A 53,717-nucleotide genomic window follows, 5' to 3' on the forward strand; every position below is an offset into this window, starting at 1 on the left:
ATCATAAAAAAAAAAGTTATGAAAATCGGACCCGTCACGCCCCCTTAAATGCAAAAGGAAGTAATATATTAAGCTATGCCAAAATGTTAATAATTAGAGGAAATTAACTAACGTCCCTGATTAAGTGGAGCGGTTACTGGACTCGACAAAAATTATGAACAGAAGTTTACGTCTAAAAGTCAATTTTATAAAAATCCCATGAATCTCTCAATAGGCGATAGTATCTGTTCTAACACCGAAAAAGAGAATATTATAGTATGGAATGATTCCACCCCACTTTTAAAGGGGTCTATACGCCATCATCCACAACACAGCCCCCCGCGCCACCTAGGAGAGGGAAATGGATGCCGCAATAACCGCAGTCAACAGAGATCCTGTAGATCTTTCATCTCAACAAATGATCTTCACAACCACCTGAAGAACATTATCATTGATATGGCCACAAAGATACTTGGCCCCAGCCGCAAAAAAAGTCGGAATGGCTGGTTTGACGATGAATGTAAGCTAGCTACGGAACGGAAGAATGTCGCATACCGAGTAATGTTGCATTCTCAAAGAATGCGGGCACGCAGTGACCTATCAAGAACTCCGTCGAGCGGAGAAGTGACTTCACAGACGGAAAAAGGAAGCCTGAGAGAACCAACAAGTCTGTGAACCAGAAAAGTAAAGGGAACAACCGCACCAGGCGTGGAAGTTTTACCAACAAGGGAAATCTGATTCCCGACAGAATGGGCATATTGGAGCGATGGGTTGAGTACTTTGATGAGCTACTGAACAACTAGAACATCGGGGAGTTGGAGGTCCCGTCAACTGAAGACGACGGACAAATCCTGCCACCACCAAGTATAGGAGAATTCATCGGCTTAAAAATCATAAGTCGCCAGGAGTCGATGGAATTACAGCCGAATTAGTTAAATAAGGAGGCGACCAGTTACACCAAGTGGTTCATCAACTTGTGCTCAAGGTATGGGACAGCGAATGAATGCCTGACGATTGGCAACGAGGCATTATCTGTCTCATACATAAAAATGGAGATATCACACAGTGCAGCAATTATAGAGGTATCACGTTGCTGAGTACTATCTATAAGATATTCTCCGCTGTCTTGCTAGGCCGGATAGCCCCATATGCCCAGAACATCATTGGCCCATACCAAAGAGGCTTCACTTCAGGCAAATCAGTAACAGATCAGATTTTGGAATATGGACAACAGTTGCACCGTCTATTCATCGACTTTAAAGCCGTCTATGATAGCATAGCCAGGGTAAAACTGTACACGGCCATGAGAGAATTCGGTATCCCGACGAAATTGATAAAACTGACTAGGCTGACCCTGACCAATATGCGAGGCCAGATAAAAGCAGTAGGATCACTCTCAAGACCATTCGACATCAACAATGGTTTAAGACATGAGGATGCCCTATCATGGGTCCTCTTTAACCTGGCGCTGGAGAAGGTGATTCGTGATGCTGAGGTAAATGCAAGAGGTACGATCCTCTTTAAGTCCACCCAACTACTGGCCTATGCTGACGATATCGACATCATGGGAAGAACGACCCGAGACGTACAAACTACCTTCATCCAGATCGAGCAGGCGGCATCTGGCGCGAGATCTTAGGCTAAACATCAATGAAAGCAAGACAAAATATATGGTGGTAACGTCAGCACCGAAAAAAGCCAACCAACAAAATCAAACCGCACTGGTCAAACGGGAAGAATAAAGATAGGAGAATACAACTTTGAGACCGTTGACAATTTCTCCTATCTAGGCTCGAAAATCACAACCGATGACAACTACGATGATGAAATCCGCGCACGGTTGTTGTCAGCCAACAGAGCCTATTTCAGCTTACAAAGACTGTTCCGCTCGAAACGTCTCACCATAGGGTCAAAGCTCTTACTGTACAGGACAATGATCTTGCCAGTCCTCATGCATTCCTCGGAGACTTGGGTTCTTAGCAAGAAGAATTGTGAACTCTTGGCTGCGTTCGAGAGAAGAATCCTCCGAAGAATTTTTGGCCCCCTACATGAGGATGGACGATTTCGCAGCCTTTATAACGATGAAATCTACGAGCGACACCATGACCGTCTAGCTGTGGATAAAATCCGGCTCAACAGATTACGGGGGTTGGGTCACCTAATCCGTATGGGTGAGGATTATCCTGCCCGGAAAGTCTATAAAAGCAATTTCTTTGATAGAAAAAGTTGTACCTGACCCTGCGTGAAATGGAGCGATGGCATAGGTCAGGACGCCAGAGAGTTCTTAAGGATATCGATTTGGTGGACTACGGCGCAAAACCGGGATGTCCTTACTAAGGCAGGTCTACACCGGATATCGACTGTTGCGCCGTTGATCATGATCGATCATCCGGCCCCCATTTTTAAAGGAGTCTACAGGCCATATTCCTCATAAAGTTGTTATACATATTGAGCAAAACCGTTGGGGATGGATAAGTCTGGTCTAGTTTTGAGGGAAGTTCTCGGTGCACCAATACATCCAATTCATATAATTTGATATAGCCTCGAATTCAGATTTATAACTGATTTAAATGCTTTTCATATTTAGGCGAGATACTAGGAACTGCACCTTCAAGAATATTCTTGATACAATATACCTGTGAGTGTGAATTCTAATTAGCTAATTATCTGAAGAAATCCACGAGAAAAATCTCGGAAGTTGATACGACCACAAGTCTCCTAAACAGATTTTTAATATCAGCTCGTTCCTACTTACCAAGTATTACGTCTTGTTAGATTGCGATTTCTTACAGTGTGCGACGGTGAGGAATGTAGACTGCTTTCTAGATTATCTATGTAGTAAAAACCCCAAAACTAAATGTAACGTGATAATAAAAAAGCGTTCACTGACTTCCATCATTAGAGAACTGCATCAAAGTGCATAGCCGCTAGGAAGCTGAAAAACACTACTTCTCCACAGGAAATTTTGTGAAAGTGGGGATTCCCCTATGACCGCTCGGATATCACGGAGAACGGTTAATCGGCAGTTAGATAACCGGAGTCTGCTAGTTACGAATTAACCCCATGTAGTAAAAAGATACAATTTTCTCTATTCGCCAGTAGATGCCGCCCAGGCAGGACAGCGACATCTGATTTATAGCAAAGTGGTTTTATGGCAAGTTTTTCAGATACGCGTCGACAAGATGTCAAGTGGAATTGGAAGATATCCTGCTACTAAGTGTTTTCGCGGTGGGCAGGTGTTATTTTGCGTGAAATTTCTGTAATTGTGCGTTGTCGCCTGCAAAGAACGGGAAAACAGTCGCCGAGAGACCAAGTGTATGTGTTCCATCTCCAGTTAGTCGTAGAGGACCTTGAAAAGGCCGCAAATGCGCTGATTAATTTGCTCCAGCTCGCATAATGCAAATTCGCACTTCTTCCTACTTTCTTGCCGTGCGCTACTGCGTGTGTGTGCCCCGTTTGGGAAGCGATCTGTCAACGGGAGAACAATCCTCCCACGGGTTTCCGGGCAATTTTTCTTGCTGCCGCCGTTATCCTGCGTCGGCAACGACGAAAATTTGATGGTTTCCCTCCGCTTGACGGTCGCTGTCCGAACTGGGCGCAGAGCTGGCGCTGGTTGTCAATGACTTCCGTAGTTTTGTCTTCTAGTGTCACTAAGTCTTGATTTTGTAGCTTCCTTTGAGTTTCATTCTATTCCCTCCTCTCACCCCACACTCCCCGCAAAGTGATAAATTAAAAAGTAGAAAAGTGTTCCCGAGTTTTCGTTCGCTTGCTTTCGGTTTAACACTTTTCCCTACTTCACTCCTTCCTTTGAATGATTTCTGAGTTCTGGTGAATTTACTTGGCTTCGTTTCGCTGCAACTGCTCATTTCTAGATGTTTTGTAAAAGTTCACTATGGAAAAATTTCCATTAAAAGGTGGGAACTCGAGTGCGGTGACCGGGAACAGCTACAACACGTCCTATCAGGCGGTTATCAAGAAGGTAAGAGTTTGCTAGTATTTTGGTGGTGGGAAGTGCGCCTACGCCTTTCATTCATACGTAGTACGAGGCAGGGGTGGCTAGCGGTTAAGGACGCGGAACTGTGCCGTCTGGCAAGTGCGACGTGATGCCGTCGCTTGTGACGTGTCACGGAGGCTGCAATTACCCCCCGCTCCGCAAGCTCTTTGGAGCGGGAAGCTGCATGCGAGATGGCCAATGTGGGATTTGCGTGTAATTCGATTATATTCGCCGCATCATGCTTCCGATAGAAGTACGCCCTTTATTTGTGCAGATAACGAGGATCGCCTGTTAGTCTTTTCAGCGGCAAATTAATTTCCGATCCAATACATTTAGTTCCAATCACACTCATTCAGAGCAGGAGACCTTACTTCAACTTAATCTTTGATTCTCTGTAGATACTTCTGCTATTTTACCACTACAGTGATAGATGAAGTATTGGTCCTTGGGGGAGTTTTTACGTCAGAGTGCTTCATAGCCTGCATAAACGACTTTATGCTCGGCTTTGGTTGGCAGGAAATTGAGATCTAACTGGCGTCAATAACAAATGCTTGTACTCTGGGGAAGACATCTACGACATTGTAATTTTTAGAAGCTATTTCGGCAGCAAAACTAAATCTAGTGCGCGTTGGGCGGTTACTTCCGCAAGGCTCTTTCTTTTGTGGTGAGGGTTTGTTTCTTTCCTCTATAAAATGCTCGATGCAGGATGACCTTTCTAAAAGTAATTCCGGGAAGCGAAGGGTAATTTGAATACTGAGGCTGCAATTTACCTCACGTTGTTCAAGCATGTGATGGGACGCAATCCGGTTTCGGTAGTTGTCACAGTAAGAGACGGAGGGGCATAAACTAAACCCAAGTCTCTTTCACGATTGAATGCACAAGCATATGATTCTTGCGACACAACTTTGCAGTCGATTCTGCTTTTTGGGCATCTTTGTCCTGATTTTTGCCAGCGACTGAAATAGACTTCACAGCGCTGGTGAGGAGCACCTCTGCCGTTCTCCTCTGTTCCGCCAAATCCCAGTTCCACCATGGTGTTTTACCCTTCTTTGGTGTCTTGAGTGGACAGCTCTCCTCGAAGGTTTCTTTCATGTTAGTTGTGATCATTTGTCAAGGGATGCTTCGGTGATGTCGATGACCTCTAACTTGACTACGTTCAAGAAAGTGACTTCATTATTTATATTGAGAATTCACAATTTGGTTCCTATCAGATACTCTCTTCGTGTTGGGGTTAGAATTTCTCCTGCATATATGGTGGGCGCTGGTATCACATTCTGGTACTATTCCCATAGCCATATTTGATAGCGTCCACGTCAATGAAGATAAGCAGAGTACCAAAAATCGCCCTATCTCCCGATTGACTTTTTATGGTTAGTTTAACCGTTGTGGTGTCGTTAACCACGATAGCTTGGAGGGGGGTTGCACGCTTAGATGGTTTTAGGCGCCGAAACTTGTAATGCGACGGTCTCCGTAGGAGAGCCAGTGGCTCGTTTGTTTCCGAACTTTCTTAACATCTGGTTCAGGAATGCCGATAATGAGGAAAGTTCCCAGCCTATCCGCTTTCTTCTGCTTTGTTGCCTAACATCGTCCGGCTGGGGGTGTTGAGGTTATTCTGGTCACCATGTTGTTCCGGGATGTCTTCTTCTGGAAACCAGAAAAAAAAACCTTTTAAGCGATGGTATCTTGTAAGTTCTCTTTATGGTCAGTCGTGCACCCTCTCTCACTTTGTTGAAGGAGGAACAGTACTGTCTAAGCCATTTGCCTTCGTCGGCAAAGTTTTCCCGTAACATTTTATACACCTGAACACCTACCGACTCAAAGCGTAGCTCAATCCCTTGCGAGGATGCAGGCCTTTGAGCCAGGAGGAGTTGCCTCCTAAGTTGTTCTCATTGCTTAGTTTCGTAACCGAATGGATTGGTGTCGTCATATAAGAGGCATCCATCGACTTCGATAGCCTTGGTTGCAATTGAAGACGTGGTCGTTGCTGACAGAGCCCTCCTTGCAGCCATTTGAGGCAACGCAGATGCTCTCGGAAATCTTTTGCCATCAGCATTGGTATGACCCGGGCTTTGTGTTTTGTCCGGAGGCGGTTTGCTCGGAGGTGAGTTGCCTTTAGAAACTTTGACCGACAGTGTCTCTCCTGGAGGTATTGTTTTGCCCGAAGGCAGTTTACCCGGAGACTGCTTGTTGCACGAAGACAGGTGCTTACCCATAGGTAAGACTTTAGTTTTGATAGCTGGGCCTCATTGAAGCCGGGATCAGGAGCCCTGACAGAAAGGGATTGATTCAGCCATTAAGAGCTGGGCCCTAGTTCAATAGGTTCTCACTTAAAGAATCTGAGTCTAGATTCAAGTTCTCCCTCGATGGTCTCAGGGCTGTCCGTTCGCTCAGAGGTGGATCGTCATGGTCGAAGTTTATTTAATGCTTTTGCTTTTTTTTTTTTTTTTTTTTTTTTGAGTTTTTAATTTTCTCATTGTTGACTGCCATGACCTTTGTTTTATCGGGGCAAATAGGCCGATCTCGGTGGAGCTCCTTTTTGCCGAGATCCGAGATAAGGTTAGTGGAAACTGAGAGTCGCCTGGTACCCAGGCTTCACCATTTACGGCCACATTTTAACCCCTGTGACCATGTAGCCTTCGACTCTCCCTCGCTACGACAAGGCAGGTAATCGTTGAGGCAGGAGTTGGCTGGGATCCAATAGAATCCGGGTACACCCCACAAAGTGTCACGGGTGTTTAAATTTATCTGATAGAATGGTAGCATATCGTAGGGTCACAAGTGCATACCAGGAACGAAATGAGGAATTGCGCTCTACGCACATAGTGAGACCGTTGAAGATTGAAAAGGGCTAGGACCCGGCTAACATGGTCTGCACCTTATAAATCAATACGTATGGATCGTAACAGCTCATAAGTCGCTAGCGCAGTTCACTACGTAGGTAAAAGCTGATCTAATTCCGCAATATTGATTTAGTTTCATGACATCTCGACTTATTATGTACCGCTGCCTTTTGGGTTCGGGATGGTATCTGACGCTGTGGGCTGGGGTTATAGCTTCGTCTAGATAGGGTGTTTATATATAACGTTTTTCAGTGTTTATTTAATACCGAATAAGACTATGAGGAACTTTCGATGCAGCGTTGGTTCTTTGGGAGATGCTGCCTTTGGCTCGTAAAAGAGGATCCTAATGTGGCCTCAACTGGACTTCAGAGGGAAATGTTTCTGAACAGTGTGTTATATCTGTGCGGTGTTGTTTCCAAGTGTAGGAAAGCAAATGGATATAGATTATCTCCTTAATTTCCGGCAGAAGCTTTATCTCCCCTTTCGAGATAGACCGGATATACTTCTGCCTCTGGCCAGTCCTTTGTGTAGTTTGAATACATCTGAAATTAACTCAATGTTTTCAGTTGAGTCGGGAGTACACAGTACGTATAGGGCAGGTCAACAGGAGATTTCAATGGTCAGTAAAATCAAATTTCCATCTTCAGTGGTTCAAAATAAGAAAAATCTGATATTTTGAACCTTTTCGGGAGTCAGGGCCAAATGGAGGTTGTAGCCTTACTCTCCCTGTCTGTATCTATTGTATCGGCTGCTACGCAGTTATGCGGACGAAGTTTGGTGGTGTCATTCTGTGTGTCGTGTCTTTCTTCTAACTTACTGAACAACCCAAAAGTCATCGGAGTCAGTCATAGCTTCTCACGCTGAACAGCGACTCTATCCAGGCCAAGGTTACAACCAGTAAAATGATGATCCTGCTTCGGACAAGTCGACGCTACTGAATGGGATATAGGTTGAAAAAAAGGAAAAGGATTCATCGTCTCGGGGTCTGGATGGTTCATTTGGATTAAAATACAATACGGTTGGACTAGAAACAGAAGAATGGTATTGTTTTGTGGAGAACACCAGCCATGAATTATAAGCTCATCAACATCTGTGAAATTTATCTTTACAGTGAGTTACGTTATCAGTCGCGTTAAAAAAAGTTAACTATAAATTCATTGAGCGAGTTAAGATCCGTGGTAAATGGCAAAAAGTGAAGGACTTAGTACAGGTACCCGCATCTTGCATCCCACAGGCACACCTTTCCCAACGCTCCTTCCATGATGTATGAGTGACATGGAGGGAAACATCCCTGACACAAATATCAACAAATCGTCGGCATACACCATCACTTTCCGACTTTTTAAGAAAGGATGGGCTCCTATGTTCCTTGGACTGAATCTGGCTGAGTCTCGCAGATTTGCTGGTGCTTCAATGTTCTGATAGTAAGCCAACCAGGACCGCTTCTCGGCAGTCTTGATGACCGGTTTATACTTCTTCAGGCAGTCCTTATATGACTGTCAATATTTGTGCCTGTAGCAGATGTTGAAGATCTTCCTGGTTAGCTTCCTAAGGCTGGATAGATCTTCATTCCACCAAGGTGGCAGTGTGTTCTTGCTATATTTAGCATGGCATGAGCCATTAAAGGCGATTTCGAATGCTTTTTCAGAGCTCCGAACTTTGACTCCAGTTCGTCTATCATGCAAATCAAACCAATTTGCATATCGGAGAGTTCGTTCTTGATAACTTGATTAAACTTCCTCTAGCCGATCCTCGAGGGGTCTCTGAAAGATTTGGAGATCGTTGTGGCGAGATCTAGACTACTAACTATCCAAATATTGGGTTGGGGGAAAAGGAATGTCGTATTTGTGATTGAAATTTGATGCTTTATTTAACATACTTAGAATTATCCGATTTGATCCCCCAACCCAATATGATCTGATAAAGATCTCTGGTCAGACATTCGCCAGTTCTCCACCCTAAGAATCCCATTCCAACCGTCATAGTCCTCTGAGCTGGGAAAACACCTCTTTCGTTGATTTCCGAGTTTCAGAAGTTTCCTCACGAGGATATATGCTCTAGGTCTGTCCCGATCAACGTCTCTTGTGCTGGTGAATTATAATATCTGCTTTGGAGCCCTTTGTTGGTTCGGTTGCCTCCGGATTCAGGGCTCCTATACTAGTGCCGTGTCAATATGTTCCTATGTAAGGAAAAGAAGCAGATTAGCCGAGACGCATTTCCTGTGCTGCAGATTTATCTGTGCTATCTTCAGAATGATCTGCTTGCGTAGGGGGTTCGTCGGTCCCTGTCGGACCGTTGATCTTCATCTCCTCCAACAGCTCGTTGGTGGCATTGGCTGGATCCAGGTACTCGCCTAGTTTTGCGTTCCGAACTTCTAATAGCACTTTGTAGTCTGTCACTCTCTGTTTATACATAGGTTATACAGGAATGGTTGGCTGTTCGCCTGGGGTTACTCTCCCTTGATAACTACCCTGTTATCTGTGGGAACTTTGGGGGTTTGAAGGCGCAGGGATTGAACGAACTTGTCCGTATCCATGGGGATCTTCGTCAATCAGATGCGAGTGAACGGTCCCCTGGGGATTTCGCCGTAGGGGATGATTTTGAGCTCGACACTCTGCCAGGCGCCCTCCATCTTAGCGATACACGAACCGAGAAAGTCCTTGAAGAATTGTGGTCCAGCGATACTAGTTGTACACTATGTACGCAAGGAAAATGATGAGAATAAAGAGGGTGGTTCTTTATCGTCATCGTAATCATTGCAACAGTCGGCACCCGATCTAGGCCTATGTAAGTAACGATCTCCAAACAACCCGGCTTTGCGCAGAGGTCAACATATTCGATAGTTGTAGTAGATGTCTGAGCCTACGTCAACATTCCATTTAAGGCAGGATCTGCGTCCTATTATTTTTCTACCAAAGGTATTGTTCTTATATACTTGCCGGCTAGATCATTTTGATTCATATGGATGATAAGACTAGCTTATTAAACTCGATCTTATCATGGTCATGACATCGCTCATAAATTTCTTCATGGTTCAAGCAAAGAGGTCGTCTGTCCTCTTGTAGGGGGCCAACAACTCTTCGTGAGATTCTTCTCTCGAATGCAGCTAAGAGTTCATAAGTTTTCTGCTAAAAACCCAAGTCTCCGAGGAAAATGTGAGCACTGTCAAGATCGGTGTCGTGAGCTTCAGTTCAGGCAAAACTTTGATTTAACGTTTTTAAGATTTTGTGTAAAACGAAACCTTATTAAAATCGATTCAATGTCTGTCTGTCTGTCACACCCGATTTACTCATAAATGGCTTAACCGATCGTCACGAAATTTGGTAAGAAGTTGTAGTCTGTGAATCCCTTTTCATATGCTAGTGGCACCATTTTGTGTTGAGTTTGAGGGGGCTCCCCATATATGTGAAAGAAGGGTGTACAATTTTTTTTTCACCAAATATGGTCGATACTTTCTGAAAATGATCTTGTTTCTGATATTAAGTGAAACCTAGAGAAGCGAGGGCTCAAAATGTGTGCTCCAAAAAGTGAAGTAGGTCTCGTTCTCAGAACCTATCCAACCGAAAAAAAATCACAATAATGCATCTCAGGAAATCTAGGCCTCAAAATACATTCGGTTCCGATATCTGCACAAATAAAATTAATAATGTATTTCCATATTTTAGAATTTTACCCCTTAATCTCATGCTAGAAGCACAAAATTTGGTGTAAGGGATAATATAAGGCATAATATGATCAAGTTTGAAGAAAATTCAACTGTGCCTTCTAAAACGTGTATGACGTCATCACCATATATCAACTCGTCAATATCACAACAAATGGGGGTCGCAAAGAAACATTTTGTTTTAGTTTTTACGTCATTTGTATATGAATATCAATTACTCCAGACAGACAGAACAGTATCGGCACATACCAAAGTGACTTCACTTCAAACAAATCTGTCCTGTGCTATAAGCGACGGAAAAACTGTTGGTTTATGGCCATCAGATCAGATTTGGCAACGTCGGCATCAAAAAACAAAGAAGCAACAAAATGAAATCGTATTGTTCAAATAAAAACAATAAAAATAGGAGACTACAACTTTGAGACTGCTTATAATTTCTCCTATCTATCCGCGAACGGTTGTTGGCAACCGCAGGGCTTTTTTTAGCAAAAGAAAACGCGAACTCTTGACCGCGTTCGAGTGAAAAATTCTCCAAAGAATTTCTGGCCCCCTACATGAGGATGGGCGATTCCGTAGCCTATATAGCGACGACACTTATGAGCGATATCACGACGGTCTGCTTGCGGATAAAATCCGGCTGAATGAGTTGCGGTGGGCGGTTCATCTAATCCTTATGAGCGAGGATGATCCAGCCCGAGAAGCCCGGACCCCTCTCTTGCAATTTTTCCACGATCAGTGTAGCCCCATATCGATTGCGAACATCCTCATTTCGGATGTGATCAAGGCGTGTTGCGCCAATAGTTTACCACAGCATCGTCATCATTACGGGTCACTAACAGTGGCGGTGCCTGTTCCATGGGGAGCGGATGACAAACATCCTGATTTATTCAGATTCAGTCTGAGACCGTGTTCCATGGTTTGATCATTCCATTTGTGGACTAGTTGCTGGAGATCATTTTTGCTATCAAATTGTCAAATGTTGCTCGAAATATGACTATGGTAAAACATTCTCAAATCATTCGGCTGCCTCCTTGTTTATCGGATCTTCTAACTCAATTCAAGTGTTCGCCGGATTTACCCTCCACAGCCGCTCTGTCGTTGAATCCAAACTAAAAATTGGATTCAACGTAAAATACTATCTTTTCGTCCATTCCGAATACCTTTGAGAATTTTTTCAGTAGAAAATATATGTCACAGCTTTTAGCATCGCATCATTGAGTTTATTATAGAGTACAGATGTCAATGTGCTTCTTCCAAAGGATTCTTGTAAGTTCCTCCGTCTTTCCAGTGAGGTTACCAAATTTGCTTATGTCAAAGTGCCAAGAACCCTTGTTGATTCTCGATAGGCTCGCGGCCCGTCCTGTTGCATCGGCTGAGATTAATATCCTTTCTTCGAGGCCTTTTATTCAACGCCATCATTTTTATATGTCATTCGAAAGCTAACATAATGGAACAGTTACATCTTCGGAGTGACGGTGACCTTGCATTTATAGGATATTTTATGTAGTTTTCGAAAGTGGAAAATTGTAATTTTGTTGGGCACTACGAAAAACGCTACCATTCTGTAATGGTAAAAGATTGAGTGGCCATTCCATGGAATAATTTTCCTCAAACGAGTGGTGCTATCAACCATTAAAATTTCTACCATCGTGAACGGGACTCCCTGTATATAAATGGATCCATCCATGGCCCCAAATATTCTTACAAAAAAAAATCAAGAGTCTTTCATGTCCCGAACTTCCGGTTTCCAGCTTGCTTTTAATGACATTGAATGCGTTTTCTTGGTCGGGTTGACGCGAGTCCTATCACCAAGGGAAATCAGGTAGGATTAGAAGAATACTATACTGTTTTCCTGACTTCAGCTTTACTGAACAAAACACGTTGGCTCAAACACACCTCTTTTTTCTAGACTTGGGTATAAATGTGTAGATTTTGTCCTAAGAGTCTGACATAATTCTGCTAATGGCTCTACATAGCTTCTTTGTTATTTTTAGAAGAAAGTCCAAGTCTCTTTCCTCCGCAAACTCGGTGTATGCAGCCAAATTTAGAAATGACCAAGTTATCGCGGAAATATATATTGAAAAACATCGAAGGGAACTTAATCGAATTAAGCTCTAGACTCTGTCCCTGTGATAAAATATACTATAAGACCGCTTAGCTGATTAAAAAAATTTTTTACTAGACTACTAAAGCTGAAAATTGTTACTCATAGATTTCTTAGATCTTATCCTGGGCGATATTTTCTCTCTCGGCTCCGTTTGCCACCTTTCTTTGCTGTTCCAGCTTTCTCAAAAAGTAGACCACAATGGAAAACTTACCTCCCCAGTTTTATGAACTGATTACATCCATGAAATTTGGGGGCCAGCTATAAGTAACGCATTTTCGTTAATCTTCCTAAGCCATTGTTTACAATCTAAGATATTTATCTGTTTATTTTCTTATCAAGACATTCATATTGCACCTATCACACCTTTCGTTGTTATCAACGTCTGCTACGAAATCGAGTCATAATAATCCGAAGATGCTACAATGCTTTCTCATCGTAGTTTGAATGTTCAGTTCAAACTAAAATTGCAAAGGTAATGGCTGAGAATGCTGTTCGTATGTTTCCGTTTTCTTTCAGTTTCAGTCATGTGAGTTGTGTGCGTTCACTGCCTGAGTATACCAGCTTTGCATATCTTCACAATTTTCATCACCAACAGCTATTCGTGTGGATTTATGAAAGCAAATATACTCATATAAATTTTTAGTACTTTGTATCTGGTGTTGATTTGAGCTTCGTGGCTCTAGCACTTACTTGCATTTTTAATAATAATTTCATGTGCGATTGGATCAACGAAAGCCAGAAATATTAAAAAAGCAAGTATTGTAATAATATGGAGACAAACTAAATTACGTCTGCTGAGCATACATATATGACAATAGATACGTTGCCTGATCACGTTTTTTCAATTTACCGCCGGGTATTGAATGCTGAGTGACAATTTTTCTGGGTTTTTTTTTTTAAGAAAAGCAGAAAAAGTAGAAATAATGAAATTTTTTCTAGTTACAAATAAACTGAAAGAACTATTACTGGCGATTAGTGTAGCCTCCTTAGTTGGGGTTCGTTAAAACGCGAGACGCTCCTACATTGCCTACACCGTATGTTTATCTAACTACCACTATAGAAAGACGATTGATTCATCAATTTTCTAATGGCCGATTATACGCAGTTTGTTTGTAAACAGCGGGTAACTGCTAAAAGACCGTTGTAGTAGCACTTGCAATTGAGCGGATCAGTTCCATATTTCCCGATAAGTTTAATGGTGGGATGGCCAATCGACTCAAAACGATTGCCCCAAAGAAGTATTGGCTTGTTTGATGATGCGCTTTATGAACGTGAGAATTAAAATTATTGAGTACTACCATGCTCACAAAGTCCTGTTCATAACAGCTTTTTTGGATAAAATTCAGGTCTTTGGAGTCAGTCATGCGATGATCGAACTTGAACAAATGAACTCATGGGCCATGTTAGTTCTGATTATAGACTTTCGAGTAAAATTTTCCTCACTTTTTCGAAATCAGGGTCGCTGCTTTAACCAGCCATCCGGACAAGGCAACAAGGACAACAACCCTGGGCGAATTATAGTGTCCTCTAAAATTATATATCCACATGATCTAGAGGGGTGGATTCAGCATAATTTTGGTCTCTTGACGTCAAGGATTTCAACCGTGCCGGGGTGCAAATTTCCGCCCTCGGACTAGCACTTAGTGTCATTGTCAATTTATTATCAGAAATGGAGGGGCCTCAGGACCAAACGGCTAGAATTTCGCTTATTTGTGACTTCAAAAATGCATTCCATCTGCGTAACTAAGACGTGGCTTGACTCTAATATATTTATACTTCTCTTATCGAAGAGTTTTCTGATACGTGGTGTGTCCGGATAGCTGAGTCGTTAGAGCGCAAGGCTGTCGTACGGAAGGTGGCAGTGAAATTTGACGTCGGATACCAGTCGACAGCTGTGAGTCAAATGAGGGTAATAATCTCGGGCGAGCGCAATGCTGACCACATTGCCTCCTAGTGTACTGTTACGGTCTTGAATGAAGTGCTCTAACACACTTCAAGGCCCTGATCCAACATGAATTGTTGCGCCAACGATTATTATTATTTCTGATACACTATTAGATGTTCTGCTGCTCAAATATCCTGGCAGACCCTTCATTCTCTGGAGGGACTTCAATCTTACATTCATTGAATGGCTTAGTTCTCTCGGTATTCCAGTTCTCCCTGAATATATTACTCCCTCAACGTAGCTTTCTTAGCGTTTATGAACTCCTGCTCCGCTACCCAATCCAATGTCCCTCGCAATCAGAATAATCGGACTTTGGGCAGGTTTTTATTAATAATTCCCACAATCATCCTTTGTTTTTTTGTGACTCGTTTTATCTCGGCTTACCTCTACCTCTTGAAGTTGAGTTCCAAGTTGATCGTTCCGCCACACAACCGCGTTGCAATTCGACCAAAATCCATTTTTTCTCTGTGAATTTTGTAACGTTGAACAACTTTCTGTAATCGGCTGGAAAGCTGAATTAGAAAATTTATCATGTAAGCAGGCCGTCTTCGCATTTTATGTTGAACTTGAAAAACTTCGTTTTTGTTTCGTTACCCTCTCAAGTTCGTTTATACGAACATACCCTATTTACCGCTGATGCCCTGTTTGCGAAACAACAGGTTCGGTTGCCATTCCGCCTTTCAGGTAGTGCTGAACATTGAACCAACTTTGTAGCTTTAAGGTTATCCATTAAAACTCTTATTGAGAAAGTGCACTCGAACTATTTAGTGAGGATTGAAGGCCTATTTGAACTTGCAATTTCTGGTCACACTTTTAAATTCGCCAATTTTAATGCCAATTTTTTTGAATCTGCATGTGAGTTTCTCCAAAATATTTTTTTTTTTTCTAATTTATTCTTCTCCTTCCGAAATAGATGGTCCTTCCATATGACCATCACATCTCTTCTTTTCAATCCTTCCATTGTCGAATTTCTATAGACAGTTCCGATATTAACGTCGGTTTTGATTCTGGCGGCCTGTCTTTCCAAAAAATATATGCCTCACATTTCCCTTTGCACAAAAGAAGGGATGTTACACTGACCGAAAGCTATCGCCCAATATCTATACTTTCCTCTTTCTCCAAGATTTTTGAGAAGTATGTAAAAGACCGTCTCTCATATGGGTTTGGACAGTTCATTGTGGGGGAACAGCGTGGATTTTAATCAAGGTGCTCAACTGTCACTAATTTGCTTGAGTTTACAAACTTTGTCGCGAATTCTTCGAGCGATAGAAAAAAATGTCCCTACGGCCTTTATTGATTTCTCGAAAGCATTTGATTCTGTCGACAATTCTATACTTCCCAACAATTCCGATCGTACGGGTTTCCTTCCACTGTTCCCTTCTGATGGCAATCGTACCTAATTGGTAGATTATGTACTGTCTCCTTTAATGGTTCTGAATTCAAACACGTAAGGCAGTCGTACAAAAGACACGTGGTAAATTGACACGCGAAGTGCTGTTTCTACAAGACAATGCGCCCATTCACACTGTTCAGGTTGCGAGGGCTCCCGTAAAAGCTGCAGAATTCATAAAAGTTGACCATTCGCCGTACAATTTGGACCTAGTTCCAAGATTTTTTCTTTATTTCAAATTCCAACAAGTCGGGAAACCAGAAACTGGATGCTTTAGATATGAAAGGTTTTGTGTATTTCTTATATAAAAATATTATGAGTAGACATATAATATATACAATTTTATTTTATTATGTATATATATATTTCGGCAGCAACTTACTCCCTTCATCAGTACAAAGCTACTGAAAAGAATTGCTATTCTACGGTTCTATTTATACTAAAAACACTAATTACCTAAATTACTTTTACCAAAAAAGAAAAAAACATTAAATTATTAACTTAATTATCTATTAATTACCGCGGTAAGTCTGATTAATTTTGAGGGGCAATTACCGGAATCTGTATTTAATAACCGCGTCGCGTCTTCTCTCAGAATATCTAGACTTTCCCAAGGGTCCAAGGTTGTCGTTCGGTTTGTATGCCTCAAGAGCTCAAGGTTATCGCATTGAATGATATGGGCTTCTTCGACTATGTGCGCTGCCACTGATGACCTTATGGACGACTTTTGTTTCCGAACACAATTTACCGCTTCCCTAATGTGCTCATCAAATCTCGTCGTTATCAGGCGTTTGTACTGATGAAGGGAGCAAGTTGCTCCCGAAATACATATATACATAATAAAATAAAATTGTAGTTTGGAGTAAGCTACTGGTCTATCAATTTTAGACTTAACTACAAACAGAAGACAATATCTAACATTTTAGACATATATTCCATTTGTACCTAGCACATAATGTATATGTCGGCATTCAAACTCTTAGAATTTACACTGAAGCAATAATTTTGATCAGACATTGTTAATAATAGTGCGATTTCTAGCAAACTTGGTACGTTTATAATTTATATTATGGCTTATACTGCTGTAGAATTCTAGGATAAACTTAAGAGGGGTTTTACAGTCAATTATAAAAAATTATATAAAATTATTTGAACACATATCCGTACGGAGATTGTTTCGGGGCTTAGGCACCGAATAATAATAGCTTCGTGATTTTTCGGTTGAATGCGTTCTGAGAATGGGTCCTTGAAAGGAATGACAGCCCCCACCCTCCTCCGTTTGTGTTAAATATCAAAACTGCCAGCATGGCAAAAGTACTAGTTGAGACCTTTCATTTGATACCTCACATGACTATATTGGTTGAAAAAAAATTTTGCGCCCCCTTTTGCATGTATGGAGAAACGGAAGATATCAACGATATAATCATGTGTGAGCCTGTGTGGTGGGGGAGAAGCTACAGCTTCTGAGCACTCTGGCCGTGTTGGCCCATTGTACTCGCCACCCCATCTAACGGAATATTCCGGATTCGTTAATGTATCGCAGGATTTCCGTTAGTGGATGTGATGCTACTCCTAGCAACTGGAGAACATCAGCAGCGAATATCTGATGCCTGATGCGTCCATATGCGGGGCATTCAGATAAGAAATACTCCGTGGATTCCGCTTCCTCGTTACAGGAGGGACACGTATCTTCTTGAGTAATTCCTATTCTGAACATATGTCCAGCTAGTGAATTATGGCCTGTCAGAATGCCCATGATACACCTGCAAGTCCTCCTGCTTTTCGACAGGATAAACTTTGCGGTACGCATGTTCGGTTCTGGCAGGAAAAGTTTGGTGTGTCGAGCAGCATTTAGGCTCTGCCCCCTGTCATTGTAGGAAGAATGTTCCCAGTTTTTGAAAACAGACTTAGCCAATGCTACTGATTCTCCAGTAGTGAGTCGATCAGCATACTTCACAGAAGTAGCGAAAGCACACCTCCTTAGGGGCAGCCCTTCGTTGCTTCTGCAGTCAGATAGCGATCGGCATCCACCTCAGCGCACAGCAATCTCATGCTCTCTGGCGGAATCACAAAGTGTTTGAAAAGGCGCAAAGTAATCATACTCAGCTCATATACAGGGTGCGGCAGCATAACTTCCTTTTTTCAAAACTCAATAAAAACTATTGTATGCATCGGAAAATATTTATTTCTTTTTTATAATGTAGGTACATGTCTAAAGTTTTTATTTACATTGTTTTGAAGATCAAATCTGTTAGGTGACATCCCCCATTCTCCATACATTGCGTAAACCGATTTCTGGCGTTTGTCATGACTCTTGTTAGCATAGCAGGTGTTATGTTGGCAATTTCTTCTTGGATGTTGGTCTTCAAATCTTGTAGGGTTCTTGGACGGTTCACATAAACACGGGATTTCAAAAAACCCCATAGAAAAAAATCACAAGGGAACAGATCGGGAGAGCGTGCCGGCCATTCCAAATCGCCTCTAATTGAGATAAGGTGCTCTGGAAAGTGTTCCCTCAAAACAGCCATCGATGCTCTTGAAGTGTGTGCTGTTGCACCGTCTTGTTGGAACCAAGTGTCCCCCAAATCCAAATTTTCTAGCCGTGGGAAAAAAGATTCTGTAGCATGTTTACATACCGGTTCGAATTCACTGTCACTGTAACCTCATTTTCCTCAAAAAACCAGGGACCAATAATTCCAGCTGAGGAAATTGCACACCACACTGTGACTTTGGGTGAATGCAAAGGCTTTTGATGCAATTCTCGAGGGTTGGTGTCAGCCCAGTTGCGCATGTTTTGTTTGTTAACCGACCCACACAAATGAAAATGGGCTTCATCGCTAAAAAAAACATAGCACCCTCGGGAACGACATCAAGAAGAAGTTCACACGCGTTCATCCGAGAATTGAAGTCACGTTCTGAAAGTTCCTGCACTATCGCCATCTTATAGGGATGAAAATGAAGATCATCACGAAGAATTCTTCTCACAGGACGATCGGATAGTCCAAGGGCAGATGCGTGTTTGCGCGCAGAACGCCGTGGCGATCGCAACATTGACGCTCTCACTGCTTCAATGTTCTCAGGTGATCTAACGAGCCGAGGGACTCCAGTTCTTCCTTTTGTCGCACTTGCAGTTTGTCTGAATGTAGTGACCCATGTAACAATTGATTTGCGGTCTGGGACGGGAGCCAACGGGGCTAAATTAAAGCGATTCCGAAATGCACGCCGTGTTGCAATAACCGAACATCCGCTTGAAAAGTAAACCTCAACGGCAAAGGCACGCTCCTCACTATTCCAACGCATGATGGCGACTGAATCGTGTCGGGACAAAACTTTACAGTATTCCCTCTTGAACGAGACCACTAGCGCTCCGCTATGACATCAACTAACTGAGTGGCGCGCATTTAAAAAAAGAAAGTCATGCTGCCGCACCCTGTATATCTGAAGATCATATGGCTCAAAAGTATCAAAGCCCTTTGATGTTTATATTGACTAACTAATAACTAATTGTAGTTACCTCTCTTCCGGTCCACTTCCGTACGATGATGATGAAAATTAAGGAGTTATTGCTAGCCAAATGTGTTAAATAGATACAAATTCAATTGTTATGGGCTAAAGATTTAGCAAGAACTGAGAAATAAAGCAACTAAGGAGGGATAAAGTTGATCTCCGTTGCTATGTTTGTGAGAAAATTGAAGAGGAGATTACTTCATAAATCAATACTGAATCCTAGTATTGTTATTATTATTCTGTTAAGAGAAAGTCGCAGCGCGTCCTTGAAGAACTATTGTGCCACTTTTACTGGTTATAGTGTACCTATTATAGTATCTCAAGAAGGCCTATAACCGTTAGGAACTTTAGTATGTTCCCTACTTCCAGATCTTTCAGTTTTGCATCTGGTATTAAGTGTTCTCCCAGATGCCTCGCCCTACTTTGCACAAGTGCCGGACACTGTCCCAGGACGTGTATAGAGGTTTCGTCATCCTCACGAAACCTGCAGGCCGTGTCCGTAGATATCCCTAGCTTCCCCAAGTGATAGTTCAGCCGACAATGACCAGTGAGAATTCCCACTATGATGCGGAGGTTCTTTTTGGTGAGGTTTGAGCAATCCCTTGTGCGTATGGGTTCGTATCCCCCAATAAGCACCCTGGACTGCTCCATCCCTGGTAGGCCCGCCCAGTATAATTCCCTCAACCGTTCCTCTTCATTTCTTAGATTTATGAAACCATGAAACCGTTTCCGATTTCACAGAAGGGTTCTGGCCCCTGTAAACGCGTCCCTGCTCCCTTCTTGGCTAGTTCGTCCGTTGCCTCGTTGCCTTTCAACATCCTAGTAGAAGTATTATTTATCTTAGATTCTTTCCGAATATGAAACACCAGAGAATAAACGTATAATCCTTTGAAGCTACTAAAATTTATTTTTTACGACTCAATTAGTCAACATGGAAGGTGACACATTGGCCATATACTACTTTTCACTAGAATCTTGCGTGAACGAGCTGATTAAATTCAACTACAATGATAATGAGTCTAGTCAACATCGTCATTAGATTCGCATTATATTTTGAGCTTGGAAGTGGGTTGTTTCGTTATCTCTTTGTGACGACATTTTAGAATAGAAAAGTCGCTAAAAACGACTAACAGAATTGAGATACTGATTACTACTTTATCACGGGTTTTGGATAAGAGTATTGAATAGACTTGTTATGGTGGCTCTTTTAGTAAATTTGATTTTATTTTCATTTTGCACACACGGGCAAGTGTCGCCTAGTTACGTACCGTTTTTTATTGTATTCCAATTTTATGGAAAGTTGATAGAATGAATTTTGCAATTGAAAGTCATAGACCTCTGATTTATGGTTTGACATTTCTCCTCAATAAGCGCCAAAAATTTTAAGCACCTATAAAATGCATATTGAGCAATTAGAAACGTTACCTTCGCAGACTTTAGGGTGTGGGGAATGCATTTTTCTTATTACATTACTTGCATTTGCACTTTAAATGTTAGTAATAACAATAATGCTAGTATCAAGGGGGATGCATTGCATCCTGACGAGCTATTGTCCCTTTGAATGCTTATAATGTACTTATTAGCTAAAATATATCGATTACAAGTATAATCGGCAGACATTTTAAGATGTTTCCTACTTCCTTACGTCCGGTATTAGGTATTATTAAGCACAAATGCGTGATATTGTCCCTGAATATGGAGGTTTAATTGTCGTCCCATAGAATCTGCAGACACTGTCTACAGATAACTTCTTCAAGTGGCACTTTCGTCTGCAGTGCCCTGTGAGTATTCTCACTATGATCCTACCACTCTCTTTGGTGAAATTCAAATAATTTTGAGATCGCTTGGATTTATATTTCTCTATAAGCTTCCTGAAATATTCTATTCCTAACTTCCTCCTGTATAGTTCCTTCGGCTGTTCCTTTCCTGAACGATATGGCCCTGAGCCCCTTTCCAATTCCACAGAAGGGCTCTGGTTTTTAGAACGTTGCCCGTTACCTCATTACATTCTGGAACCTAGAGTATCCAGACCCTATTGTACGAGCTAAGCGTATTCAATTTGTCAAGGCATTCCGGCACCAGTCTAGAGTTCATCTGGTTGGGTCTGAGTGCCAGTAATCACGTTAGCATGAATATAAGGGATTACTCTTTAGAACGTATTCTAATGTAGTTGTCTAGGATCTTCTATACTGTTTTCAATACGAAGAAAAACTTGGAGTGAAAAGAACCCTTTTACTTGCTTTCGGAATAATACTTTTGTCCGACTCCATGCCCTTGGTATGTATGCCGAAGTGAAACCGTCCCTTACCACCATCGGGAGGAAACATAAAACTGTTTCTAGGTTCCTTTGGACTAGTGCTGGGAACCATCACCATCCGTTCCGGGTAATATCAGTGGTTTAACGATTCTCCCTGCCTATTTTAGACTGTGTACAAAAGTTTTTTTTCGGCCAAACAAGCTTATCAACGACGAATTATTATTCGTGGCATTGAAGGTGGAAGATAAATTAACGTTTGCTGGATTATCAGAAACGTTTTACGTACACTTTACCATCATAGAAAGAAGTGTCCGAACCCTGCGTTATGTTGTGAAATTCCTGGGTTTCCCACGAGTTATCTTTCGAGAATAAGGAGTACCATCTAAATCATCGTGAATAAACAATTATCTGAAGGTTTTCTTTCCTATTTGTGACTGGGGATGAGAAGCGGGTTCTCTAAAAAATGTTAAACGAGGTAAAACTGTTTGCAAGAATAAGAAGAACGGCCATTATTGGGAAATAGGGATACCGAAATATGTGACCATGACGATGTAACTGCTGCTTCCACTCATGGGAAAATTGTAGCGTTAGGTTGTCAGGAGATGGTGGAACCGCCCTACTCCCCTGAGCTTGCCTTGAAAGGTATCAAATAGGAAATGAAATGATTAATGGAGTGGGAAATTGTGTTTTTTTGGCGAAGGTCAGGCGTTTTAACACTCTTCACGAAAAACGCTATAACTCTGTAACGGTCAAAGGTAGAATACCCATTCCATGGACCAAGTTTCCTCAAACAAGTGGTACTAGCCACCATTAAAATGTGTACCATCACACACGGGACACCCTGTACAGATTGTGAGGGCGTTTTTTCTACTCAGTCCTTGGTGTTTTTGCCCGGTTGAAGAGTGTTCGAATCTCTGTCCTCATCCTGGCTAGGTTTTTATTCCGCCAGGGTATATATCAAATCATCAATACCATAACAAAGTGAACCCATAGGAATGGGGGGTTGCAGGGAAACATTTCGTTTTTGTTTTATGTCAATTATTCCAGACAGACATGTATGCATTTATATGTATATTATTATGAGCGGAGTAAATTGAGAATATGTGTAGGATCAATTTATCTACATACATATATATTACAGTATTCGGAAAAAGGCAATAAATATCGAGTTTTACTTCTAGTGAGAAAGGAACTTTAAAGCAACCTGCACCTCGCTCTTGACGGGACTTCTTATTGACATATTTGACACAAGTGGACCCTACAGTTAGAATTTTCATATTAAGAAAATCACATTGGTGCTTGTTTTGTCTACTGTTGCTTATAAAACCAACCTCCAAGTCCAACTTCATACGGTTTGTGGAACCAGAAGTTCATTCTTTCCTAGCCAGTAAATTGCGAATTTATTATAATAGATTGGAATCAAGAAAACTACATATAAGAGGGGAAAATCGAATTTCTAGGCGGACAGAATGTAATGTCGTGTAAGTAGTAGTGTAAGTGATAACTAACTGGCGCGTGTGTCGTTCACACCTAAATGATTTTCTTGTATATGTTTTCCCATCCCAAATATCATATACACGACACCAGCGTAATCAAAATGCGCAAGATGCGCAGAACTCTTCACGTGTAAATGATTGAAGAACGTTGAACACGTGTAACGTTTTTTCCACCATACAAATTCAAGCAGTCCGCCGGGAGACGAATCTCCCATATGTAGTCTTCCTGGTTGGAGTACTTATTTAACTGGTCCCAACGAATGCTTTAATCGCTTGCCACTCAATCACTTCAATATATAATACATTGGTGCATGTTCATAATAATTCAAGCTAAATAAAATGTCTATCAATTTTAAAACAATTTTTTTCTCCTTACATTTTGAAGTCAAACGGACATCAACATCCGCTACAACCCACAACAACTACAACATCGCTTACGACGGTGAATGACGATGAAATGATTGACATAATTTCTTCGAGAAACGGATCAAACGAAGGATACACATCGGCACCAATGGCAGGAAATGACGAAAGACCGCCACCTCCGACGCATAGTGCATTCGGTGGTGGCGATTACCACGATCCAGAAGGTAAGATTCAATCGTGTTTCGTTTTGTATCTAATTTCTGTCCATATCGATATAGTAATGTGTTGATTCCGCACATTGTCGTTAACGAAATTTGTCAAATTATTTGCTTTTAAATCGTAGTCCTCGAGTATTTTCATTTGTTACTAATTTAATTTAGTAGAATCGCTTTTAACTTAGTGTCTTCAATTCAGTAATGGCTATACTATCTTTCTTTTCTTTCATTCAAACTGTAAATTTCTTCAATGTTTGCAAACTGTATTGTCAAAAATACAAAAAACGAATATCCTGTTTAGAAGATGTTCGTATTAGATTCATCAGTGATAATGGAGGTAAGGTTTGCACACATTTTGCTCTTCACGTTTGTAGTTGTAGTGTGGCTTCTAATAATGAAAATAATCAGATTTTTGGTGTTTAGAAGTGGAGTGTAACCTTGTTCGTAAAATAAAATTTGCTTGGAATCATTACAAATATTATTAATCTGTTAATAGATATTATAAATGTTTGGGATGATTTTAAATCTTTTTTTTTTGTTCTCCTTAATAGTTTATATTTTACATGCTGCACAATCATTACGTTTTAGTTTCTGTTATCTTTGTTATGTAGTTCTAGATTTTAGGGGTGGCTTAATCTAAAGAAATCTTACAAGTTGCAGAGGTTCAATATATTGCCGCGTTAGAGCTACACATATATAATTCTTGACTATTCCAGGACGCTTCTTCGTGATTACTAGATTAGTTCTGTTCGAAGGTTACGGTTTTCGCTCCTCTAGATAATTTTTCAAGATAGTTCTTTCTCATTTCATAAACTTGATCTTCTTCGTTATCCATTTGTGGGTAGTTATTTCGGTCCTTCTCCCATTTCCAGTGTAAATTGATGAAATTAAATTTTGCTTATTGATGTTAAATGTGTTGATTCTTCTTTCACAGACGCCAAGTAGTCCTATGCACGTCTGTTTGCTAAGAATGACCAATTGCACCACATATATTGGGCAATTCGATTGGTGATACGAATTGAAAGATTGCTGGTCAATGCTTCCTAACGAACTATCTGCAAGATAAATTGCCTCCTGTTTGGCTTTTATATTTCTATCAATAGAAAGAAAATTTCACAAGCACATTCACAGGTGTCACTCCCCCTGATTACTAAAATGTTTATTGAACCATCGAAACAAGGACCTTTTTGCCGAAGCTGCATATGCATGCATGCTTTTTAGTCTGAACAGATACATCATAAAGGTGATCTTACAATAATATATCAATTGTTTGGTGCTCTTATATAGGCTCCATTCTGATATGAGCATTACAAATAATCAGATTGCGTCAATCGCTTGTGTATTGTGGTGCAGTTGCGCCTGTCATATTGTATGGTCAGAATATCCGCTTCCGCATTATTGGTTTGAGTGACTGAAGAGATCCACAATGTAAAATTCGTCTAGAACTTCGTTGGGACTCACTCAGCCAGGGCATTGCTAGGTTGATTCAAATCAGCACTGGCAATGCCTGCAGATGGGAAGAAGAAGTGCAGAGGGTTTACTCGTGGAAATTCTGGACATACTAAAGCAAAAACTTTCTATCATATGCAATCGGTAACGACCGTATGGCGAAAGTCATTCCAGACGTGTTCAGAATGCAACGTACGCAAGGAGCGAACGGAGTTTTTTCAGATCACTCAAAGAATCTCATCAGAGCGTCCAGACAGTCCAGTTTTCAGAGACGGAAACGAAATAATATTTCGATGGACTTTGGGGGTTACTTATCCAGCATGCTGACAGGATCAACGCAAAAGATACCCGCCATGCCACTACGACTGGCATACATTTTGCGGATGTCACCGAAGAGGAGGTTCGACGAGCCATAAACAACTCGAAGAAATGGAGGGGGGGGGGTCCTGGTCTGGATCTGGTAGAAAAAAATTACCAGTATACACATTGGGTTGGCACATAGCATAAAGCAGGTCATTATTCAGCCGGAGGAATTTCCATCTTTCCTCACTACGATAGTTGCCTATTTTGCCCCTAAAAAGGACACGGTGAAGAACCCGGCAGACACGGAGTCGATTACTTACTTACCAGTCCATCACAAGTTCATAACGTCCATTATTAGTGGAAGGATTAATGCGCTCCTCGAGACCTCATTATCAACTCGGTGGTTGGAGGACAAACAAGTAGAGGCTCTCTTTAGTTGCTATATCGATTACGCTAAGGCTTTTGACAGCGTCCGGTACATCTGGCTAATCGCTGTCCTACATCTGTATCGCATTGATTCGAAACTAAGCTTTTGGTGACAGTTATGAAAGGGGCGCATACCACCTTATCAGTGCGTTCATCTGAGGTTACCAATACCACAGGGCCTATCCATATACTGAGGGACATTTTCCAGGGGGATTCGTTGAGTTGCCTTTGGTTTTGTATGGCACCGAACCCCCTTTCATGGCCATAATTTTGCAATAAAATATGGCCTATGCACTAAATGTGAGCTGACACACTTGATGTACTTAGATGACATCAAGCTGCTGCTGGTACTGACGATCAACTTAGAAGTTTGTTACGAATAGTAATTATGTTCACTCGTGCTATTCGGATGGAATTTGGATTAAACAAGTGTTGAATAATATAAGTGCATTGAATGTATTCGCTATCTCTTCACTGGCTTATTCATTCGGAGTATTTCACGAAAGGCGATCTGGAAAACCTTCAGCGGTGGATGCGGACTACTATGTCCAAATACCCAATGTATCATCCAAACTCTACCGTGGAGCGGAGAGCCGCCACGATGCCGCTAATAATCAGAATTTTTACATGATACACTGAAACTACTCCAAATACTGATGTAGGTTGGGCAAACAATAGAATTCCCTCACTCTCATAGAGCAGTATCAACTTCAGTCTTTCAAATATTTTCATTCTGACCCGTACGTGGACGAAAAATCTTTTTCACGAATTGGATACACGATAGATACAGTTGGGGACGAGCCATAATAATCTTTCACTGACGATAAAAGGAGTATATTTAATGCTATTTATTCTTTGTATAATGCCAAGCTTTGCGGTGCAATTTGCAAAAGTAACACCCTGCACACTCTGAATTCTGCCATTCTAGAATAGTGGGTGGCGTAACTTGCATAGAAATTTTCATCCTTTCCCAATGTGTGACTTCTCCACGGATATTTGGGCCGTACGCTGACGTGATTTTTCGTTTGATACTATATCGCGCCTGACGATACAACGTGAACACAAGTCAGCAAACCCTGAAACTTTCGAGTAACATGCCACTTTCTATGTACTTTTCCTGTGTAGCGAATGAAGATTTAACGTTATTAATGTTTCGAGTGGCATGGAGTTTAGCACCGTGATCGGCAGGAAGAACACTATCTAAATATATAAACTGCTCAGAGCTTTGATTTGGTTGGTATGTATTTATCTTTCTTTGTCTCGCTATTTGGTCAAGGACCATGGCTCGATAAGAGAGCAAACAAATGTCATCCGGTTAGTGGAGGTGATTGAGGCAAGATATCGTGTTCCAATGAAGCTCTCCACTTCCTCCACACAAGGCAGCATGTAGAACGTCACCGATAAAGAGATGAAAAAGTATCGGTTTTAATGTGGTTAGTACAGAAGGAAGGCGCATACAAATAACCCTCCTATTATCACACTTGAGAGCCTTCTTTAGGCTGCAACGAATAGTTTCTCTGGGAGACCGTCAAGGCCGGGAATGGAATTTCACTAGACGTTATACGTTTCAAAACCATGCTGAAGTGTTGCTTTTGCTTTAAACTGTTTGTCATAATGAATAGAACCTTTTCTAACCAGCGTAATGGTAACACTCATTTTGTCGTGGTTACATACATACATATATGGTTAGGCTACACTGTATTTTTCAATATCGAAGTTATAGCGTTTTATGTCCGCCTCCACTCACAGAGCTTTATACATATATTGATTCGCTAACTAATTTCTATAGTTAGCCAGATCTTATGACCGACAACTTGATCTATGCCAGAGATAAAGATACTTTTGAAGACGGTCCACTATTTATCAATGTTCTCCGGCGGGTTCTTTAAAGTTTTTGTTATCCGCGCAGCAACGAAAAATCCTTATTGCAGATGATAGCATGATCGCAGAAGTGGTTCGTGCTGAATTTCTGAGGCAACAAGTATAGTCAGCCACGTGATACTAGCGAAGGTAAATGACCACCAGATTATAGTTTCTTTAGAGGCTGATTCCCAAAATTATTACTGATCGCGATGTGTTCACTAATTAAATATTCGTTTCCGGTTAGTCCAAACCAACTAATCCTCCGGTAGACCCTGTGCTCAAAAGTTTGCCGCCAACGACGGGATGGGTAAATTGAAATTATTATAATTTTTACTACTGTTGTTACCGCTATCAAGACCACGCCTTCCCATCGCATGCTCGAGCAAGATACCAGAGCCCACCTTAGCAGATTACCCATCATGTTCGTAGTGTCACCTTTAGAAAGCCTCTTCTGAACTGTATGAAGTTAGCATAAATTATAATTGTGATGTACTTTAATTTGGATTGTAATCTCGCAGGCAAAATCTGTCAAAAATCGGCTCCTAAGTCAGGAGAATGCGAGTCTACTGCTAATATGATTGAGAGCACGAAAGCACAGTTCCACAGGAGGGAGAGGAGTATTCTCCAGAGCCCACAATGAAGTTAGAGAAAATGAGCATCTTGGAGGCTTTAGATATCGTTGTTTAGGAGCGTACGCACATTTCAGAAATTGATGTGATAATCAAATGAATTAGCTCGAAATTGCTAGTTCAAAAATGTCTATCCCTTTCAATTGTCTTTTACAACAAGTAGGAAATACTTTCTGTGAACCTTAATAAAAAACGGCTCAAGAGTCCATGTTGTTCTGCACCTGTTTTCACACCTTGAGGAATAGCTTTCAGAACAGAAATTTTGAGAAAATAAATTTCGTCGTTATAGAGCCTACGAAATCGTCTATTCTCAATTAGGGGGCCAAAACCTCTTCGTAGGATCTTCTCTCGAACGCGGCTCACCATTCACAATTTTTCTTGTTAAGAGCCCAGATCTCCGAGGAACACATAAGGACTGACAAGGTGATTGTATAGTAAGAGCTTTGATCCTATGGTGAGACGTTTCGGGCGAAACAGTTTTTGTGAGCGGAAATAGGCTCTGTTGGCAGCCAGCAACCATGCGCGGATTTCATCAACCCTAGATAGGAGAAATTATCAACGGTTTCAAAATTGTAGTCTCCGCCTCTTTTCCATCTGGGTGAAGGTAGACTCCAACTCGAGTTGTTCTTCCCATAATGTCAATATCGTTAGCATTTACCAGTAATTGGATCGACTTGAAGAGGATGGAGCCTCTCAATTTAACATCAGCATCACGTTTTCCAGGGGCAGGTTAAAGACTATTGTTGATGTCTTAGACTATTGTTGATGTTGAATAGTCTCGAGAGTATTTATCTGGCCTCGCACATTGGTCAGGGTCAGCCTCGTCAGACTTATCAGTTTCCTCGGGATACTGAATTCTCTCTTGGGCATGTATAGTTTTACCCTGACTATGCTATTATAGGCGATCTTGAAATTGATGAAAAGATGGTGCAACTGATATTCCAACAGTTTTTCAATCGCTTGCTGCAGAGAGAAAATTTTATCTGTTGCTGATTTGTCTGGAGTGACAACTCTTGTTATGGGTTCTGGGCAAATGGGGCTATTCGGCCTACCAAGATAACGATATCTTGTAGATGGTACTCAACAACATGATACAGAATCTGTTGATGAAGCGCTTGATGTAGTTGATCGTTATTATAGTTATATTATAGTTTTCTAGCCGATGAATGGTAGTCGCAGCATTGGTCCGTTGATTTCCAACTCACCGATATTTTGGTTGTTGAGTAGTTCATCAAAGCAGTCAACCCATCGAGGTGTAAAAAGCTTCATCCCGCTTATTCGTTGGTAAATCTTCCGCATCCGGTACGGCTGTTTCACAGACTTATTGATTCGCCCAGGCTTTCTTTTTCTGTCTGTAAAGTTGATTCTCTACTCTTCAGGTGGCTGTGAAGATCATTTATCGATGCTTCATCTCCAGAACCTCTATTGACTGCGGTTGTTGCGACATTCATTTCCCCCTTATAGATGTTACAGAAAAATCTGTTATGAATGGCTTCAGTATTCTCTCCCACATGATTGTCAGGGCGAACTCAAGACCTTGTTTTTACTTGATCTCGGAGTACCATGCCCACCAAATAGTGATGCGAGTTTATATTGCCCCCCTTATATATTCTGACATTCATGAAGGCTAAGAAGTGGCAGCGTTCAATCAACACTTGGTCAATTAGGTTGAAAGTGATCCCGCGTTAAGAAGCTCATGTATGTTTATGGACCGCTTTTCGCGCAAATCAGGTACTTACAACAACCATTTTGTGCGATATTTCTAACTGAATAATCCGCAGTGCGTTATCTGGGTATCCTTATATGAGCTATGGGAGCCAACGTATCGCCTGAATGCGGGCTCCGTCCCTACTTGGCTGTTAAAACCTTCCAGTATGATTTTGATACCATACTTAGGATAGGCTTCGAGAGTCCGCTCTACTGTCTCGTAGAAGATATCCTTCTCCGACTCTGCAGTCTCCTCTGTAGGGACCTGAGCGTTAATGAGGTTTATATTTCGAATTTCGCCTCGCAAGCACATAGCGCATAGTCTTTCGCTAATGTTTTCAAAGCTGATAACAGCAGGTTTCATTTTTTGGTTGACTAAGAAACCTACTCCGAGCATATGGTTTACTGGATGGCTGCTACTATATATGGCATAGTGGCTTTCCAGGAAACCGGTGGTCCACTGTTGTATCGACCTTATATTGAGATAGGGTAACGACTATTCGATCTGAACAAGCAGCGCACGTTCCATGAGAAAATACACAAATCTTTCGTCCGTTTTCACTGTCGGGTTCGTCGTTGTAGAATCCATTCAGCCTGAAGCTCCTTTCGTAGCTCCGTAATTTCGGTTTTCCATGTAACGTTGTCAGTTGTTAACCAATCTCCAACCTAGGGGACAATTCCGTTGTTCCGTTTTTAAGCGCAAGAATTTCATTAAAAAAGAATTCACAGCGATCACCACGTGGAGGAGGAATTTGGGTTTGGGAGTAGAGCTGTTGGTGCTGGTTCAGTAAGCGTTTCCCAGGTTTTATGCTCCATCATGGGTATCAATCTACATTTCGCCCTGGGACCGATACTATCCCTTGATCACTCAATTAATTTTACTAGTGTAAATAGTTGAGTTGTTTACAACAGACGGGAGGGCTCTTCTTTACAGATTTAAAAACAACTGGAGACCCAAACTAGATTAAGGACCAGAGTTCTGAAATAGTTGTTATCAAAGCTTTCCATTCCGGTCTATTGAATTCCGCGTTCATAGCGTGAGGAATAATAAGAAAATGGCTCTGCGGACTAGTTATAGGTTCCATATAAGCCTATTGTTTGATTCTTGCTAGTATCAGTAGTTCCATTAAGACGGATTTAACATACCAAATACAAAAGATATTCTCTCTTTTTTTTAAATCTGAAACCTAGTTCAATAGATCCACGATCTATGAAACACAAATGTACAGATGCATGTTAACAAAGCTCTAATTATTTTGGTAGTTGTTGGATTTATGAATAATTTATATGTAGTCAGTTGTTTAAGTTTGTATTTATATTTCTAATGAATTTTGCATGCATGCTTCCATTGAACATAAAAGATGCTTGACAAGAAATATTTATCTTTCATTCACACTTCTAACCAAAAGATCTGACTTTCCAGCTACTAGCTCCTTAATAAACATAATAATTTCTACTTACAGGAGCAGTGTCATTTTACGCATCTCAAGGTACTAAACACTAATTTCAATTAACTTACACACTCGTCATTATAAATTCGATACAATAACTTCCTTAGAAGTTCACGATGACATCCCCGGGATCGGACAGTACGAAGATTTTCACACAATAGACTGGCAAAGAGACATTGCACGCGATCGAATGCGACATAGATACATTGTTAAAAAACGTCAAGATTCACTGTGCGATTTTATCAAGGTTTGTTGTTTGGGTTGTATTAAATTTACAACAAAATTCCGAGAAAAGGGTTTTTATTTTCTCCAGGGAGCGCATGATGCCTGGTCTGGATGGGTTTGCGTCCTGCTGGTAGGGTTGGCCGCAGGGTGTTTTGCCGGTGTTATTGACATTGGCGCAAGTTGGATGGCTGACTTGAAGTTTGGTATTTGTCCTCAAGCGTTCTGGTTTAACCGAGAACAATGTTGTTGGTCGTCAAAGGAAACAACATTCGAAGTAGGAAACTGTTCACAGGTTTGTAAATTAATCTCATTTATGTAGAAAGATTGGTCCAATTCAGACATTCAGAATAAGTAATTGTTTAATTGTTTATATGCGTTTTTTTATCTGAATTTTGTGATTGTGTTAGGAAATTTCAAAACAGCCCAACTAACCTTCCTGTTTTTAACTTAAACTATTTTGCAGTGGCGAACGTGGCCTGAAATATTCGGACAATCGCGATTCGGAGCAGGTTCATATATACTATCATATCTATTTTATATTCTTTGGGCGGTATTATTTGCTGCCCTGAGCGCATTGTTGGTACGGATGTTTGCGCCATATGCATGTGGTTCGGGTATACCCGAAATCAAAACTATCCTGTCCGGCTTTATTATTCGGGGATATCTGGGCAAGTGGACACTTATCATAAAATCCATAGGCTTAATGCTGTCCGTATCGGCTGGTCTATGTCTGGGCAAAGAAGGTCCAATGGTTCATATTGCCAGTTGTATAGGAAATATTTTATCATACCTGTTCCCGAAATATGGTAGAAATGAAGCGAAAAAGCGAGAAATATTATCAGCAGCGGCAGCAGCTGGTGTATCGGTTGCTTTTGGTGCACCAATCGGTGGAGTGCTTTTCAGTTTGGAGGAAGTCTCGTATTATTTCCCCCTGAAAACTTTGTGGCGGTCGTTCTTCTGCGCATTGATTGCAGCATTCATATTGCGGTCGATTAATCCATTTGGAAACGAGCATTCTGTCCTGTTTTTCGTTGAATATACTAAGCCTTGGATCTTCTTTGAACTGGTTCCATTTGTGGCACTAGGAATAATGGGGGTAAGCCTGCACTTCCTTTCTTTGAAACTGTATTATGATTTAATTTATTGTTTTTTCCAGGGAATCGTTGGCACCGTTTTCATCAAAGCTAATCTTTGGTGGTGCCGTTTCAGGAAATCTAGTAAATTGGGTCAATATCCCGTTACCGAAGTTCTAGTCGTTGTGATTGTTACTGCGGTCATTTCGTATCCAAATCCATACACTCGAATGAATATGAGCGAGCTTATACACTTGCTATTCAGTCAGTGTGGGATATCCAACAATGATCCATTATGGTAACTGAAGCATATAATCGACCTTATATTTACTGTAAAAGTGTTTTTTTTTGCAGTGACTACAACCGAAATTTCACAGATGTAAATAAAGCCATAGAAATTGCGGCAGCGGGTCCAGGAGTATACAGGGCAATTTGGCTACTTATTCTTGCATTTATTTTAAAGTTGGCATTAACTATTTTTACATTCGGCATGAAAGTGCCATGTGGACTGTTTATTCCGTCTCTTTGTTTGGGAGCGATCATGGGGAGAATTGTTGGCATAGGTAACTAATCGAAGACAAGAACATTCTTTAGGACCATTTTCTTTTCTCATATAATCCTTTTCTTTAGGTGTCGAACAATTGGCGTATAAATACCCACAAATTTGGATATTCTCTGGGGAATGTTTGACAGGTGATAATTGTATTACGCCTGGCTTATATGCTGTTGTGGGTGCGGCCGCTGTTTTAGGCGGGGTGACACGCATGACTGTTTCACTTGTAGTTATAATGTTTGAGCTGACAGGCGGTGTACGCTATATTGTACCTCTAATGGCTGCTGCGATGGCATCAAAATGGGTTGGTGATGCCTTGGATAGACAAGTAAGTCTTGGCTGCTACGATTAGCATGATAATAGATTGTATACTTACTGGAATTTCTGTTTTTTTTTTTTTGTCGTTCTCAGGGTATTTACGATGCCCACATAGCGCTTAATGGTTATCCGTTCCTGGACAGTAAAGAAGAATTTTCTCACACGACATTAGCGGCAGATGTCATGCAGCCAAAGTAAGTACTAAAAAATTATTTAAAACACTGAATATAAGTGGTGGAAGTATAGGGATCGCAGTTTGTGTCGCAACTAAACCTAATCCGAATCCTCCAATATGTTGCCGGTGCGAAATTCCGCTTTATTTATTTGTCCCTATTTATTATTTGTTTTCTTCCGAGTATTTATTTACATTGTGTGCTGCGCCATCCAATGGATTATGGAGTAATGTGGATTTGGACTGACGTCCATGATACGCCCAAATTGGATCCCTGCGAGTTGATCGCGAGCCGATTGATTGTTACCCTATTGATAAATTCGTGATCTTTCCGACAGCGGAGAATTATCATCCTATTTCACTCCTCTTCTTCTGTAGAGTTCTTGAGAGATATGTTACTGTTACTAGCTGGTAGCAGAACTTTATCAACGTGGTTGCCAAATGTAAGACGTAGATCCAGGGTATCCATTCTCTCTATTACTAACAGGAATGTTGCCATCAGCAGACTTCTATCGATGGAGTGAGTTAAATTCCCATTTCACCCGTTCCAGTGGTACTACTTTGCATGACAGTTCAATTTTTCGGTTGAATACTATATGCACCCACCGACCCCGAGATGAGATTTTGGATGCTGCCTGGAAAGTGCACTTCAAGCAAATGTTTTATCGTTTCTTCATCACTTTCTGTGTACCACCCGCTTTGCAATGATAATTCAGCTGCTGGCTACGTTGTTTGACAAGAGAGTTGATTTTTTTCGCAAAAGCGTCTCCATGATGATCGTTTAGCCGACCTTTTTCTCTTCTTTACAGTTTTTTTGAGCCTCTTTCTATCGATTCCAGCTTGTTGTTCTCCTCTGTTTCGCCAAATACGAGCTCTACTATGGTGTTTTGCCCTTTTTTGGTGTCTTGAGTGGACAGCCCCCTTCGAATGCTGCTCTCATGTTAGTTGTGACCATCTGGATTGTTTTCTCAATTTCAGCAATAGATTTGATGCGTCTCTCAGGGATCGTAGTTCGGGCGTTCAGTTCTGTTTTGTACGCCTTACGTGGATTCCGAAATGGAGTGGGTGGAGGCGGGTGATCCGAGAGAGTGATACCGTTTGATACTCTCCACTCTCCGACAAGAGCCGCAATGTCAGGGGATGTCACGATGATGCCTGACCACGTTGAAGAAAGTGGGTTCATTTCCCAAATTGAGGATCTGCAATTCAGTCCTTCGCGTTGATGTTGGAATTTCCTCAGCATAAATGGTAGGCGTTAAAATCGCATCTTATTATCCCCATGTCGTTATTTTATTGGTTAGCTCTGATGAATGTTCCACGGCCAATTTCATTGATGTCTTGAGGGAAATAAGCAGAACACCATAGAATCTCGTTACCTAACTGTTGACTTTTTATGGTCAATTTAATCGTTGTTGTGTCGCCATCACATAGATCTTTAACCATCGCCATCACATAGGTCCGTAACTGACATAGCATGGAGGTCTTTTGAAACCATCATGCAGGAGCGGAGTCTACCACTTCCGGTTCACAAACGCCGATACTGAGGAAAGTTCCCGGTCTATCGACTCTTTCTCCTGCTTTGATGGCTAACAGCATCCGGACTGAGGTGTTGAGGTTTTTCTGGTTACTAAGTTGTGTCAGGGCATCATTATGCTTCTCTTCTGGAAGCCAGAGAAAACACTTTTTAAACGATAGCAGACTGGAACCCCTCTTCGGGGTCAGTCACGCACCCTCTCGCACATCGTTGAAGGAGGAGGAGTATTCTTTAAGTCATTCGTTCGTGCTTTAGTCGGCAAAATTTATCCGTAATATTTTACGGTATACATCTACCGATTCAGAGCGAAACATAATCCCTTGCGAGGATGCAGTCCTTGCAGCTAGGAGGAGTTTACTACTAAGCTGTTCGCACTGCTCAGTATCATAACCAGATGGATTGGTGTCAAAATACAATCGACTTCGACAACCCGCTTTTGTTTTGTGTTTTTAATTTTTTTATAGTTAGATGCCATTGCCTTTGTTTTACCAGGGAAAATATGTCGATCTGGACAGAGCCCCTTTTTGCCGAAACAAGGCTAGTTGAAACTGGGGGTCGTCTGTTATCCACCGTCCACGGCTACATATTAACCACTGTGACGCTCGACACGGAAGTCACACCTTGGCTTGTGGTTTTGATTATCATTTAGCTTCAGATATTACTTCTTGTTCCCTAGAGGATCCTCCTTACAGAGCTCCCTCATGACGACAAGGTCGAGCGAGTAACTGCTCAGTAGTACGGGCTTGGCTTGGCTGTTGGCCAGAATGGCAGAATACTCAGAAATCGTCAGGTTTCCAATCTCGACGCGGAAGTACCGTCGAAATACACGCAATACATTGGTCAAATCTGGAAGACCATACGACGCGGCTACGCTGTCTATATCCGAGAAAACTTGCTCACCGACTCCACAGATCATCTGCGATACGTCCGGGTTGACACAGCCTTGCAACACATCGCCGGTTCTCTACTCTGCCCCGGTTGGAAAGTCGTGAAACTGAGCTTGCATGTGGCGTAGTCCGTGGGGAATGCCCACGAAATACTTTGCCTGGGATATTACTGTTTCCAGAGGGCTTTGTTGTCCAACATCCAACAAGAGCCTCCTATCACTGTGAGTCCGGATGGACTCACATTGATAGGAGGTACAGGAGTACATTGAGGGCATCAGCTGGGTAGGATTGCACAATCTTATTAATACATGCACACGCGGTTCTTCGAATTCTATAAAATTTGATTCTATTGTACTTCTTGCTCAGCACCTACCACCACATAATAGAATCATACTTTAGGATAGGACGAACCACGGCTATATACATCCAGAGAACCATTCTCAGCCGAAGACCAAAGTTTTTGCAAAGATCTACTTGCAGATTTAGACGACTATACACACGTTTTTAATCCTCAATTCTATGGTGAGTGCAGTGAGGAGTGAGGAAGGAAACAATCTTTGTTTATTTAGCCGCGGGAAGTGTAATTCGCTTGTTTTGGTGATGAGTAGTATCAGCTTCGTTTTGGTTGGATTTATGCCGAGGCCACATCTTATAGCCCACAAACACATCTTTCCCAACGCTCCCTTCATGATTTGCTCCAGGGTTTCACCAAAACTTGACCAAATATCCTCCGGTTGATCCTCCTGGGATCTATGAAACTACAGTGAGATTTCGAAAAGTATCGAACTAAGGATCTCTGATCAGATATTCTCCAGTACTCTACCCTGAAAATCTCATTGTCGATTAGTAGGGTGATATCAAGGACCTGCTACCCCTGCGCTTTTTACACACCAATAAGTTTGTGTTAAGAATGAAGTCAAAGAAAGTCTCGCCTCTTTCGTTAATTTTCGAGCTGCCCCGAAGCGTATATGTTGCTTTGGCGTCGCAGAGCATCAACAGGTTAGCCTCCTTTGCTGCGATAGGGAATGCTAAATGTTGCACTTTTTTGGTGGAGTTAATCAACCGTGAGCCCTGTAAGACGAGAAGATATGCACGTTCTCTGCTCCCGCCTTTTCCAGGTTGACCACGATTAATTCGCCGTAATTCAGATCTAGCCACAGAAAAGTGTGTTTGCTTTTCCTGGCGAGGATACATGATCTGTGTCTGCTCCGATCAGCGTCTCTTGTGCTGTGGAATAAATTATAGTATTTGCTTTGGAGCCCTTTGATGGTTCGGTCGCCTCGAATACAGGGCTCCTGTACAAGTGCGACGTTGATATCTTCCTCTAGGAAGAAGACAAGCAGATTATCTGAAGTGCACATCGAGGGCTGCAGATTTGTCTGCGCTACCCTCAGCATGATCCAAGTCGTTTTTCGATTTCGTGGAGCGGAAATTTGCACTTTTGAACGTCGAGGTTTGGTCCTCGCATGTTATGGCATGGACCACCTGGGAGAAATCAAAGCAGGGGACGCGTCCTCCCAGTTCCCCCTTACCGTCCAGAAGATGCTCCGACAGGCTGGTCTCAACACTGGTCCACACCTCTAGCGCCAGTTTGCCACCAGCGGATTACCGGCCAGCGCCAACCCTAAGTGACTCCTGGCCAAGTCACTGAAGGGCTTCGCAGTTCGTGACTCGCCGGCCGGCTATTGCTGTTTTCAGGGGTTACTTGACTTCCGATTCCTTGCACACTCTGCTCCTTTTGTTTCTGTGCTCGACTTTATCTTGAGATTGATTGTGCTTGAAGGCTTCGCTCTCTGCTTGTATTGTATTCTTCGACAATCGCCTCGAATTTAGCGAGGGTTATTTTCATCCCGCTCGTCGACAGTACCGCCCTGTTCTTCGAAAGTTTGCATAGAATATTTATGGCCTTTTGATACTGGTTCTTAAAGATAATTCCAATGGACCTCCGCGCTGTGGGCTCCTTGTTTTTTCTTTTTCTTCTTCATCTATTGTCAATTTGTTTTTTTTTTTTAAGTGTCTTGGTCTCGCGAGTACTCTGCGAGTACCCTGGCTTGTCCGGCGACCAAATTAAGGGTCGAACTTGAGCTGATGGTGTCTAAGGTATTTAGAGTCTGCAAACTAGAAACCCAGCTCCCTCTTAGCGGCGCTTGTCTTGTGGCCCTATTGGAACCATTTCCAGTGCAGGAAGGACTATCCCCGGCTATTGTTTTGGTTCATCCCCCGCCAGTTACGCTTACCCCTAAAACATGACCGACAGTTGGATGAACTACTGCCAGTCCGGCCCGTCCGAGGACGGTTTCCAGCAACCATAATGGAAAGGGCGTGCGAGGGCTTGCATGATTATGCTACCTTAATCTAAAGCGTAATCATACCAGGCCGCTAATCGACTGGATGCCTCTAAAAGCATTTTTGACTTTCTGGTCCACTGGTGCTCTATGTATGATTTGGCAACAAGTACCACCCCATGTGTCACTCTCTCAAATACTCTCCTACTCTCTTAGCGGCACCCTTTATCATGAATGAGCTCCATTTAGGATCTCGCTATAACTTTAGATAATAAATTCTGCTTCCGCAGACACTAACTTGATATCAGCACATTGTGTACCTCGTGTTACTTTGACTATGCCTAATCATCCTTACCACTCTTCGACTCCTGCCCCACAGTTCAATCAGAATTGCCTGTTTTAATAAGAACTTGCCCCGTCTAGGGTACCCTAACTGTCTCCAACCTTTTTATCCCCCTCATCACCTTAAACTACGCAGAAACTCCCTTCGATATGTATACTGTCACTCTGAACTCTCTCTCTCTATCGGCCTAATGGACTGCTCTGGCTTTACTCTACGATTCCGAGGCTATGTCGCTGCTATAACTCATTACAACTAGGTCGGTTCCTATTGTAGCTTTAAGCGTAGGTTCACCTTTCTTCTCGTTTTTCTTCGTTAGCCTTTATCCCGTTCAGAAGCGGGGTCGGCTCGTCTTGATCGGTTGCACCATTTTGTTGCACCAAAGGCCTGATCTGGATGCAGTTGCGAGCCTTTCAAAAATTAACTGGGATGTTCAGATCAATCTGGGCAAGTGAATTGTCGTTAGCGCGAATTACGTGACCATACCATCGCCTTTCCAGAAATTTTTCCACGGTCGATGCAACCCCACATCGATTTCGGACATCCTCATTTCGGATGTGATCGTGGCATGTTACGTCACTAATCTAAAGCAAAGTTTTCGTTTCCATTATCGCGAGGTGCCATTCATTGTCTTTGATAGTCGGCGAACATTCAAAACCATAGAGATTGACAGGACGGACGACAATTCGCTAAATTTTCGACTTGAGACGTTCGTTGATACGCCGATCACAAAGAACGCTGGTTGTGCAACCCTACTTCATCCAAGTTGTGTTAATGCGTGAAGCAATCTCATAACACATCCCTTGTTTGCATTGATTCGAGATATTTAAATCGCTCGGTTCTGGGTACTGCCACTGGCAGTGATAGTCTGTGCTAGCCTGTTTCATTAGGTCGTCAAAAATTCTTTTTTATTCAATTTCAATTTGATGCCGTTTTGCCGTGTTGCATGAGACGATCATTCCATTTTTGAACATGTTGCTTGAGATGATTTGTCCGAGAGGAGGAGCGGTGAGAGGGCGCTTCATTGATGAACTCGGGCAGAGGTACAGTACGGAACGATTTGATACGTCGGCCACACTTCGAACTTTAATCTATGTGTTACCGCAGCGCATACCAAATGAGTTCATGTGACACACACTTTAGATCCAGAAATACAATGTAAAGTGGGCGATGGTTTTCATGGTGTTGTGAATTGTATAATCAGCTGACATAATGGTAAGCTTCTTCAGCCGGTCATCAAATCAAATCAGACATGACAATGCCATATTCAGCGTGTAGGCTACAGAATTTGATAGCCACTTTTACCGCGTTTGCGTTTTATGTTGTGTCGCAGCTTCTGGCACCACATCATCGAATTTCTTGTAGAGTGCAAATATTAATGCGCCTTTTCTGAAGGGCTCTTGAGAGTTTCTCCGTCTTTCCATTGAGGGTGCCAATATTTACATTTGTTGTGCTTGGAGGAATTTATTTGTGTCCTGTGGCCGTCCATGCGTCAAGAACCCTTGCCCATTTTTCGGCAGAACCGGAGCCCGCCGTGCCGCGTTAACTGAGGTGAATGGCCTAGCATTTCTGCGAGGCTTTGGATACTCAAGACAAGATTTTTGTTTTTAATGACATTGGATGCATTTTTTGGTCGGCCTGTCGCGGGACTTTTTACCAAGAGAGGACAGTAACTCCAACTGTACTTAATTTATTTCCTTCGCTGATCTCAGCATTTTCTTTTTGTTTTACTGAGGATAGTACAAGGTGTCTTGCTTCAAATCCTCCTCCTTTATCTGGGCTTGGGACCAGCTTGCTATACAAAAAACATAGCGGAGTCGTCTTCTCCTTCTAAAACCAATATTCAATTGGATTTGCCCGTATATTGTCTTCTTTAAATAAAAATAAAATAGAATTATTACATCCGTTGTGGTTTACAACTAAGTGTTGAATTATACTAATTTTGTGCGTAGAAATTTGGTGGAAACTCTCTGATTAGAATATAAATTTGAAGTATTCAAATCAGTACATTTTTATGACTTTTTCTTTCAGACGAAATGGAACACTATCCGTGATAACTCAGGATTCTATGACTGTGGACGATATTGACTCCTTACTGAAAGAAACTGAGCACAATGGCTACCCAGTCGTAGTGTCCAAAGAAAGTCAATATTTAGTAGGATTTGTACTTCGACGAGATCTGAATTTAGCGATTGGTAAGCATGGATTTACCTTGAAAAATAAACAAAATAAATAAAAATAATTCAGAAATGCTCACAAAACTTATATAATATTTGCAGCTAATGCAAAACGCATGATAGATGGAATAAGTGGCCAATCAATAGTTTTATTTACATCAGTATCACCTGTTCAGAATCTTGGTCCTCCACCTCTTAAATTGAAAATGATATTAGACATGGCGCCAATAACTGTCACCGATCAAACTCCGATGGAAACTGTTGTCGATATGTTTAGGAAATTAGGTCTACGCCAAACTTTAGTTACACATAATGGGTGAGTTTTGAAATTACCAAGTAGAGAAAATCTTCCGATAACTAGTGGTATTCTATTGAGAGGATAAAAACGGAGCTGTTGTATACGCTTGCTTTTCATTTTAGCCTCTTTATGTTTCGAAACTGTAACTTTTTCTCTCTTTAGACGATTGCTGGGTGTGATCACGAAGAAAGATGTATTACGACATGTGAAACAAATGGATAACGAAGATCCAAGCACTGTTTTATTCAATTAATGGCTGATCAATGGAGCGCAGTGCGCACTAGAGCACTTTCATCAATGGCAACAAAGCAAAAGATTATTATTTATTTATGTAGCCCAAATTGTTTACTTTTTACATTAGTCTAATTGTATTATTATCATTGTGTCTATTTTATATATTATTATACATTACATTGTTATTATCTGTCCAAAATGTTTTATATATTCAGAATTAAGAGCAAATAGAATGAATGTACTAATCCTTTCCAGAGTGATATTATCTGTATTCAATTGACTACTTATTTTTCTGACCTTTTTCAATTTGCATGTTAGAATTTGCTCAGGTTAAAATGATATCCGCACTCGCGGAGATGTGTTTAATGAAACGAAAACATGCAGCCAGTATACCCAGCATTAAGGCGAATTTCTGTAGCCCTAGAATAGGAAGGCATGAGCAAAAGGAACTAGGGAGAAGTTCCAAAACCTGTTTTCCGACTGAAAATTCTTTCCGACTGATTGTACCGGAGAAAGCATCTGTTTTGGCGAAAGCCACATAGAATATTTGCTGTATTTTTTTCATTTTCGCGAATCTCAGTTGTATCAATCTTAATTTGACGCGTCAAACGAATTTTAGAATGGAAAACACTCGATTATTGAGATATATGTTAGGCTATTGCTTGAGTTGTAAATGATCGATTTGGTATGAAAAATATAAAGAATAAAGTAAAGTATTTATTCAATTGTAACATATGGAGATATAATAAAAAAGATATAAATAATCGTATAATCATGTTTCAATTAAAACTGTTTGTACTTGTGCCCCAAAACTAAACTTGTAGTAAATAGTAGCAAATCGGGACGGTTGAGAAATTTATGAGCATTGTCATTCCTCGTTGTATTTTCCTTCCCATGTAGGTCGTCATTGTTGAGAAATGTTCATCATTTTCAATCGCTCTTCCTGATTGGAATATTCGTCGTGATGAGCTAACACATAAGGCAATGGAGAACATCTGAGAAGCTGAAGCTTGAATATTTGAATTGTTGAGAGAGGTTCGACCCAGCGATTATGTCAGTGGGTTGCGGAAGTGCTGAGTGTGCTGTTGGCATACTGCGTCCAGAAGATGACTCCAGTGCTTATCTTGGTCTATGGTGATGCAGTAGGATGTTCAGGGAATAGGCTGTCGACTTATTTTTATTTCATGACTTGTCGTTCATAATTTTGCAGTGATTCAATCAATCAAAATGTAGTGGAGAGGACACTACCATATCAACAAACACTATTTGCCTGGGCAAAAAGAGAGTGTAATATAAAAAAGTTTTTAAGGAACGAAAAATAAAATGTGGTATACGCAAAACGCTTGACTATGATGACTCTCTTAGGTCACCAATCTTCTAAAAGATAAAAACCACGGGATTGTGATCTGGTTACTACACCCCCTTCCAAGTGCCGTAGTGTCACAAATATCATTTATGGTGTCATTGGGGATCAAAGTCAGGTATTTCTTTGTGTGCCTCGGGTAATGTTGGTTTCGAATCAGTCCACCAACACATCAGTCTCGTGTCCCTTGATATTGAAGCGGTAAACGTTGTCACTTCGACGTCGGACAATTGATAAAGATCCTTTGTATAACTGATACGAAGGTCTTTTCACATGATCAAATTGAGAACCGCAGTCAATAGAGGACCTGGAGATGAAGCATCAACTAATGATCTTCACAACCACCTGAAGAACGTTATCATGGATACGGCCACAAATATACTTGGCCCCAGCCGCAAAAGGAGTCGGAACGGCTGGTTTGACGATGAATGTAAGCTAGCAACGGAACGGAAGAATGCCGCATACCGAGTAATGTTGCATTCTCAAAGAACGCGGGCACGCGCAGAGACTTATCACGAACTCCGTCGAGCGGAGAAGCGACTTCACAGACGGAAAAAGGAAGCCTGGGAGAACCAACAAGTCTGTGAACTAGAAAAGTACAGGGAGCAATCGCACCAGGCGCGGAAGTTTTACCAACAAGTCAGCAGGATGAAGCCTTATACACCTCGATGCTCATCCTGCCGAGACAAAGAGGGAAATCTGATTTCCGACAGAATGGGCATATTAGAGCGATGGGTTGAGTACTTTGATGAGCTACTGAACAACCAGAACATCGGCGAGTTGGAGGTCCCGCCAACTGAAGACGACGGACAAATACTGCCACCACCAAGTTTAGGAGAAACAGTCCGTGCAATTCATCGGCTAAAAAATCATAAGTCGCCAGGAGCCGATGGAATTACAGCCGAATTGGTTAAATATGGAGGCGACCAGTTACACCAAGTGGTTCATCAACTTGTGCTCAAGGTATGGGACAGCGAATCAATGCCTGACGATTGGTAACGAGGCATAATCTGTCTCATACATAAAAAGGGAGATATCACACAGTGCAGCAATTATAGAGGTATCACGTTGCTGAGTACCATCTATAAGATATTCTCCACTATCTTGCTAGGCCGGATAGCCCCATACGTGCAGAACATCATTGGCCCATACCAAAGAGGCTTCACTCCAGGCAAATCAGCAACAGATCAGATTTTCTCTCTGCGGCAGGCGATGGAAAAACTGTTGGAATATGGACAACAGTTGCACCATCTGTTCATCGACTTTAAAGCCGCCTATGATAGCATAGCCAGGATAAAACTGTACACGGCCATGAGAGAATTCGGTATCCCGACGAAATTAATAAGACTGACTAGGCTGACCCTAACCAATGTGCGAGGCCAGATAAAAGCATCAGGATCACTCTCAAGACCATTCGACATCAACAACGGTCTACGACAAGGGGATGCGCTATCATGCGTCCTCTTTAACCTGGCCCTCGAGAAGGTGATCCGTGATGCTGAGGTGAATGCAAGAGGTACGATCCTCTTCAAGTCCACCCAACTACTGGCTTATGCTGACGATATCGACATCATGGGAAGAACCACCCGAGACGTACAAACTGCCTTCATCCAGATCGAGCTGGCGGCGCGAGATCTTGGGCTGCACATCAATGAAGGCAAGACAAAATACATGGTGGCAACGTCAACACCGAAGACGAATCAACCAACAACATCAAACCGCACTGGTCAAACACAAGCACGAACAAGAATAAGGATAGGGGAATACAACTTTGAGACCGTTGACAATTTCTCCTATCTAGGGTCGAAAATCACAACCGATAACAACTACGATGATGAAATCCGCGCACGGTTGTTGTCAGCCAACAGAGCCTTCAGCTTACAAAGACTGTTCCGCTCGAAACGTCTCACCATAAGGTCAAAGCTCTTACTGTACAAGATTATGATCTTGCCAGTCCTCATGTATTCCTCGGAAACTTGGGTTCTTAGCAAGAAAAATTGCGAACTCTTGGCCGCGTTCGAGAGAAGAATCCCTACATGAGGATGGACGATTCCGTAGCCTACACAATGACGAAATCTATGAGCGATACCATGACCGTCCGGTTGTGGATAAAATCCGGCTCAATAGGTTACGGTGGGCGGGTCACTTAATCCGTATGGATGAAGATGATCCCACCCGGAAAGTCTATAAGGGCAATATCTATGGTAGGAAAAGAAGACGAGGCAGACCCTGCCTAAGATGGAGCGATGGCGTGGGCCAGGACGCCAGACAGCTTTTAGGGATATCGAATTGGTGGACCTCGGCGCAAAACCGGGATGTCTGGAGTTCCTTATTAAGGCAGGCCTAGACCGGATACCGGTTGTTGCGCCGTTGATGATGATGATGATGATGAAATTGAGAACATTCGTAGCTTGTATGTAACAGTCCTTGGTCGATTGTGAGGTGCAGACGCCTGCCGTTGTACTTCCCTGTTGTGTTCACATATTCCAAAAAGTGTTGTGGGTTCTGAGCTGTTTCCTCCTCCATGAAAAAATCGCTTGGTAGTTTGAGGGTCGCCCCATACAGTAGCTCAGCAGTTAAAGTTCCGATGTAGAACGAGGAGTACTTTGACCTAATACTTCGTTGCCGCAGTTCGCTTGATTCCGTATCCGATCATATTGATCATGAGCCGAGCTGCAAACCGTGTCCGGTTGTTATTGTTGGAGTGCTGAACTGTATCACCCACATTCCAAAGAATGCGTCCACAAGTCTGCTCGCAGAAGTTTTCTTCATGGGAATCGCCTCCGGGCAACAGATGAAGCGGTTCCACTCTCGACTCTCTTTCGTACACTGAATGAGGTCGATGTGGATCAGATAAAATCATTCATCCGCCATGGGCATATGTTGTGAGATTCATCTACTGCAGTTCCATGTATCGAATTAAACACCTTGCTGCTGAGTGTCCCTGAGAGTCAAGTTTTGTATGTAGAAACATCGTAAAATATGCACTATGTGATGTTTCAAAACAAGGAAACCAGGATTTTATAAACATTCTTTCAACTCAGTTACTTGAACTACTGGCAAGGTGTCAGCTGTGGAGATGTCTACACTCGAAGCATGCAGAATCCCCGTTGGGAGCTGCCTCAGTGATCTCAGTGATGTTTTCTCTGTAAGAATGGAAGAACTAGGCGTTTATGATCTGGGCAAATAGTGGTGTTAATATTTCAGGACATTGTAAATTAGCAATAGTTCCCTACTGTGTGTGTTGCAACCCGCCTGTGTGGTGTTTATTTTTTGGAATAAAAAATAACCGAGTAGCCGACGTTAATCAACTAGCCGCTCCAAGACAGCATTATTAGCATTGTCATCTGCAGAAATGTATTATGGCGAGCAAAAAGAGTAACTCAATTAATGTTTCCGTGGGTTGTACTTTTCATCTTCTGAAATTTAAACTTTCCGCGCACTTTATCAAGGGTCAGCAATTTGTAGTCACTACATTCTGTGGTCCTTATCTTTTGGAAGATTGTAACCTAACAAAGAAAAACGCTCTATGTTATATATTTTATTTCTCGGTTGTGGGTTGAGGCTTATGAATATATTGGAACATAAAAAACCCTCGAATAGGGACTGACTTCAAGCCTAAGACTATCGAACACGGATTATGGTGGTTTCTGGAATATGAATACGCTTCTCGGCAAAGGGTCTCCAGAATGTTCGCTTTCTCCATCTAGAGCGATATAAACTGGACGTTGTGGGCCTAAGTGAATTAAGATAGCGGGAGTTTGGAAAATACAACTCTTCCTCTTACCACACTAATTGCAATGTGGTTTTGTAGGCAGGTAGGTAGGTTAAGTAGCATAACATTTAGAGAAGGACGCTTACTATGATAATTACATACAGTGAAGGAAACGCTTCTTAAAGGTGATGTTTTGATTTTGGGGGATGATCTGGATCCCAAGATGAGCTCTGACAATACCTTACTCGGACATGTGATGGAGTAATACAGTCTGGAAGGTTTGTGGAATTCTGCAGCTTCCACTGCCTCGTCATCGGTGTCATGTTGTTCGAACATACAACATACCATAAGAGCAGTTGGGTTCCAACTAACCGACACCGTACGAACAATCAAATTAACCAATTTACGATCAGTAGTAGATATAGGAGTTGTCTCCAAGATGTGCGTAACCAGAGACGCGCTGACACCGACCAAGAAAGAGATTACCATCAGACAGTCGCTTACGTTCGCTTGCGTGTTTCGCCCGCCGCTTTTCGCAGGGTTGGAGAGCTGACATCTTGCATGTTCAATGGTGTGACGTGCTGGAGCTTCGATAACGTGTGAAATCTCGGGAAGTTGAGTGTAGGGTGCATCATCTCACAGAGGAATCTGTTATTGCGCTGATCAGGGAAGTGGAGCATGCCTTAGATCGCAATGATTTCAGAACTGTATACGGCATCACAAACCGTTCGCTGGTCCGATGGTGACGAGCAGCTGAAGAGTTGGAAATAACTGTAAAATACTGTAAAACTTATCCACATTATCATTGTTTACTACGTAATATTTTCTCCCATATACTGTACATTCATATGTATCTAAAAGTACAGGCCTACTAAGTATATGTAAATTTTGTATAAAATAGGAAACATGAATTGAGAAATATATAGTTGGTCAGAACTATCAAAGGTAATCACGACGTGTTTAATTCTTGTGGAGTTCAACAATTGCTGCTCCCGAAATCACACTACGTGTTTCTTGTGGAGTTTAAGCAATTGCTGCTCCCAAAATCACACTACGTGTTTCTTGTGGAGTTTAAGCAATTGCTGCTTCCAAAGTCGGTTAGCCTGGAGTTTGGCACTTTAGCTGCTCCGACTTTCCATAAACTATAATAGAGAGAAGGTAGTGGACTGGCAACATCACATAATATTTCACCACAGTCCTTAGCCGTGTGGATAAAATGGATACTCGCCGTTACATGCAGATACGGACTATTCAAAGCAGAAGATAAATTATCGAGAATTCTACCCTGATCTGATTCAGGTACTCATTCACAGCTGAGGCGACTGGTCCAGTTACGATAGCAAATCTCTCTGCCACCAGTGAAACCTCAGAAATTAAATATCATTATAGCCTACACCATTATATTATAAATTGGCCTTCAACATCATATTACATTGGTGAATGCTACAAAAATTACGGTTGTATAAAACTAGCCCGAATATAAAATAATGATTTAAGAATAGTGATGAATAATTGGAAAACATCGAGAGAGAGAGAGGTGTGCGATATATCAAGCTGACCGTCGAAGCCTATTGTAGTTTCACTGAATCCGTTGCAGGCAAATAAAGGTTTTAAATCAGACTTGATACGTTCTTAAAATTTACATTGCATCACTATACTGACGACATTAAATTGTAAGATTAAAATGAGAGGTTGGGTAAAATCTCTCTCATCTTCTTCTTTTTCTTCAACTTTTGTCTCATTCGGCTCGTCGACTCATCGTGATCGGTGGCGCTATTTTGTTTAATCGAAAGCCTGATCTGGATGCAATCGCGAGGCTTTCAAATCTCCATCAAGCCACCATTGTTTCGGATGGATTTTTGGTCTTTTACCATCGACTTTGATGTTTAGACCAATCTTGGCAAGTGAATTCTCGTTAGTGCGAATTAGATGATTATACCATCGAAGATGCCTCTTTCGCAATTTTTCCCATGATCGGGGCAATTCCATCGCGTGTGTCATGTGGCTAGTCCAACGCAACATCTTCTTCTCCATTACCACAGGACGCTGTTCATTTTCTTTTGTAATCGGCCAACACTCAGAACCATAGAGGGCGAGAGAGATTTGAGACGTTCGTTGATACGTTGGTCACAAAGAACACCAGTTGCGGGAACGCTACTTCATCCAGGTTGCGCTAATCCGTGAAGCAATTTCGTAACGCAGGTCTCCTGGCTGCTAGCATTGACCCGATATATTTAAATCGCTCAGTTCTGGGCAGGTCACTGTCATTGAGGGTAATTGTTCCTGTTTCATGGGGACCGGTCGTCAAAAATTAAGTTTTATTCAGATTCAATCCGAGACCGTGTCGCATGAGGCGATCATTCCATTGGGTGAAATTTCGCATAAAGACAATTATTCGGGAAAATAATAATAACAACCGCTGGCGCAACAATTCAATTGGTTCAGGGCTTTGAAGTACTGTAACGACACTCTACAGTGATTATTACTTCTGCCATAATTTGACTCAAGTACTCATTCACAGCTGAGTTGACTGGTATTCGACATCCAGCCATGGTGCAAATCCTTTTGACACCAGCCCGATTTGGACTGTAACCTTCTGCTAATATAGCCTAGCACTCTAATTACAGAACCAAATGGATGCGGGGAAAAGACACCTGTAATGAAAAATATACTTCTATGAAAGTATCTTAGGGTTTAATGTGAGAATCCGGGCTTGGCCCACGGTTTTCTTCGGATACGAGTTGGTTTGGGGACCATAATCAAAGCTGAGTGATTTATGCTGAATGCAGGTTCAGCATTCAACTCAGTAGATGTGAAACTTATCTAACATATTGCAAGTAACAACACAACAGAGTTGATCACAATAGATCCTATCTAGCTCTGCTTTCTAAGTAAGAACATTCGATCTAACAGCCGGACTATACATTTGGATATAAAAATTCGTCACCTTTGCAATTTCTACAATAGTCTGAAAGGTTATCGCATTCAACTCTGTACAGCGGGGTAAGTATACAAACAAACACAAATATTCATGGCGCATTTAGGATTCGAATACGCGGCAACGCTCAATGCACTCCGGTCCATTTAAATTGTCTTTCGATTAGTAGTCCATTTCTTTTATTGATGCAAACATTCACAGATTCCTTTCTGGTTTTCAGTAATCAATTTTGGTTTATCTTCACAAAGAAAAACGTAAGAGATATTGCAGTCGAAAGGGCTAAGTAACATCTAGTTCTTCCGAAAATATTTGTATGTAAGAAGACTCCCAAATTTCTCCTACTCATTCACAATTACTGCATTCTAATATGAGCCATATTCACGATTTGATTGTCGATTGTCTATATTGCATTGGGTTATCATTAAAAGTGTTTATTATTAAGGTTTTGTTTGCAAAACTGTCTGTCTGTCACACACACTTTTCTCAGAAACGGCTACACCGATTGACACAAAATTTGCGCGATGATTTCTTTAACGGACTCATTCTCGGAACCTACCCAACCGAAAAATTTGAAAAATCATGAATCTGCTTCTCTATGGTATCCAGGCCTCAAAATACTCTCCATATCGATATCTGTTCAAATTAAGTTAATAATAGTGTACTACTTATATTAGTATAGAGCATGAGCACACAGCGAGGGCCTATCTCAAAAAGCCACTGTGAGTGAAATCCCGAATTACGTGATCAACAAGTCCTCAACGATGTTTGCAGAAGAAAAGCAAGTGCCATAAAACCAAACTTCCGGGCGGGAAATATAGTGATTGATGTCGAAGGAGTTATTAAATTGATTGGGAGTGATGTGAGAGGGGAAATAAGATACGAAGTTGTTAAAGTGTTAGCAATAAGCAAGCACAGATAAGCCGCGTAGAACCGCAGAGAAGCCCAGATCGTTAAGAGCCTCAAAGAAAAACCTGTCTATTATCTGAAGGCTGGTAAAGGCAATTCCATAGTAATTATGGACAAGCAACAATAGGAAGACCTTGTAATGGAAAAACTCACAGGAAGGAATTATTTTGAATTTCGAAACGACCCCTTGCTGACTTCCATCAAAATGGTGGCGAAAACTTTGAAAGAATGCGCCCTGGTTGTGTCTAATCCGTCTCAATTACGCATGCCTAATCCTTCCTTGGCAAGAGTTAGATGTCAACCTAACATACACAAGGAGGGCAATGAGATGCGGGAAATTATAGCAGACTATAATGGCTAGTTAATGAATGTCAAAAACTGGGACCCACCAACGGAAAACATGGGCTTATAAATTCTCAAGTGTTTAATAGACTACAGGATATGGCCGCCCTCCCCCCCTATCTGAAGATGATTGCCTTTGTTTCCTACGGCGTGAAGGCTATGTTTCCGAACACACCCGTGAAAAAAGCCCTGGCAAAATTCGAAGAATGGCTCCTACAGTTTGGCAATTCTATTAACTGGAAAAAGAAAGGTGGGCAATACACAAAATTGGCAGCTCTGTGTGTGAACGACACCTCCGCGACACCGATAAGAGGGAAATGGATGCCGCAATAACCGCAGTCAACAGAGGTCCTGGAGATGAAGTATCAACAAATGATCTTCACAACTACCTGAAGAACGTTATCATTGATACGGCCACAACACATACTTGGCCCCAGCCGCAAAAGGAGTCGGAACGGCTGGTTTAACGATGAATGTAAGCTAGCAACGGAATGGAAGAATGCCGCATACCGAGTAATGTTGCATTCTCAAAGAACGTGGGCACGCGAAGAGACTTATCACGAACTCGATCGAGCGGAGAAGCGACTTCGCAGACGGAAAAAGGAAGCCTGGGAGGACCAACAAGTCTGTGAACTAGAAAAGTACAGGGAGCAACCGCACCAGGCACGCAAGTTTTACCAACAAGTCAGCAGGACGAAGCCTTATACTGCCGAGACAAAGAGGGAAATCTGATTTCCGACAAAATGGGCATATTGGAGCGATGGGTTGAGTACTTTGACAGAACAACTAGAACATCGGCGAGTTGGAGGTCCCACCAACTAAAGACTACGGACAAATACTGCAACCACCAAATTTACAATTGGTTAAATATGGAGGCGACCAGTTACACCATGTGGTTGATCAACTTGTGTTCAAGGTGTGGGACAGCGAATCAATGCCTGACGATTGGCAACGAGGCGTTATCTGTCTCATACATAAAAAGGGAGATATCACACAGTGCAGCAATTATAGAGGTATCACGTTGCTGAGTACCATCTATAAGATATTCTCCGGTATCTTGCTAGGCCGGATAGACCCATACGCTCAGAACTTCATTGGCCCATATCAAAGAGACTTCACTCCAGGCAAATCAGCAACAGATCAGATTTCTCTCTGCGGGGAGCGATGGAAAAACTGTTGGAATATGGACACCAGCTGCACTATTTATTCATCGACTTTAAAGCTGCCTATGATAGCATTGCCAGGGTAAAACTGGACACGGCCATGAGAGAATTCGGTATACCGACGAAATTGATAAGACTGACTAGGCTGACCCTGACCAATGTGCGAGGTCAGATAAAAGCAGTAGGATCACTCTCAAGACCATTCGACATCAGCAACGGTCTACGACAAGGGGATGCCCTGTCATGCGTCCTCTTTAACCTGGCCCTCGAGAAAGTGATCCGTGATGCTGAGGTAAATGCAAGAGGTACGATTCTCTTTAAGTCCACCCAACTACTGGCCTACGCTGACAATATCGACATCATGGGAAGAACCACCCGAGACGTACAAACTGCCTTCATCCAGATCGAGCAGGCGGTAATCGGCGCGAGATCTTGGGCTGCACATCAATGGCAAGACAAAATATATGGTGGCAACGTCAGCACCGAAAACTGCACTGGTCAAACGGGAGGAATAAAGATAGGAGAATATAACTTTGAGACCGTTGATAATTTCTCTTATCTAGGGTCGAAAATCACAACCGATAATAGCTACGTTGATGAAATCCACGCACGGTTGTTGTCAGCCAACAGAGCCTATTTCAGCTTACAAAGACTGTTCCGCTCGAAACGTCTCACCATAGGGTCAAAGCTCTTACTGTACAAGAGAATGATCTTGTTAGTCCTCATGTATTCCTCGGAAACTTGGGTTCTTAGCAAGAAAAATTGCGAACTCTGGCCGCGTTCGAGAGAAGAATCCTCCGAAGAATTTTTGCCCCTACATGAGGATGGACGATTCCATAGCCTACATAACGACGAAATCTATGGGCGATACTATGACCGTCAAGTTGTGGATAAAATCCGGCTTAATAGGTTACGGTGGGCGGGTCACCTAATCCGTATGGATGAGAATGATCCCACCCGGAAAGTCTATTAAGGCAATATCTATGGCAGAAAAAGAAGACGAGGCAGACCCTGCCTAAGATGGAGCGATGGCATGGGTCAGGACGCCATACAGCTATTAGGGATTTTTAGGGATATCGGATTGGTGGAACTCGGCGCAAAACGGGGATGTCTGGAATTCCTTATTAAGGCAGGCCTAGACCGGATACCGGTAATTGCTCCGTTGATGATGATGATATGTTGGAATTACCTGGTTTGCGTGCAAAGCGGTCCACAAGCAAAGGCAGGCCTCTTCAAAGAGATCACTTTCAACCAAATTGACTACGTCTTGAACACCGCCACTTCTCACCTTTGATGAATGAGGGGGGGGGGGGGGCAATATAGTTTTGAATCACTCTTGAATACTGAAGCCATCCATAACGCCTATAGCGGGGAAATAGATGCCATAACCACAGTTAATAGAGGTGCTGGATATGAAGAATCAACAACAGCCCAACACCCAACACCCAACACCTATCACGAACTCCGTCCAGTGGAGAAGCAACTTTACGGACAGAAAAAGAAAGCCTTAAAGTTAACCATCAGGTCTGTGAACTCGAGAAGTCAGCAGGGCGTAGGCTTCTATACCTCGATTCTTATCCCGCCGAGATAACAAACTAGAGCCTGA

The 53,717-nt window shown here is 42.0% G+C and overlaps 1 protein-coding gene across 5 annotated transcripts; it reads left to right on the forward strand.

The window, feature by feature from the left end:
- Positions 1 to 3,157: 3,157 nt before the first annotated feature.
- Positions 3,158 to 42,453, forward strand: LOC119648007 (H(+)/Cl(-) exchange transporter 5). 5 transcript variants are annotated; one of them, XM_038049403.1, is made up of 15 exons: positions 3,158 to 3,294; positions 3,852 to 3,958; positions 23,565 to 23,769; positions 24,062 to 24,097; positions 31,601 to 31,627; positions 31,696 to 31,835; positions 31,902 to 32,105; positions 32,277 to 32,909; positions 32,970 to 33,184; positions 33,241 to 33,449; positions 33,517 to 33,767; positions 33,851 to 33,951; positions 41,007 to 41,170; positions 41,255 to 41,468; positions 41,613 to 42,453. In XM_038049403.1, the coding sequence occupies exons 2-15, from the start codon at positions 3,872 to 3,874 to the stop codon at positions 41,701 to 41,703; spliced, it is 2,577 nt and encodes an 858-aa protein (XP_037905331.1). In that variant the 5' UTR covers positions 3,158 to 3,294; positions 3,852 to 3,871; the 3' UTR covers positions 41,704 to 42,453. The 5 variants fall into 5 exon arrangements, with proteins under 5 accessions (XP_037905331.1, XP_037905333.1, XP_037905332.1 ...); XM_038049405.1 differs by having other exon boundaries at positions 3,894 to 3,958; positions 41,613 to 41,754; XM_038049404.1 differs by lacking the exon at positions 24,062 to 24,097 and having other exon boundaries at positions 41,613 to 41,754.
- The last annotated feature ends 11,264 nt before the right edge of the window (positions 42,454 to 53,717 follow it).

Source organism: Hermetia illucens, chromosome 2, assembly GCF_905115235.1.
Source record: "Hermetia illucens chromosome 2, iHerIll2.2.curated.20191125, whole genome shotgun sequence".
NCBI lineage: Eukaryota > Metazoa > Arthropoda > Insecta > Diptera > Stratiomyidae > Hermetia > Hermetia illucens.

Excerpts from the sequence above, each read along its gene's own strand:
- LOC119648007 (XM_038049403.1), top strand. The coding sequence starts at position 3,872 with ATGGAAAAATTTCCATTAAAAGGTGGGAACTCGAGTGCGGTGACCGGG. Across the intron at positions 33,952-41,006 it reads GCAGATGTCATGCAGCCAAA|ACGAAATGGAACACTATCCG; the intron begins GTAAGTACTAAA and ends TTTTTCTTTCAG. Across the intron at positions 41,469-41,612 it reads ACTTTAGTTACACATAATGG|ACGATTGCTGGGTGTGATCA; the intron begins GTGAGTTTTGAA and ends TTCTCTCTTTAG.